General features: G+C 38.2%; 2 protein-coding genes across 2 annotated transcripts; one reads left to right on the forward strand and one right to left on the reverse strand.

The window, feature by feature from the left end:
• Positions 1 to 11,445: 11,445 nt before the first annotated feature.
• On the reverse strand, positions 11,446 to 20,833 carry XKR9 (XK related 9). The gene is made up of 3 exons (XM_004602575.2): positions 20,562 to 20,833; positions 18,619 to 18,833; positions 11,446 to 12,074 (listed from the first exon to the last, which is right to left on the reverse strand). The coding sequence occupies exons 1-3, from the start codon at positions 20,831 to 20,833 to the stop codon at positions 11,446 to 11,448; spliced, it is 1,116 nt and encodes a 371-aa protein (XP_004602632.2).
• An 8,031-nt stretch (positions 20,834 to 28,864) lies between these two features.
• Positions 28,865 to 54,099, forward strand: LACTB2 (lactamase beta 2). Its single transcript, XM_004602400.3, has 7 exons — positions 28,865 to 29,053; positions 32,982 to 33,145; positions 34,483 to 34,609; positions 45,703 to 45,881; positions 48,051 to 48,199; positions 51,931 to 52,012; positions 52,641 to 54,099. The coding sequence occupies exons 1-7, from the start codon at positions 28,932 to 28,934 to the stop codon at positions 52,682 to 52,684; spliced, it is 867 nt and encodes a 288-aa protein (XP_004602457.2). The 5' UTR covers positions 28,865 to 28,931; the 3' UTR covers positions 52,685 to 54,099.
• The last annotated feature ends 7,258 nt before the right edge of the window (positions 54,100 to 61,357 follow it).

Consider the following 61,357-nt stretch of genomic DNA (forward strand, 5'->3'; position numbering starts at 1 on the left):
TCTTTTTCACTTGAGTAAATAAAAATCACCAGATTTTATAGCAGACTTGAATCTATTAATAGTGACTGAATTTTCCTTAGACTTTAGGTCTATAAGGGCCTCTTAAGATCAATGACCTAATCTTATTTTTCCATCATCTCAGTTCCCTGAGCACTACAGCTGGACAGTCAGAGATGCTCAAATATCTACTGATGCAAGGCCCAGGGAAGTAGCTCAGGGGCGAGGGATGCATGCCTTACATGCACGAGGCCCAAGTTCAATTCTCCATACCATGCTCAGAGGAGCACCACCAGGTGTGGCTCTAGTGGCCCCTAGCACCACTGGGCCTGAGCAGTGCTGCACCATTAGTTTCTAAATTAAGCCATATGGCCCTGGCTGGCTTAATATCATTGGGTACCTAAGCACTGCCAGGGAAGCCTTAAGACAAATAAATATATATTTACTTATTGAAGTAACAACTGTACTTAATATGCTATATGTTAACAATTTTTTTGAAATAGCATGACAGGAAGGCTCTAAGATTTAGCAAAATAGATCTTTAAGAATATATTAAGGTTCCTGAAAAGTTAAACACAGAACCACCATCAATTACACTTCAAAAGAATTGAAAGTAAAGTCAGGTACTTGCATATGAATGATCACAGCAGCATTTATTATTTCACAATAGCTAAAAGATTAAATGAACCAAGTTCATTAACAGATTAATAGGTAAACAAAATGTGGTACATACATATGTAATAATGGTATGTTTTTGGTCATAAAAGGTAAAAGAATTTTGATATATAACATAATGGTGACTCTTAAACCATTTTAAGTAAAATAAGCCAGGTATGAAAAAACACATATCGTATTAGTCACTAATTAAAGTACCCAATGTATTCAAATTCATAATTTAAAAGTAGATAAATGTTACTGATGGCTGTGGGAAGAGCAAAGTGGAGAGTTACTCATTAATGCTGACAGTATTTCTGTTTTAGATGATGAGAAAACTCTAGAAAGGGTCAGAGATAACAGTTGCATAACATCACATACTGAAACTTAGTTTAAATAGCAAGTTTTAGATGATATATTCTAAACCACCACTAAGTATCATGACTATTAAATATTAAAATAACACTTAATAAAATGCTTTGTAATAGTGTACAAGGTGGAGGGGCCTAAGGCACAAATGCTACTTAAATTGCAGACCTTATCACAGAATCCAAGGCTTATATGCTAACAAATAAACAGCTAAGACTAATGGAAACTTAAAAATAAAAATTAATGTAAATTGCCTGTCAATAGTTTTTTACATTTCACCAACTAGTTTGAAGGCAGTATATATTTAGGTTCTTAAAATTAAACTGAATAAAAATGAATAAAACATTAGAAAATAAAGTACTCTGAAGAGTTAAAAAAAATTTTTAAAGCTGCAGGCTTTGAATGTTCATCCTCTCAAACCACGTCTCCATAAATCTGATTCATTTATAGAGTGTTTTTGATGATAGGCAATTCTTTATTGAAAGTTAAGTGCTCTTTTATATGAATAAATAAAGAAGGCTTTGGGTTTAACGAATACATTATTTTGACAAATGTTTATTGGAAACCCAATTAAGGGTTCATAAATCAGGGATTTTTGTGGCCATCAGGTGAGCTGACCAGTGCCACCAGATGTCATGGTGCATACCAATGAGGTCATTAAAACAATTCTGTGGAATTCTGTCTTTCTCCTACACAATGACGGTGGTCAAAACAGATGTAGAAAGAGCTCATTATTATCCTTAGTAGTTGACTACTAAAAAATTTTTGCAAGATGTCATGTTCATAACTTTAAAGAAAAAATTTGTTTTCTATTTATTCTTGGACTAATATAATAAGTTCAACAATAATATGTGATCTATCAGAAAGATGATTTCTCAGACAGAAACATTCCTCACAATAAAAAGAGAGGGGTGGAACTTATCATTGTGTGTATACATACATATATATATTCCACAATTTTATATATATATATTTCATGATTAAACCACATCCTTAAAAAAATTCCTTTTGGGGGCTGGAGTGATAGCATAGTGGGTAGGGCATTTGCCTTGCACATGGTCGACCAGGGTTTGATTCTCAGCAACCCATACGGTCCCCTGAGCACCACCAGGAGAGATTCCTGAGTGCATGAGCCAGGCGTAACCCCTGTGCATTACCAGGTGTGACCCAAAAAGAAAAAAAATCCTTTTTCTTTTTTCCTTCTGTTCTTAGCACCTTTCCCCTTTGCCCCCCTTTTAATAGTTAATACTAAGAAATCATATTCAATGAGTAATGTCTGATGTACCTGAACCAATGTACACTCAACTGTGTAATAAAGACTTACATTTTTGATTACTGAAAAGGAAAGTTGGCAAGACAATTCTGACAAATAACAGACCCACTTTCAACCGAAAATTGAAAATACTTTTTACTCTAAGGATTTTTGGAAGTCCCAATATACCCAAATATAGCTACCATGAAAAGAGAAAGAATGAGGTATTTAATGAAAGCAGGCATGTATAAATGATAGCCAAGAGGGACATATTTTTGGCAGATCTAGAAAATCAGATCTGAGTGATTCACATTTCATCTATATGTATGTATATGTATGCATACAGATATAGTGAAACCTAAAAATTCTCTTATCAATATTGCCAAGTGTATCTATTTTAAAGCTTTCCTTGTTATAAATTCTTAACTGGCTCAGTTCACCTCCTATTTAGGCAAAGTGTCTCTTTTTTAAGGAAAGAATGATACATATGATTAAAGTGATTTAAGTTCTTCAATGGAAATAGAAACCTTATTCTTTGTAGCACAATTCAACTAAAAAAGATTTCTCCTCTTCTTGTTTATACTTCACTATTTAGCAATGGAAACTGAAGGATCCCTAACTGTGACGGATTGCTAGACAGACTTCTGCATTATTCATCCCAAATAACTGTAAGTAATACAGGCCAGCACATCAGAGATTCGCCTCTAGACCAGCCAGTCAGCTCCAGGTTAAATGCCAGAGGGGTAAAGTCATACATGCAGAACACAGCTATTACTCTATAACTAAGCTATCCAGCCTCACTGGCTTAGCTATTACTAATAATAAAAAAAGAAGGTGAGTAACAACTTAAAATTCGAATTTTTGAACTATACTACATTAAACCCAAGAAATTATTTCATAAAGATTTGATTTTTAAGGCAAGTGGAAACAGATAAACAAGGGGATTACATTAAATTAAAAGATTTCTGCACCTCAAAATAAATGATGACCAGAATACAAAGACAGTCCACAAACCGAGAGATTATGTGCACACCACTCATGCACACTGGTAGAAGTTTGCAAGAAGAAAGCATCGAGCCCCATAAGCAAATGAGGAAGAAGAGATGAACAGGAACTCACTTAGAGAAGACATTCAAATGGCAAAAGGCATATGCAAAAATGCTCTACAATAAGGAATGATGAAATCATGCAATTTTCTGTATGAAGAAAAACAAACAGGATGATATCACTTATATGTGGTATTCAGAGTAGCTAGGTGAGTGAATGCAATGGTTTAAGGGATGGGTGGATGCCTAGATCACCCTTGGTCCCAAAGTATAGGGAGGAAAAGGAAAGACAATGAGTGCAGAGAGGGGGTGGAAGAGACAGATGAGAAGCAACAGGGAGCAAGGGGCAAGGTACACTGGTGATGTTAAGGAATGATAGAACTAAATAACTAAAAGAGCCAGAGTCAGCAACACTGAAATCATGAGACTCAAACTTAAGTAAACAAACTTTAAAAGGTACCTGTGGAGAACGCACAGGTACCTTTTAAAGTTTGGAGTGAAGAAGGTGGGGTTAGGAGAGAGAACCTGGGACACTGGTGGAGGGAAGATGAAACTGGTGGTGGGATGGGTGATGGAACATTGCATGTCTAAAAACTGACTATGAATAACTTTGGAGATCCTGGTGCTCTCATAAAATAAAATTTCAGAAAACAGATTTCTCTGTATCAGTAATCATCAAGGAATTTCAAATCAAAACAACGAGATATCACCTCACACCACAGAGACTGGCACTCATCAAAATGAACAACAACAATCAGTGTTGGTATGAACGTAGAGAAAGAGACCCTAATTCACTGCTGGTGGGAATGCTGACTTGTCCATCCTTTTTGGATGACAATATGGACATTCCTCAGAAAACTAAGAACTGAACTTCCATACATCCCAGCAATTCCACTCCTGGTAAAATACCCCAAGGGGCCAAAGCCACAACACAAAAAAGATACCTGCACTTCTATGTTCATTGCAGCACTATGCACAATAGCCAAAATCTGGAAACAACCCAAGTACTCAAGAATAGATATCTGGATTAAAAAGTTATGGTACTTGTGCACAGTGGAATACTATATGGCCCAAAGGAAAAAAATAAAGTCACGCAATTTGCTGATACATGGATGGGTTGAGAGTATCAAGCTGAATGAAATGAGTCAGAGGGAGAGGGAAAGACACAGAATGATCTCACTTATATGAGGGATATAAAGAAACATAGTGGTAGAATAAATAAAACCTAAAGGCAATAAAAACAAATCAGGAGAACTGGTCCTAGGAGAGCGATGTGGGATAAGTCAGGGAAGGGACCACCAGAGCAGTGACAGGAGGATGTGCTCACTCTGGACCTGGAGTAGGTGGTGAAAGGAGGCAAAGCAACACCCATCATATACTATCAATAATGGTATTGTAAACTATAGTGCCTAAAAAGGGGGTAAAGGGAGGGTAATGGTAAAAAAAAATATGCCTGACACAAAGACAGGCTGTGGGGGTAGGGGTAATTGGGGACATTGGTGGAGAGAAGTGGGCACCAGTGAAGGAATTGGTATTGGAACATTATATACCTGATACTCAATCACAAATAACTGTACTCTGTCATTCACAGTGATTCCATTTTAAAATGTTGTTTTAATTTTAAAACTTGCATATGACTCTAGAGCTATCATCTGTCAAAATTTTAAAAATTAATTAGCAATAACAACAGCAAAGGCAGTCTTCAAGTTCTATACCAGAAAATATAACATCTCTGAAAACTACAATTTTTCAGTTTTTCTCTAGTCCTCTCATACCATGTAAGCAATATATCCAAATAAGAAATTATAAATTTCCTGCTCTCTTGGTCTCTTTAAGTTCTTAGATTGAGGCTAAGATATATTAAGTGTGCATATATTGTCTTTTTAAGTGTTTCTATTGAATCACAACATGCATTATCTTTTAAATTAATATGAACCACCTGTAGTTTCCCAGATACTAAATTGTTTATGAAAAGTTCTTAAAATAAGACCCTTTTATTTTATGATCACAAAATAAGTAACAGACAAAGCTAGAGACAATATTTTACATCTTTGACCCACCTCCCACCATAACCCCATTCACAAGGAAAAGTCTTGAATTGTATTTCAATCAGGAATAATTCTCAAGATATTGTGTAGAAAATCAATGTTTGACTTTGGTATTCTTGTGGCTTATAGCAATACTGCATAAACCAGGGATCCTATTAAACACATCGACTTGTCTGTAGTTCCACTGCCCTCTGGTGGTTTTGGGGGGGGTTATTTTAATTTTATCTTATTGAGGTATTATGATTATGGTCATATTGCTTATAGATGAAATGTTACTACACCACACCCTAGGTGGCTGTTTAACACTATGAACAGTTTTTTGATGAACAGTGTTTTGAACTTCTGAAACTTGTTCAAAATCAGCAGAGGTTTTCAAAGCAGATTGAGTAATTGGGCAGTATCAACAAAATCCAGGAACTTCAACAACGCCATTTCAAACCCCACCCAAGATCTGCAGAACAGAAACTACACATGGTATCCAGAAATCTATTCTAATGATTACTTCAAGTGATTCTGGAGAAGACTCACATTTGGGAACAACAAGAGGCATTCTATTCCTACTTGAGACAAAAATAATGTAGATACATCTGATTCAACTAATGTCAGTTTGACTAGGCTGAGAAATTCCCAGAAAACTAAAACAACATTATTTCTGTGTATGTCTAGGAGGATATATTTTGAAGAGATTTTCACTTGGTGAAGTAGGAAAACAGATGCCCGTACCAATGTGGGTGTGTATTCTCCAATCTGTTGAGAGCAAAAATAGAACAAAAAGGCAAAGGAAGAGCAAATTTTATCTCCTGCTGCTTGAGCGGAGAAATGCATCTTCTACCCTCTAGCAACAGACTCTGGGGGTCAAGTTCGGGGACTTGGTTCAGGACTTACACCACTTGCTCTCAATTCTCTGGTCTACTGACTTGTACTGACTTACTAAACTACCAGTTCATGGCTCTCTAGTTTTCAAAGACCAGAACACGGAGCTTCACTTGGCCTCCACTACCACATGAACTACTTATGATCAATCATAACTTCTGGATCTGTTCTCCGAAGAAACTTTGACCAGTATAATGCATGTGAATGTTCTTTTATAAGAGAATTGCTAGCAATTATTACTATAATTTTTCTAAATTTCTAAAGGCCTTTATATTTACAGAATAATTTATTGGCTGTGCACTATTTGTTGTGGCAGTTTTAAAGTCCAATAAATCCATTAATGGATGATACAGAAAACATGGGAGAAACGGAGAAAAATTAATTCATTAAATATTAAAGTTCATATTAAGATCTTGCTAATGAGTAAAACATTTGAACATGGACTACACATTTGTTTCTTACCCATAATAATTATAGGGGATTATAATTGTGAAATAAGAGGATTATATATCTAACTTCACATAGGACAATTACTATTCAAGTTTGAGGGCGAGAGTCAGCAACACCAAATACTGCCCAAGGCTCCTCTAAGCTTCAGTGCTTAACGGTTACTCCTGGCAATGCCCAGAGGTCACTCCTGATAGTGCTTGGAGACCATATGGTACCCAAGATCAAACCTCAGCATTCTGCAGGCAAAGCTTGCACTCCAGCCCATTGAGCTGTCTCTCTGGACAGTATTCCTGCTCTTTCATGAAAATAGTTTCAATCCATTTTTTTTCCATTACACAAAATGATACTTTGCCTGGAATTAATTGAATCAGTTGAACCATCAGGGATAGAACCTCAGTCTTATCTCAAGGCAAGGTCAAAATATATTTGGTGTGAGATTTTACTTATATAAATTTTGGCAAATTAGACTCTCAAGAGGTTTAATTTTCTCAAAGGGTAATGATTATAAAATAATTCCTTTATTATACCATTTGGAGGTTAAGCCAGTAAGAATGAGAAGATTAAATGTTAAAGGGAATTTTTATATCATGTTTAAATGTCATAGAAAATAGCAAATGTTATAGAAAATCATTTAAGATGTTATTAATAAAAGTATGTGCAGCTGCACATACACTGCACAAACCCTTCCACAAATAGCCATTGTAAACTCTATTGCAACCACTTGAGAGCACTTGAAAGCAAAACAGCAAGCAGATGTTGGAGAGGGGTCAATATCTGAGAGATGAAATGGCATTGAGTGAGACACCCCAAAGAGTACGCAAACGCAATAGAAAACTACACTGTCAGGTTGTTTTAAGCAAGAAGACAAAGTAACATGGCCACAACAGTAAAGAAGATGCACAAAAATACCAGACAAGAGAGAGTGGAATGAAAATCAGCCTCACTGTCATTTATTAACTTATCTCAAACCTTTGATGCTAAGGCAAGGGGCAAAGGCCATAGTACACTGAAGCTAACAAATACTGTTGAAAGTTTCAGAGTTTAAATTTAATGAACTGCCTGCTGGGGGAAAAAAGTGGAGAGGAGTCTCCACATCAGTGCCCCAGGATCAGGGGCGAAGAGATCCCTCATGGATACATTAAACCCATGATGCACAACTGATGGTTCAGTGCTAGGGCCCAGTGATGTGGTACTGCTCAGGCACAGAGATTCTGGGGCCATCGGAGTCCAGCTGGTGGTATCTGGGGGGGAGGGGGGTCTGAGAAGAAGTGCCAAGAATCAAACTAGGGACCTCATACATGCAAGGCTTAAAGCTCTCTATCTCCCCAATTCAAAATTTTATTAATTCCCCTGAAAGAAAAAAATCTCAAGCGAGTCTAAAATGCATCATATCATTCATAACACTCAGGAGCCAAATAATAGATACAGAAGGAAAGAGAAATGTTATCTACCTATATTCAAGGCGGGGGGAAAAAAGCTAAATCAAGGACTAGAGAGAGAATACAAGGTTCAGGTGCTTGTCTTGCATCCAGTCAACCCTGATTTGATTTTTTTACACCACATATGGTCCCACAAGCACCACAAGATAGCCCTGAGCACTGCCAGTTGTGGTCTGCCAAACAACAAAAAAAAATATTTTAAAATGCTTCCTCCGTATCTCCTAACTTTCTGAAATGGAGCAAGATAAAAGGAGTATCTAACTGAATTTTATATAATATATGTAAATGTATAATCATTTCTATTACTTAATACTTATTTTACTGTAAAGTAAAAATTAAACATTACAATAAACTATGAAATATAGCTTGTCATTCTCTACAAATATTTCCATTTCTAACCCTTTCAAGGAACAGAACTCTATTCTTTTGAACTCATGACAATATCTAGTGTAGTGCTAGGTCCTAATGCTTAACACTTAGTTGTTTTCAAATAGCTTTAATAATTGAAATATGTTGCACAGGTTCAGCCCTTCCCAAAAGCTACTCAGAAGTTTAGTTTATGATATTATGTAAATCAGTTTTCTTTTTTAATAGGTTATTTAAGGGCCCACTCATTACAAAACTGACCAAAGGAGAAAGGGTAAGGAACTGAAAAAGAAACCATAATTGAATGAGAAAAATTTCTTTTCAGAAGTTCAGTCTAATCTTGCTATCTATTACTCCTAGGATAAAAATTTACCCCTTACTGGAAGGGATAATGTATATTTCTTTTGTGTTGGAGCCACACCAAGCAATGCTCATGGGTTATTCCTGGCTCTGCACTCACGGATCACTCTTGGCAGGCTCAGGAGACCATATGAGGGTCTGGAGATAAAACTGGGATAAACTGGTAAGTGCCATATCTGTTGTACTATTTTTATAGCCTGGAAAATACATACAACTATTATAATATGGTTTGGTTACCCATTAAAAAATGGGTCCTTCCCCCATTTTTTAATCATATTAACTCTTTGATGTTGTAGAATGACAGTTTTTTATTCTGCTGGACATCAGTTGTGTACCTTTCCCAAAAGAATGCATGCAAATGGGGGCCAGAGAGATAATACAAGTGGTAGAGCATTTGCCTTGCAGGTGGCCAACCAGGTTCAATCCCTGGCATCCCCAATCACCACCAAGAGTAATTTTTGAGTGCAGACCTAGGAGTAGACCCTGAGCATCACTTGGATGTAACCCAAATTAAAAAAAAAAAAAAGAAGAAGCAAAAAAATAAACCAAAAGAATGAATACAAATGGCAATCATAGTGACATTCAACATCACTAATAACTAAAGAAATACAAATGAAAACTACAATATCCCCTCAGGCCCATTAGGATCGATAGCACAGCAGGTAGGGTGTTTGCCTTGCATGCAGCTGACCCGGGTTCGATTCCTCCATCCCTCTTGGAGAGCCCAGCAAGCTACCAAGAGTATCCTGCCCACACAGCAGAGCCTGGCAAGCTACCTGTGATGTATTCGATATACCAACAACAAGTCTCACAATGGAGACATTACTGGTGCCCACTTGAGCAAATTGATGAACAATGGGACGACAGTGCTACAGTGTTACCAAAAAAGTAAGTTTTTGTGTGTGGATGTAGAAAACTTGAAGCTTTTTGCACTGCTGGTATTATTACAAAATGGTGAACACTATGATGAACGATATAGAGATAGCTTAAAAGAATACAGTAGAGGACTAGAGAAACAGTACAAAGGGTAAGGTACAGGCCTTGCACACAGTCAACCCAGATTTGATCCCTCATACCCTATATGGTCCCTTAAGTCCACCAGAAGTAATCCCTGAATGAAGAACCAGGAGTAAATCCCGAGCACAGTTGCGTGTGGCCCCAAAACAAAGATTAAAAAATAGAACTAAGGAATAATAGAGCTAATTTTCCAAACCACAGAGCCAACAATGCTGAAATCACAAGACCCAAACTTTAGTAACCAAACCAAAAAGATGCCTGTCAAGATGGCAGACTGAAGGATTAGGGGAGAGGGGGGGAGGGGTGGACAGTGTGCAGGGGAGTTACAAGAAGGTACCTGGGAGCGCTGGTGGAGGGATGTTGATGCTGGTGGAGAAATCAGTGATGGCAAATTGCTTGCCCCCCCCCAAAAAAAAAACAACTATGAATAACTTTGTAACTCCTGGTGCTTTAATAAAATAAAACTTGGATAAAATAATTAACAAATAGAATTATACTATAATCCAGAAACTTAACATATCTTGATGAGATAATTGCGCTCCTGTGTTCATTGTTCACAATAGCCAAGAGATGGAAGAAGCCACTGATGGACAAATTGACAAAATGAGGGATATATATGCAATTGGATAGTTTCCAGCTTTTCAAAAAAAAAGAGAGAGATTCCATCACTTTACAGCACTTTACAGCATAAGTGCACATTAAGGCCAATAAATTCTGTATGATTCTAACTTTATAAGATATCTAAAGTAGCCAAATTTACATAAATACAAAATAAAATTGTGGTTTACAGGGGCTAGAGGAAGAAGTAAACAGAGTTTGTAGCTCAATGGGAACAGAGTCATTTTTAAGAGATGAAAAAGTTCTAGATATACACAAGGTAAGTCGAGTTAGCACTACTGAACTGTATACTTAAAAACATGTAAAATGGCAAATATTAGGCTGGGGAGACAGTACAGTTGGTAGGGCACTTGCCTTTTATGTGGCCAACCTGGGTTCAACCCCTGGCACCAATGGTCCCCTGAGCCCCACCAGTAGTGATCCCTGAGTGCAGATCCAGGAGTAAGCCCTGAGCACTGCCAGATATGGCCAAAAAAAAAAACAAAGAAAAAAGATGATAAATACTATGTTTTGTTCTCTTTCCTATTCTTCCATTATTCTATTGTCAATTCAAAATATATACACACAAAAATATTTTTAAAAAAAGATGAGTGCTCTGCCCTTCTCTTTTCTCTGCATTGCTCTACAGCAAGTACATTAGTTTCAATTTCAAAAAAGAGGGAAAATTTAGAAGATAAATTAGTCTTTTAATCATGGAAAAATATTTTTAACAATTAAGAATTACATGGTTACTCTACCAGGCAATAAGCTAATATATCTGAGTATTCAACACCAACAGAAGTAAATGTGAAATTAATTTAAATAATGAAAATATTAATCCCAAATTTATAATTAATATACCAAAAAGATTTCATATTAAGGAGGCAAAAATAAGAAACAACACACACTTATATATATACATTTTCTTTACTAACCAATAAACAAAAACAGCAAGAAAACATCTCATAATGAATAATTTATACCATTAAGCAAAATTCTACTCTACAGTTTCCTTGAACTGGTTTTCCATCAACTTCATCAAACACTGTTTCTTCTCTTTTCTTTGGATGAAAAGCCTTATAATAAACAACTAGAAAAATAATCCCAAGGATATAAGCAAGAACTATAGTGATAGTAATAGGTACAAAGAAGTCTGTATTAAAAATAGAAAGTGGGTAAAACCAGAACACAATCAATATCCCAAAAGTGATCAGTATCCTTACAATATAATAACAACACATTGAACATTTGGTATTCTCTCCCTTAATATTAAAATATGTAAAGATAAGAATAAACCCGACAATAGTCCTATACAAGTATTCCATAAGCGTGGAAGAACAAAACTGAGTTTGCACTTTAAATGCCCACAATATTCCTAAAAACCAAAGAACTGACAACAACACTAAAGAGATCTTAACATCTAAGAATAAAAGTAGTACGATACTCAGCATCCAAGATGATAATGTAAACAACTTGTAAAAGAGATATATGACTCTGGAACTCCATCCACTAAGGAGATTTTTATGAGGTAAGGAATTTCTTAAAGCTATTTGATAGTCAACAGTTGACAAGGAAATAGCAAAGCAAGAGACTATGATGGCTGCACCTACAAAACAAACAAAAATATATTGTGAAAATAATGACAACATTAAACTACCAAATGTCCTACATACATATGTATACACATACACACAAATAATCAGCAAATTTTTATATTTACTTCATCTAATCATTGATAGATTGTTGTATTATATGAGAAAATTGATGTGTACATAATATATATTATTTGACATGTCACACAGCTAGTAAATTGTGAAGGTGAGATTTGAACTTAATTTTTGTATTCTAAAATTAATATATATTTAAACCCACATTAAAATCATTTGTAAGATTCTGAATAATTCACTGAATAAATTTTATAGAAAAACTAAAATTTTCCCTATAGTGGAAACTGCATGGTCAAAGAGAATACAGTTAAAATTCTGGGTTTTCTAGTCTTTTAAATTTGATCTTCAACATGTATGCAACACTCTAGAGAAAGAGAAATAAATGAAAGAAGAGAGGGAACAAAGATAAAATAGAAAATTTAACATAAATATAAATAATTTTGAACTTTAATTTCCATATCTTTAGATGATCGATTAAATGAACAAAGATGTTCTAAACCATTTCTTTTCACTTGAAATCTTTTTTAAATTAATCTCTGTACAGTTTTTCATTTTATAAAGGAACTCTCTTTCCTATATTGCATAGTCTTAGACCCTTTACCATAAACATAGATAAATGTGATGGTTTAAAATTTTTTTTATTCTTTTATTTGTTCCATGTGTCTGTCTTGATTCTTATAGCATGCAGTTTGAAATAAATGCAGTATTGTATAAAGTCATAACATAATGCTTCCAGTTTTCTTTTTCTTCCTCAAGATTACTATTGTATTCAGTTCTATTTTAATTCTATCTATTTATATACAATGTCATTCCATCTCTTTCATCTTCCATACCCATTTCATTTTTGCAGAAGTACTAAGTACCTTTAATTGTTTTTGTCAACATGAGGGGCTTTTTGACTACGTGGATAGATGATTCTCATCAGTTCTGAAACTTTTTAGCCATTACCTTTTCTTTTTTTTTTTTGCTTTTTTTTTTTTTTTGGGTCACACCCAGCGATGCTCAGGGGTTACTCCTGGCTTTGCACTCAGGAACTACTCCTGGCGGTGCTTAGGGGACCATATGGGATGCCGGGGATCGAACCCGGGTCGGCCGCGTGCAAGGCAAACGCCCTACCCGCTGTGCTATCGCTCCGGCCCCAGCCATTACCTTTTCAAACATTGCCTTGAATCTATTCTTTCTCATCTCTCCTTAGGGACTTCTGCTCAGATTTATATTAAACATCATTGTCCCATCGTCTATGTTTCTTAATAGTTCCTTCATGTATACCATATCTCTATATAAACAAAAATATTTGTGATTTCTTCTTACCTAGTATTGTTTATATTGTGTCCTATGTAGCATATAATAGTCTGAATTTGTGTCCATTTTTTCCATTCTCATAAATAGTTTCTTTTTTTAGGTGTATATTTTTATCATTTCCAATTCCATTCTTTCATCATTTACTTCTTTAAAAATTACAAAATGCAAGTTTTATACTTTATTTCTGGTAATTTCCATTATATTTATTATTTAATAAATTTTTCCTACTTTGATTAATTCTTGGACTGGAGCCACATAGCACAGCAGGTAGGGCATTTGCCTTGCACGCTGCCAACCCAGGTTCGATTCCTCCATCCCTCTCTGAGAGCCCGCAAGCTATTGAGAGTATCCCGCCCACACGGCAGAGCCTGGCAAACTACCTGTTGCATATTCGATATGACAAAAAAAGTAACAAGTCTCACAATAGAGACGTTACTGGTGCCCGCTCAAGCAAATAAATGAACAATAGGACGACAGTGCTACAGTGCAATGCAGATAAATTCTTACTTGTGGTACACTTCATCTCCTTGGAAAACTTTTTTTTAATTATCTGAGGGCTAAGAAAAAGTATACTCCTCTATGAAGCAATTAAATTGGTTTCTGCCATATGGCAGGAGGCACAATTAGTTTCAGACCTAAATTCTGGTCATTGGAAATTGGGTTTTGTTACTTTGGTTCCATGTCTGTTTTTGCAGAAGCCTCTCCAGTGATGCTTGGAACACTGGGGCTACCCTTGGCTAACATGAGGCACGGTGGTATGGCCCTAATGGTTCAACACTCCACTCCAGTGCTACAGGCAATCAGAGCTAACCCTAGAGGTGCTCGATCAGCCAGCTGCTGTTAGGGACTGAACCTAGGGTTCCCACTAGCAAATCATACACTCCACCCCTTTGACTTATTTCCTGGAATAGTTGCACTTTTTAAAAAGTTTTATTTCAGGGTTTTTGCTTTGGGTATTTGTTTGTTTGTTTGTTTGTTTGTTGTTTCCGTTTATTTGCTTGACTAACCAAAGATGTGAACTTTAGTTATAAATCACACTTGATATCTTTCTCAGGGACTCACCAAAAAGACTATATTCCTTTTGGTCAATTTGAAATGAAAATTGATGTTGATGAGCTCACTTTTACTACTTTTCTCTCTTTTTTAGGGTGAGTTTAGGAAAGCATGAAGGTAGAAAGAGTATGTTCAGGAACCAGAGCAGTAGTACAAAGTGCTGAAGTGTATGCCATTCATTTGCACGAACCTGAATTCAATCTCTGAAATCACAAGCCCTTCCTGCTCCACTACCACACCACCAGGCATAACCACCAAGCACCATGGCTGCCAAGTACTGTGACCCAGGACCTCAACACCATTGGGCCTCAATGCTCAAATGTAGAGCCTACACCATTTGAGCTGAATATAGCCAGGAGTGACTCTTGAACACAGCTGAGGAGTCCCCGATAAAAAGTAGTATCATTCTGAATTGTTCTGTCCATCAAATCAATAATGATTACTACAAAATTTAGGAATTTTATAAAAAGCAAAAAGATGAAATCAAATCACACATAATCCTACTACCCAGAAACATCCAGACTTTTTACTCCAGATGTTTCCATATACAATAATTTGTTTGTATCCTTAAAAGTGTGCTGACAGAAAATTTTAATTTAATTTAAACTGCTATTTCCCTGTTTCATTTTTCAAATTTGTGTCAATGAAACTGTACATACTGCATCTAGATGCTACATAATTTTTATACTGAAATAACTAAAATAACACTGATGAATTTTTTGTGTCAGAGAGAGACAGACATAGAAAGATTGCACTCATCTGTGGAATATAGAATAATAGACTAGAAGTCTAACACCCAAGAATAGTAGAAATAAGTACTAGGAGGTTGACTTCATGGCTTGGAGGCTGGTCTCTCATTCTGGGCAACTCAGAGAAGGGAACACCAAGTAAAATGTGGTCGGAGGTCATGCGGGGGAGGGGTGATGAGTGCCGAATGTAGACTAGAGACTAAACACAATGGCCGCTCAACACCTTTATTGCAAACCACAACACCTAATCAGAGAGAGAGAACGAAAGGGAATACCCTGCCATAGTGGCAGTTTGGGGTGGGGGGAGACGGGACTGGGGAGGGTGGGAGGGATGCTGGGTTTACTGGTGGTGGAGAATGGGCACTGGTGAAGAGAAAGGTTCTCGAACTTTGTATGGGGGAAACATGAGCACAAAAATGTATAAATCTGTAACTGTACCCTCACAGTGATTCACTAATTAAAAATGAAAAATAAATAAATAAATAAATAAATAAAATTTTAAAAGTAAAAAAAAATTGTTTTATTTTTTGTTTTCTTTTTATTTAATTTTTAAATTAATTTATATTAAATTTTAAATTAATTTTTAATTTTTCTACTTTTAATTTATAATTATTTCTCTGGTTTTGTTTGTGGAGTGGCGGGGAGGGGTATAAAGAGGGAGCAACACCTAAAAGTACTCAGGGATTAGTCCTGGCTCTGTGTTCACACACCATGCTTGATGGTGCTCAGTGAACCATGAGATGTGAGAGATTGAACCAGAGTTAACCATAGCTGGCCCTTTCGGTATTATTTAACCAACACTTCAACACTTTAGCATGTGTGTAGTTAATGTGATAGGATGAAAGACCTCATGCATGCAAGGAATATATTCCACTACTGAGTCATATTCACAGCCCAGCAATCCAACTTCTTTACTTCAGGAAAAAGCTAAAGGATAAGGCTAGAATTATAACCTAAAAATAAAGCCTCGATCCCATTGCTGGTCAAATGTTACATACTACTTTGAATCATCAGCAATTCTACCATAATATAAGTTTTAAATTCAAATTTCAAAACTTCTAGATTCAGGAACTTTGTGGTATAAATCTTTTTATTTTATTATTATTTTTTTAGGAATTCACTGTGGTTTACAAAGTTGTTTACAATACAGTTTCAGACCTATGCTGTTCCAACACTAATCCTATGACCAGTGTCAACTTTCCTCCACCAACGTGCACAGGTTCTCTCCCAAACCCTAGCCTATCTCCTTAACAGGCACATTTTTAAGTTCAGTTATTGTAGTTTGCATACAGGTGTAACATTTATAAACCTTTATGTCCAACCCACAAATTGTTTACATATTACGGAATATGTGTCATATACAGTAAGCTCATTTCAGCATTTTGGTAACAAAAGAATGGGGAAAATATTTAAAAGAGTTACAATCTAGAGATTTGTGGCAGTTGGGAACAGGAAAAATTTGAGGAAATGAGTTTATCTCACAGATGATTCTATGATAGAGAGAACTCCAAGAAACATGACAATCTGTTCCTCTGAGACAAATATGTCTTCATAGAAACATCATAATGAAAATTGGGAATATTACTCAGTTATTATTGTTTTCAACACCTCAAATTATACACCTACTATAAGATTTTGTATAGAAACACTGAACTATCCTTTTAAAAATAAGGACTAATTGGGGGCTGGAGTGATAGCATAGCGGATAGGGTGTTTGCCTCACATGCATCTGACCCAGGTTCGATTCCCAGCATCCCATATGGTCTCCCAAGCACACCGGGAGTAATTCCTGAGTGCATGAGCCAGGAGTGACCCCTGTGCATCGCTGGGTGTGACCCAAAAAGTAAATAAATAAATAAATAAGGACTAATAAGATGGAGATCTGCTATAAAAGAAAAGCATATATTTCAAGTTGCAAAACTTCAATTGTGTAGTATTTGCTCTCTCACCCATAGACTCTAATTCGGGAAATTTACCTTACAGATATACTTTATACATAAAAATAATGGTTGTAAAGATTTTCATTAAGCATTTTTGTAACAGTGAAATATTAGATGGAAAGTAATATAAATAATATTAAGCAATAATTTAAACTATAATGCAAACAGCACTGTAGCACTGTCATCTCATTGTTCACTGATTTGCTTGCACGGGCACCAATAACATCTCCATTGTAAGACTTGTTGCTACTGTTTTTGTCATATCGAATATACCACAGGTAGCTTGCCAGGCTCTGCCATGTGGGCAGGATACTCTCAGTAGCTTGCTGGGCCCTCAGAGAGGGACGGAGGAATCGAACCCAGGTCAGCCGCATGCAAGGCAAACACCCTACCCATTGTGCTATCGCTCCAGTCCTATAATGCAAATGGTAACAATAAATGGAGTTCTTACTATGATTCTCCTTGATATGCAAATTATATATGTATTATATGTTCCATTTATATGTTTACTAAAGTAAAAATAAAATCAGGACTATATTTCTATACTAATACATATATATTAAAGTGTTAAACACAGACACACATATATATGTACATATATACATAGATATGTGTATCTATATATACATATATAGTGGTAAGTATGAAAATCAGGGTCTTATTCCCAAGAAGTGCTTTATCACTGATATATTCCCCAATTCCAAACGGGGTCACTGTCATTGTCATCCCGTTGTTCATGGATTTGTTCGAGTGGGCACCAGTAACATCTCTCATTGAGAGACTTATCGTTACTGTTTTTGGCGTATCCAATATGCACGGGTAGCTTGCCAGGCTCTGCCACTCAGGCTCGATGCTCTCGGTAGCTTGCCGGGCTCTCCAAGAGGGGCGGAGAAATCGAACTCAGGTCAGCCACGTGAAAGGTGAATGCCCAACCGCTGTGCTATCGGTGCTCTATCCATATTGATACAAGTAAATTTCCAACATATAACATTAAGAATAGGGCCAGGGATATGATTCAGTGATAGAGTTCAGTGGTAGAGACCCTGGGTGTAATACCTGGACTGAAAATATGAATATATATATATATATATAGGCTGAAGAAATAGTTCAAGGGATGGAGTGCAAGCCTGGTACACATGAGACAGCTCCCGAATAAACACTCGTAGTTAAAGTAAGAGAAATAAAAGTAAGATAAATCAATAAGATAAATTTAAAAGATGCAAGCCTTCTTCTAATTCTAATGAATTCTTTTTTAAAACTAACAATAATAATGTTTTCTCTGTACATCTGAAAGAAGGAAAAATAAGGAAAGGAGACAATACATATGTTTTTGCATTTGAACCAAAGAGTTAAAAATCCTAAACTCAGTCAAAGAGTTACCTGGCTCACCTAAGATCTCAGTATTATCTTTCAAACACAGGATATTAAGAAAGACTTACCCTGAACCCATTTTGGACCATGGTTCAGAAAGATGTACAGCTGAAGAACAAGTTGTGGACAACCTTCCAGATAGGTTTCAAATAACCTGAGCATGCTCAAATCAGTCACTCTGTCTATAACTTCTTTAAGTGGATCAATTTGTTCTCCAATAAATGTGTTAGTTTTGCCGCTACGTTTGACCACGTGATAACCATTTTTCAATGCAAACCAATATCTGCAAATATAAACATGAATGTGATGTAATACATTCTTCTATAAATGTATGTTAACATACATCAGAGGTTCCAAGTTTAAGTCTAACTTCTTGAAGTAAACAGACAGAAAGTGTCCCCCAACTGTACCCAAGGCTACTGCAATCCACCCTGTATCATTCCAGCACCCCTTCCCCCACTCTTGGAAACACTGATATAGACAATAATCTTAAGAAAAGCAATGTGTATTTACATGTATATTTTTCTTCCAGAAGCTTATTCTACCCCCCTACCACCACCACCACCACAAAATTTCTCTTAACTCTACGAACATCTCATACTGGCTTTATTGAGATTCTAACTCCATAAAACTCTATTTCATGCTTGATGTGAGAGATGTATGCTTAACACTTTTAAACCACATAATCTCATTTCATCTTCATGATAGTTATATGAGATAAACAGGTACTATTTCCATTTCACAGGTAGGAAAACTAAGACTGAAAATAACAGTAATTTGCTGAAAGCTAAACACAGAAAAAGGGAGCACATTAGAAACCAAATCCAGATACTCTGATTCCTATTCTCAACCACTACAAATATAGTATCAACTAATCTATTCATAGGAAAATGCACCCATGGTTCAAATATCAAGTTTTTCCATAAAATACGCTTAGAAATTTGCCCATTTAAATCAAATGTTTTTCCTTTTTCTATTAATTTTGACTCTGATTTACATGATCCCCACTTTCAATGACCAGTCTACCTAAATTACAGATTCAATACGATCCCACATCAATATTCATACTGAGAAGCCAGCCCTTTGGTTACTGTACTTGCTCCCATGCCTCAAACACCAGCTTTAAAAGGACAAACCACGTGAAAATACTGTGAAAATTAAAAATCCCAAAAATTTATTGGCATTCGTTATTAAAATTATTCATCAATAAATAATGCCTGGAACTTTTTCATACCTCAAGTAATTGCTCTGAACCTGATGCTTTTTAATAGGATAGAATCAGAAAGCTATTAAAATACTCAAGTTAAAAATAAAAAAACCTAACCCTAACAAAATAGCATGCTACCCATTTAGTATCTTTTTTTACTTTAAACATATTTAACTATACATTGACTTTAAAAGAATTAAATTTTTTAGTTACAATAAACCATTATGTGAAACTATCCATATGGAGAATCATGAACTCTCAGAGCCTACTTAAAGCCTGGTTTCTTTAACTATAAAATAAGGTTTTAAAAATAAATTCTTAGAGTTGTTTTTAGTTATTCAGATGCTTGTATACACAGTTATCATTACTATTGCACTACTGTAGTAAAATTTAATTAGTTCAATCAATGGTATAAGTAACTTTAAAAGTAGGTGTGCTATCAGAGTTGATAGTGACAGGCTATATTTGTGCAATATGACTTGGAATTAAAAAATAGAAAATAGGAGACTCATAAGATATATTAAAAAAGGAGTATTTTTCCTCCCCACAAAAAGTGTATGTATGTATATGTATACATATATATATAATAAAAAAAACAAAAGGTAAGTTAAAACAGTCCATTAATGAAGCAGGAAAATTCTTTTATTACAGCAATGACACATAAGTACTGAGTCTATGGAACAAGTAACCTTTGTCCTGCATGAAAATTAGTGACCTTTGTACATTTGACTACTCAGCCACAGAAAGATAGTTTCTAGTTATGTAAAAGAAAAGGAGTATTAATAATAAAAAGTGTATGCTCACCTTACAAAAACTCCTCCTTGCAACCAATGAAGTAGAAGGAAATAATGCTGAACTTCTTGGCCTGTTCTCTTTGAATCAGACTTAAACCAAGAATAACTAAAACACTGGACAATGAGTGTTCCAATAAGCATAAAGCTTACCGTTAAAATACCAAAAACAAACTCTCCTTCACAGAAAAACTTGACAGAAACATAGATATCTATGAATAAATCAAGTATATAGATTATGATGCCAGCAACAGACAGTGCATAATTTCTTTTAGTATACTTCATTCTGAATCACTTTATCTAGTAATTTTTACTTTTTTTTTCTCAATCAAACAGAAAAGAAAAATCAGAATACGTAATAGTGTAATTTTCATATAGCACTAAAATTTAATTTCTACTTCCTAAATCTATGTATAAGAAATTATAAGTATTATAAAACTAGAACACCAAAGCCATGTGATTAATTTTAAATCTTTTCTAAACCTCTAATCTTGGTCCAGTATTAGAAGGCTTTATTCAATCTGTTTCACAATGATCTTCATTAATATGAAAAAAACCTAAAATAAAACACATAAGAAAAGGTTCTAAACCCTTGAATGTACTATTAAATATCCTTAGACTTTCTAAAAGTTTTACATTTTTGTTTTTTTTAAAGTTCTACATTTTTCAAAAATAACACATACTACTAAAAATTTTTTCTTATAAATCTTTAGTAAACTAAAATCTCACAAATATATTAGGTAATAATTTTTAATAAAAGGAATGTACTAACATATATATTTTATCATGGGACCATTTAAAATTTAAGGCAAATAATGTAGAAAGTGAATGTGGCAAGATAATGACTAGTAAAGTACAAATAGATCTACAAAACAATACTACATAGTTTAATCAAAAATTCATTTTTTTATAAAAAGCAAAAGCTATAAAAATTCTTTATATACTTTGATCCAGCAATTCCATATTGGAATCAAAACTTGGGAAACACAAGTGCACACAATGACATCTCTTTTCTGAAAGTTTATTAACAGCAAAATATTTAAACTAGATGACAATTAAAAGCCTAGTTCAATAAATTATGGTATATCCATTCTATGATATTACAACATAATACAGATATATAATGTCTATATTATACCATTCAAGCTTTTCAAACAACAAAGTAGGGTCCGGAGCGATAGCACAGAGGGTAGGCCGTTTGCCTTGCACTCGGCCAACCCGAGTTCAATCCCCGGCATCCCATATGGTCCCCCAAGCACTGCCAGGAGTAATTCCTGAGTGCAAAGTCATGAGTAACCCCTGAGCATCACTGGGTATGACCCAAAAATGCAAAAAAAAAAAAAAAAGAACAAAGTACTTTTACATATACTATTTTTAGAAAATATAGTAAGCCAGGGAAAATTAGCAAGTGTCAAAAGGTTAAAGACTAAATATAACATTTCATTTTTTAATTATTTTGGGGGAGAGGAAGGGAGGTAGGAATAGGAATCCTTTAATTACGTGGACTTTTATATTGAGTTTTAACAATGGATGTACTCCTATATTACTTAATTGCTAAAAATAATTTAAAAATTATACTTATAGAGCATTTCAATTACTGAATAAAATTTCTATACTATATACATTTTTTGATAGCTAAACTTTACTTAGCACTATATGCCAGGCACTGAACTAAATTTGTATATAAAATTTCCCCCATTTTATTTTTTTCAATTTTAGGAGGACCATACCCAACATTACTCAGGGTTTAGTATTGTCTCTATTCTCAGGGATTACTCCTGGCAATGCTCTGGGAACCACCTAGATTGCCAGGAATCAGACCCTGTCAGCTGCATACAAGTCCAATGCCTTATTCACTGTACTATCTCTCTCTACCTTTCCCATACTTATAATCAGACTTAAAAGATAAATAGTTTTATCATGATCCCTATTTTATAAATGTGGGATGAAATCAAGTTATAGACAAAATTTTTCAAACTCAAGAGTATTTATTATTTTCCTATTTAGTTTCAAAACTTCTGTGCAAGAAATAAAATTTTTCACTGATATTTAAAAATACAACTTCTGCAGTAGCCAGTCATTTCTTCATCAGCAAAGGATACCCTCACCCCCATCTAGGTGGCACATGATTTCTCAAGTTCACTACAATAGCCAGATGCCCTATTTCTGTAATTTAAACAGCTAGGTCTCAATTCTAATATATCTATTTGTTTGCTGTATGTCTTTAAACATGTTATTTGGGACTGGAGAGACAGTACAGGGGTTAAGGATAGACAACATGCTGTTCATCCCAGTACTAATCTAATAGCACTTGTTTTCTTATAAGAAGAGAAATATCCTCAAAAGAGAGCTATAGCCCTCTTCCCATGTCGGGGGGAGTGGGGAGGAACAAGACCACTAAATCTGAGTTTTTCATATCCAGCAGGCCATGAATTTTACCTGAATTTTACTGAATATGTTTCACATTTAAAATTTAATAAGATGCCCAATACAAGCATGGAATTTAGAAGGATAAGGTTTAATCAAGTAGGTTCTGTTCAACTGGTTTTTGAACTTACCATGTGCTGTTTTAGGCTCCTAGGATATATAAAGTGACCAAAAAAAAAGACAAAATAACACACCCTTCTGGAACCTAAAAGCTGAGAGAAAAAGTCAAATAACAATTAAAATAATAAATAAGTACATTAAATAGCATGCTATATTAGAAGGTGGTAGTGATATAGGAAAAAAATGCATCATCGCCTGGCATGACCCAAAAACAAACAGAAAAAGAGTTGTAGTAGAGGTAGGCATATTACAGGCTTCAATTTTTATTATAATGGTTTAACAGACTCACTGAGGTGCTGTTTGAGTGATTAAAAAAGTCTATGTGATTATAGCATGGAAAAGCTTTCCAGGTGGAAAGAACACATAGCTCAAAAATCTGATGCATAAGGGGGTAGAGAGTGAACAACAGGTGCTTGCTTTAACTTGGGTCAACCCAAGTTAAATCTCCAGCATCAAATATGGCTCTCCAAGCCCTACCAGAAGTGATCCCTGAGTGAAGAACCAGGAGTAAGCCTTGAGTTATGGCTCAAAAAACAAATTGAACTAAAAAAAATCTAATGTACAAAACTTTATGCATGGTTTCCAGAAAAAAAAAAAGTTCCACAAAATAAGGACAATGGTTCTTTAACATAGTAGTTTCGGATGTTTAATGTTTATCCAAGTTCTATTGTAATAGCAGAAATTTCTAGCTAGTAAGGAATTTCTTAAACCCTACTATCTAGGAAAAACTCACTGCATATAGAATTGAAAAACACCACAGTAACTGTTATTAATGAAAATAACGTGAAAAATGCATACATTATTTAATCTAACCTTTACAACTTCTTGTCAGGGTAACCCAAAGGGGTACTTTTTGGTTCCATTTAATAGATCATAAAATGGAGATCATAAAATGGAAGCTTACATCTGGTGGGTATTTCTCCCAAATGAGTGAAGCCATTTTTAATATAGTTTTTTTTAATAAAGTCTTATTGAAGAAAGAAAGAGAAAAGAGGAGGAGAGGAGAGGAATAGGAAGGGGAGGTAAGGGAGAAAGAAAGAGGAAAAGAAAGAAATCTAATGAAATGAAATGAAAATGTTTTCCTAAAATTATAGCTATAATATCTAAGCAGTCCATGTGTTTATCATTCTCCCTACAAGGAAAAATTTCTTTTTCTAGTTTAAAAAAGAGAAATATTAGCAGTTTTGAGTCATTTTATAAATGTGAAAAATAATTCCTAAGAGAATCAGAATTTTCATTATTGGCAGAACACCTAACTCAATCGACTAATTTGATATGACAACTTCTATATTCCTAATTTAGTCTGGTAGACTGTAATGCCAATTGGAAAAAAATTACATAGCAAGGTAATAAATGCAACCGTACTCGTAAAGACAACCTGCAGTTCTTTCTCACCGTTGTATAAAATGTATGAAAGATGGTTGATCTCTAACCCTACAATTGGTCACCGCCCCAACACTCCTTTGGGAGAAATAATGTCACCTAGAAAAATTGACTTAAAAGGTCACTTGTGATACAAACTTAAGCGGACAGTTAGAGGAGTTTTAAAGGTTCTTAAAAGGATAGTTTTAATCTAATTTCATATATCAAGTCAGCTCTGTGGCTATCTGGCTGGCCACATATAACCTTTGCCCACTGTATTCGACCTCGTCACAATAAAGCAGGTATTTCAAGTCACAAAATCTAGCAAAATCTTATTTGCCAACCAAACTTAACACACAAAATAAAGACTTACTTGTCAAATAGAAAATGCCTTCTTAACTCAAAGTCCTTTCTGGAAAATCTTCATCCTGGTAATCTTTTATTTTTTTCGTCCCTGAAACAGTGTAATTAAAGGGTGTGTAAACCTTAAAGATCAAATACTGAAATGAAACTGAAATCACCTGTTAGTCATATGTGGGATCCTGCGATAAGAATCTGCAGTGACTAAAGTACTCCTGCTGTAATAAACTCACCGGAGAAGAAAACACCATGGCTTTTTGTTTGTTTGTTTGTTTGTTTGTTTTATTTTTTTTAGTTTTAATTTTTATTTTATTGAATCACCGTGAAAAAAGTTACAAAGCTTTCAGGTTTAAGTCTCAGTCACATAATGATCAAACCCCCATCCCTTCACCAGTGCACATGTTCCACCACCATGAACCCCGATATACCTCCCCTCCCGCATCCCCCCACCTGAGTGGCTAATGATCTTCATTTTACTCTCTATACTTTGAGTACATTCAGTATTTCAACAGAGAACTCACTACTATTATTTAGAATTTTCCCCCAACAGTCAAACCTGCTCAAAAGGCATCATTTGATAATTTGTTTTCCATTACTGAGTGAAGAATATATGAGCTTGCATGGCCGCGACAGTGGCTGCACAGTTTTGGATTTCTGATATTTTAGTAATTAAGTCCAGAGAGATTTCTGCCAGAAGTCACCGAAAGACAAGGCCGAGAGAGAAAAACCTCCCCTCCCCAGGAGACCTAGGGTTGTAGCTCAGTTCACAGTCTAGATGCATTTCTGTAAGAAGCCGCTGGGTGCTAAATGTGATTAGTAGCCCTCCAGGATCATAGTCTTTTAGGAGCAGAGGAGCTGTTTCATGTGTGTGGCCGCTTTGGTTCCCACCATGGCTTTTTAAATAAGATGTCTAAGGCAGTATCTCTCAAATGCAGGGTCATAGGGCCCTTGGGGAGACCCCAGATTTTTCCAACGGGATCACAGGTGGAAATTGTATAAACAGAAGGGAAGCATGGCACAAGACTAGAGGACTAACAGTTAAGATGAAGCCACAGAAAGGAATCAAAGGTGGGTACAGGGATCACGGCAAGAAAAAGAGTTGAGAAAGACTGGTTCAAAGGATAAGCTTTTACATATTTATCAACTAAGTTTTCTTCTCAGCACATCCAGTGGACAATAATCCATATTTGAAAGATAGACCAATTTTGAATTTGAAATAGAGAATGTATAAAATATCATTTTATTGCAAACTGCATCTTCTCGAATCTGATGCCTCAAGAAAATAATGGTTGACATCTGTTCCCAAAATAATCACTTTCTTTTATTTCAAAGTATTTACTTAGGGTTATTTACTTTACAGAAGTCCCTTCTACCTCCATATACCCAAAAATGATTGATGGAACCTCATTCTCTAAGAATCAATGTTTAACCATCCTTTAGTTTTCAAGATACTCTCAGTTAGATTCTCCTTACCATCCTTGCGTTATCACCACTTTTAGCCATACTTCGTAAAAATTTCTACATAAATGCTTTGAAATGTGATCATATTTATCTCCTTTCTAATTATGAACTTCTAGAAAGGCATCATTACTATGCATTTTTAACATCCACCAATATCGTCTATAATTTGCAGTTTGTAGGCAGATAAGAGCCTATAATTAACACAACGTAAAAATTTTCAGTCATATTTCTTGAAGAATATAAAATTCAAGTCGCATTGCTATCTGAAAGGACTTAGTGCTTTCCCTAGCCTAGATTTTTCATCTGAGCTCAACCCATATGGTGAATGGCTTACAGGTTTCTTTGCTGAGAGATATGAAAATTATCTCAATTTTAACTTGTCTAAACCCATACACTCTCTAATCCTGCTTTTGTACTAGCATCTTTTTATATGAATCAGCTCTTTTAAATCATTTGGAGGTCTAATTCTTGTCTAGTGAAAAGCCTGATAATGGATTAAGTGAAATCAAGATGAAAGGCACAGAACTAGTAGTTCTTACTGCTAAGATATACGAGACTAGAACTCCCACCAGGCTCAATAAAGATCATTATGGTACAGAAATAAACTGTCCCATCATATTCTCAAAAGTTTGCTGAATTTTCAGCAGAGTTCTGACAATGGGAACATTGAGGTAGCTTCCTGTCTGAATCATCATTCACTAATACCACAAATACTGGTAGTTGAAAATGCCTGATGAAAGGTATTTTTAAGATTATTCCAAGAACATTTTATTTATTTTGGGGTTTGGGACTACACTCGAAGATGCTCAGGGTTTTCTCCTGGCTCTGTATTCAGAGCCACCCCCTGATGGTGCTCGGGGCACCACATGGGGTACTGGGTATCTAAACCAGGTTGGCTGCAATGCAAGGCAAACACTCCACACGCTGTACTATCTCTCCAGCCTCTCTAAGCACTTTTTAAAGGACATACTATTTGCCTTCCACAGCAAAGGGTATCATTTACAAGATCATTTCAGCAAAGGTGTTTAAAATACTTGTTAACTGAAATGTGCATCTTTGAAACACTAAGCAAAGAACTTCACACATAAATCGAATGTGTCTTTCAGGAAATCGGGACATTCAAACTGCTGTAAAATATTTCTTTTACAAATAGCATATAATGTGTTCTGCAGGAATAGTCGCAAAAACCCTAAGTATTTGTATAGAGCTAGGGGTGTAGCTTCCTGGTAAGACACATGTCACATATGTAAGACTCTGGGTTCAATGCTCCGTATTACAATAAGCAAAGAAATGAATATCTGTCCTAAATTTTAGAGCTGCATCTAATGGGCCCATCTTCTTTGTTTTGTAAAGAGTTGAACTCATATAATGCTGCATGTCTTCTGGGATTCTTACACCTCCATTGTCCCAAGTGGACGAAAATGGCCACAGGGCCTTTTAGGGAACGTAACTCCATTTCTATTTTTCCCGCGGGAAATCAGAGTACTTCTGGGAGTTAATGCTTAGTAAATTAAAAATGGTTTGTAGATGAGCCGTGTTTTTCGTTATAAATTTTCCTGTTCCTTTTATGGATAGTTTTGTGTCTTATATTAATAGACTTAAAAGCCATTAAAATTCAAACACAGTGAGAATGAAAAGAATACCTCCCTGCCTTGCCTCTCTGGCTAGCCTGGCATTTGGTACCCAGCAACGGCCAGGGGTCACTCCTGAGCACAGACTGAGATAGATAGGAGCACCACGGGATATGGCTCAACGGGCCTTTTTTAAAACTTGCATATAAACATATGAATAATAGGTTACTAACGTTTATATATATATATATTTTTATTTTTGCTTTTTGGGTCACACCCAGCGATGCTCAGGGGTTACTCCTGGCTTTGCACTCAGGAATTACTCCTGGCGGTGCTATGGGATGCCAGGGATCGAACCCGGGTCGGCCACGTGCAAGGCAAATGCCCTACCCGCTGTGCTATCGCTCCGGCCCGTTTTTATATATTCTTTCCAAGAGCAAAATAAGCCCTCCCCGCGGACAGCCTGGGTCCCCGCGGCTGACCGGGAGCGAGGAGGTAGAATCAAGACCCTTCCTCGCCAGTGAGGCAAGTCTTGGTGCTCGGATCTATGAAAAACGGGCATAAAAGGGGGGGTCAGGAGGAGTCACGAGGCTGAGCACAGCACGGAAACCTTGGCTCCCACCACTGGCGACGGAGGAAAACTTGGTTCCGACCCGCCACACAGCCGCGCCACTGCTTGAGCAACGGGCAAGCTCTGGTACTCGGTGACTAACCCCAGCCCCGCTGTCAGTCGGCTGCATCCCAGGGCTCCCTGGTCAGAGAGTGTCTCTCCACTAGGATGAACTCGCCTGCCTGGACAGAACCGTTCCTGTGGAGGCCACCGAGTCTCTATGACAGGCGACAGCGCCTCCCGGGCTCCAAGCCAGCCGCGCCTCCAGCCTCCGAGCGCAGCAGCCTACGAAGCCCGGTGCGGCGTCACGTGACCCCGGCCCCGCCCCTGGCACGCCCCCAGCGGCCCCCGCTTCCGCTCGGCCGGATAGGCCACGCCCCCTGACCCGTAGCCACGCCCCCTCCGTCTCCCTCGCTCTTTCCGCGCTGGGGTCACTCGGTCAGCTGCGCGCCGGCGGGCGGCTGGGGGCGACATGGCTGCTACGCTGCAGCGCATCGAGCGCCTGTCTGGCCGAGTCGTGCGCGTCCTGGGCTGTAACCCGGGTCCCATGACGTTGCAGGGCACCAACACCTATCTGGTGGGGACCGGCCCCAGGTAAACGTCCCCCGTCCTCCCGCCCAGCACCCACGCCCCGGGGGCTCGGAAGACTGTTCGCTCCCCTCAGAGACCATCGCCCCGGGTGGGGACCGCTCTGACTTCTTAGGGAGTCGGCATGGGGGGAAACGGACTTGTCCTAGAGTCGCGTTTACTTGGCTGGACGCTGGAAGGCTGCGTTTACTTGGCTCGCGCCTTGCCCCGAGCCTAACTTCCTCCTCAGAGCCTGTTTCTGGGTCCTCTCAGCCCTGTTTCTTCGCCCGGCAGCAGAGGGCGGGATTTTCTTCCGTATCGCTCCAATGTGTGTGTCCTCAGGGGAACTGATGATTGGATGGATTGTTGCGTGACCTGATTTCACATTATTCCGCGCCCTGAACGCTGTCTGCTTCTCAGGCGATTTTTCTTTGTTCGTCTGCACTCTCTCTTTTCGGGGGAGATACTCAGAAAGGGGGTTGCGGTTTGTTGGCACGAGTCGTGCATTGAGCATTTTTTGCACTTTGGGTTTTTAGGATAGCTAATACCAAGACAAAAGTAAGATCGCTCTCATTGAGTTTAGAGTTCAGTTGTCCAGTCAACACTTGTTGCAATTAATCCAAGAGAGCTGATGTTTTTAGTTCTTTAAGGAAGTTTACCAAGTATTGCGCTTTTATTTAAAGTATAACTCTGTTTGCCTTTTACTGGTATATTAGGATTTTGGAGAACTGGAAGTTACTCAACTCATGCAAAGCTTAAGTCCAGAGTAAACAAAGCCGGGCCAAGAATTTTGTGCTCCAGAATGTTTTAAAGAGAATTAAGAATTGGGCAGGATACAGAGAGGCAAAAAAGTACAATCGAAACAACATCTGCACATGTATGTTTATCGCAGCACTGTTTACAATAGCCAGAATCTGGAAAAAACCCGAATGCCCCAGAACGGATGACTGGTTGAGGAAACTTTGGTACATCTATACAATGGAATACTATGCAGCTGTTAGAAAAAAGGAGGTCAAGAATTTTGTAGTTAAGTGGATGGGCATGAAAAGTTTCATGCTGAGTGAAATGAGTCAGGAAGAGAGAGACAGACATAGAAAGATTGCACTCATCTATGGTATATAGAATAACAGAGTGGGAGACTATCACCCAAGAACTGTAGAAATAAGTACCAGGAGGTTGACTCCATGGCTTCGAGGCTGGCCTCACGTTCCAGGGAAAGGTCAACTCAGAGAAGCGATCACCAACTACGCTTGTAGTCGAAGGCCATGTGGGGGAAGGGAGTTGCGGGCTGAATGAGGGCTAGAGACTGAGCACAGCGGCCACTGAACACCTTTATTGCAAACCACAACAGCTAATTAGAGAGAGAGAACAGAAGGGAATGCCTTGCCACAGTGGCAGGGTGGGGTGGGGGGGAGATGGGATTGGGGAGGGTGGGAGGGACGCTGGGTTTACGGGTGGTGGAGAATGGGCACTGGTGAAGGGATGGGTTCCCGAACTTTGTATGAGGGAAGTATAAGCACAAAAGTGTATAAATCTGTAACTGTACCCTCACAGTGATTCTCTAATTAAAAATAAATAAAATTAAAATTAAAAAAAAAAAAAAAAAAAAAGAATTGGGCAGGATAAATAAATAACTAAGTGGTATCTAGGACCTTGTCAGTCTTGGCTGGGGGGGTCCCTCACCGTTCAGTGCTCCTCAGTGAGTTATCTGAAGCTAGTTCTACAGTCAGTACCTAGATGAAAATGCATACAGTCAAAAGTATCCTGGGAACTTTCTTAGGAAAACGCAATGTCAGCAAGCAGGGTCGGGGAGAGAGCACAGCTTTTAAGGCAAAAGTACCTTGCAAGGTTCCAACCAGGATCTATCCGCAGCATTAGGCACCATTCCTGACAGGCACTAGGATTGATCCCTGAATGTGGTAAGTTTGGCCCCAAACCAAAACCAAACCCTAAAAATCAGTGCAGTGTCCTCTTGGTGCAGCTTAGCCTGCTTCTTTCCTAGCCGGAGTCAGTGAGGGTCTCTTGAGTGGAGAAAATCACTGGACCTCTTACCTATATATCTAGTGGTTTCCAACACTGCCTTTGGCTGAGGTTTTTTTTTTCCATTACTCACTAAATTTTTATTTAAGTCATACTGTTGTGGTTCCTATGCTCAGTCCATGTTGTGCTCTGCTACAACTCGATTTTCATTTTCATCCACTTCATGATGGCCCTGGGGAGCAGGCACCAGTCGCTATTTCCCCACAGGCGGTCCTAGAGCCCCACAGGTAAGGCAGCGTTCCTGCCTGAGCGGCCACTGCAACCTAGGGGAGAGGGCCTTCAGGGTCACAGTGTTAAGAGCTCCTGGTTTCAGTCCCAAAAGCCCTCTTGGAAATGACTGGTTGAGATTTTTTTCAAAGTCCTCTTTATTCTTTAAGCTGTCTCTCATTATGTTGCCATTGCTAACAGGGTGTCCTAGTGTACCTGGCCTGGGTAATCATCTGGTGTCCCTGTCTCCAGAAGGAACAGTTAAGACGCAAGAGTGAAGTAGAGCTACTGGACTTCAGACCTTGATAGAAACCAGCAGAGCTTGAGCCGCTGCCATCCATGAGAAGGCAACTTATTAGCTGTGGTCTCAGGGGTGATGGTTAGGAAAGCAAAGTGCCCGCTACAAAAGAGGCGTCCAGGGCTAGGAGAGAGTTGAAATGGCTGAAGTATGTGCTTGGCATGAAGAGGCTCCAGGCTGGATTCCCAGTACTGGCTCATCCCCCTGAGCACTGATGGGGTAGCCCTGGTGATCCCCAGCACTGCTAAGCTTGAGCAGCACCAGGGTTACTGGCGGAGCCCCCAGCACTATTGGGAGACCCTCTCCTCAAAGTCATCTGGTTACTTCTTGTCACATTTACTCTGTATTAATATTCCAGAAAATGTTTTGTTTTTTTTTAACCTATCAGTAGTTGTTTCAACTACTGTTTTCTACCCTCCAGGGCAATACAAACACAGTTTTGTCTTGCAAGAAAGACATGGCACATGATAAATAATTCATAAACAGTTATTGTTGAATTAATGAATGAATGAGACTTTTCATCATTTTTCTCTTCCCCCATCTGAATTAGGTGTTTCTGTGAAATAGAATCAATGAAGATGTTTTTGAATTGACTGTAACAAAGTAAAATGCCATCCCTATTTCTTTTATTCTGAAAAACTTAATGGAGATAAACTGATGCCCTGTAAAATAGTGAGGAAGGACTTAGAAGGAAGGTTCAGAATCACAGATCACTGTCACTGTATCACTGTCATCCCGTTGCTCATTGATTTGCTTGAGTGGGCACCGGTAACGTCTCCACTGTGAGACTTTACTGTTTTTGTTATCGAATATGCCACAGGTAGCTTGCCAGGCTCTGTGGTATGGGCGAGATACTCTCAATAGCTTGCCGGGATCTCCATGAGGGATGGAGGAATTGAACCCAAGTCGGCCGCGTGCAAGGCAAACGCCCTACCCGATGTGCTATCGCTCCAGCCCCAGAATCACAGATAGAAAAGTATAACTAGAAGGAGTGTGTGAGTAAAGAACTTTTAGCAGCTCAGGCATTCCCCTGTGCTTCCCCACTACCTTCGTTTTCTTGAACGAGGACACCAATGGAAAAGTTTAGTGATTTAAGTTTTATATCCACAAAAGATGATTTATGACTTAAAGTTTTGAATCTTGGGAGCAATGGTATATTTACATGATATGTAAGTTTTCTGTATATTACTATTAGTCCTTGTTCATATTCACATTTAGCTACAATTTTTTTTCTAAGAACTTAAGGTGGTATTCTTAAGAAATATAACTTAGCTGTAGTTCAAATGAGTAGAGCTGACCTTCTTTCCTTGAACTTCATTAAGATAAAAACAGCAATTTATGCAATTTCTTAGGTGTTATGTAAACTATGTGAAAAATATGTTAATGTTTAATTTTGTATGTAATTTTTAGAAGAATCCTCATTGACACTGGAGAACCAGCAATTCCTGAATATATCAGCTGTTTAAAGCAGGCTCTGGCTGAATTTAATACAGTTATCCAAGAAATTGTTGTCACTCACTGGCACCGTGATCATACCGGGGGCATCGTAGATATTTGTGAAAGCATCAATAATGGTAAACGAAAACATTTATTAATTCATTGAGGAAAACTTTCAGAATAATTCAAGTTACAGAATTAACACATGTTAGTATTTATTAAATGACACAGTATAATCATTCAGTTATTTCCTGTTTATAAGTTTTCTTTCTCCAACTGTGAGTCTTTAAATAGTCTAATGTCATAGAACTTATTCACTATTGGATAGATAATTGGCACTCAACTCTTGATAGGTTAGTTATAACTTATTTGCTTTGTATGGTTGAGAGGTAGTATCAGATTTATTTTAAAGTGTTAATATCCTGGGTTTGTGACTTACAGCATTTTCAGCATATATGCTCCCCTTCTTTCACTAATTTCTACCACGACATAATGATTTCTATAAATTGCTTAGAAAAAAGTTCCCAGATTCTGTATTATTGCCTCTTCAGCACCCATACTAATCATAGCTAGTTAGATTATGAGTTTGTTTAAAGTAACAGTACCTAGGAAAACACAAAGACTTGTAGAACTTAAGAGGCATGGAGTGAAAATACACTTTGGTTGAGATAGAAAAGAAGGTTACTGTGCAAGGTAGGCTTCTGTGATAATAATTCTGTAATAATAATATTTAATAATATATAATAATAATTAATAAATAAAATTCTGTAATAATACTGGGTGACTTACAGTATTATTATTAGCTATTAGCTAAACAATGAAAGTTAGGTCTATGGAACTTGATCACATGAAAGGCTGAATTTTCATGTGAAAATACGATTTAGAAGTCATGAAATCTGCTTGTAAATGGGTGGACAGTATGATACTATGGAGAGTATCACTGGAGTGAAATGAGTTGGAGGGAGAGGAACAGACAGAAATGATTGTACTCATTTGGAGGATATTTATAAAAAAAAAAAATATGAAACTGATACCCAAGGGTGGTAGAAACAAGCATCAGGTGGACTGGTCCTTGGTTAGAAGCTTGCCAAAAGTCTGGGAGGTGGGGAGCTGTTTGGACAGAGAAGGGACCACTATGACAATGATAGTTGGAAATGATCACTCTGGACAAAAATTGAGTGCTGAAGGGAGATAAAGGGATATATGTGATGACCTTTTACTATCTGTATTGCAAACCATAATTCCCAAAAGGAATGAGAGAGCGAGAGCGAGAGCGAGAGAGAGAGAGAGAGAGAGAGAGAGAGAGAGAGAGAGAGAGAGAGAGAGAGAGAGAGAAGTATCTGCCATAGAGACCAGCAGGAGGGGGAGGGAAACGGGAAACTGGTGGTGGGAATTTGTATGAAATTTTAGTATGACTAAAACCCTATCCTGAACTTATGTATGATTTAATATCATTTACATGTTTTGTAACTAGGCAGTACATATGCTATTAAAAAACTCCCACGGAACCCTCAAAAAGAAGAAATCATTGGCAACGGAGAGCAGCAGTATATTTATCTGAAAGACGGAGATGTCATTAAGACTGATGGTGCCACTTTAAGGTAAGAGCGGGAGGAGTCCTATGTACTTTTAAAATTTTTTATTTATTCTTTGGTGAGGGGGGTTGGGAACTAAATTCTATGATGCTCAGGGGTTACTCCTGGCTCTGCACTCACAAATCATTTCTGGGGGTGCTCTGGGAACCATATGGTTTGCTGAGGATTGAACTCTGGTCCAAGGTAGGTGCTCTAACCACTGTACTATCTCTCAGGCCTTCTCCTGTGTATGTTTGTGTGTTAGAAAGAGAGGGGAAAGGTGGCCTGAGAGATATTGGGGGTAAAGTGTTTGCCCAGGACATTGTCAACCTTGGTTCTATCCCTGGCACCACATAAAGTCCCCATTACCACCAGGAGAGCTCTGGAATGGTAGTTTAGTGGGTAGGACATTTACCTTGCACACGGCCAACCTGAGTTTGAGCCCCGACATCCTAAATGGTACCCTAAGTTCTTTCAGGAGTGATCCCTGAGCACAGAACTAGGAGTAAGCTCTGAGTACTACCAGGTATAACCCCCCCCAAAAAAAAACAAATGGGTGTTTCAAACTAATTTTGAGACTGAATTATGACTTTAAGTTAAATACACCCTCGTCCACAAAGTGTATTTGCTTTCTGATTTCAAAATACTTATCTCTGAGCACTAAAGGGTTTATTTCAGTGCTCTTGTAAGATGGATTCCTCCCCCTTCACCCACCCCATACCTCATGTAGTCAGGTATTTTTATCTCAAAAATAATTGTCATTAAGGGCCAGAGTGATAGTACAGCAGGTAGGGCATTTGCCTTGCATGTGCCGACCCAGGTTCAGTCCCTGGCAACCCATATGAATGGTTTCAGCAGGCACAATAATAGTTCTTGTCTTTACCACTTCATAGCCTGTCCCAAAACTACTTTCCTGGTCCTAGTTCCTGCCGCCTTGCCCACGAACACAGCTAGCCCTCTATGAATCCCCCTCAGGCTTTTTGGGTATGCTTGCTCTTGCCTTTGTCAAATCTTCTTCTTTTGTGGACCTCAGTGCTTTCCCCCTACTTGTCCCCTAGTAAATTCTTTCTTAATTTTTTTTCTTTATTTATTACTGCTTTTGGGGAGCCTCCCAGGCAGTGCTCAGGATGCCCAGAGACCCTGCCAGCGAGACTTGGCCAACCTGTATAGATGGTTTAAAACTGGGGGATAGTGATGTGGCATGACAGGGGCCTGGCACTAGGGACCCTTGAGGTCACCTTAGCAGTGCTTGGAGCCTCCAGGGTAGCTGATGGCGCTTGGAGAACAGTGGGGTGCAGGGAACTGAGCTCAGGGTCTCACACATACCCCAAACCTCAGCTGTCTCCCCAGTGTTTCTGGTAAATTCTTACCTATTCATTCTTCAAAGCTCAACTCTTATATTACTTCAAAAATTCTCTCTTAATAAAATCATCTGCTGCATCCTGTAAACTCTCATGTGTTTTGCATTTTTTTTTAATGATTATTTATTTATTTATTTTTGCTTTTTGGGTCACACCTGGCAATGCACAGGGGTTACTCCTGGCTCTGAGCTCAGGAATCACTCCTGGCGGTGCTCAGGGGACCCTATGGGATGCTGGGAATCGAACCCGGGTCAGCCGCGTGCAAGGCAAACGCCCTACCCGCTGTGCTATCACTCCAGCCCCTGTTTTGCATTTTATGGTGCTGATTTTCACTGTCGTTTGGGTGTGTATAGAGAAGTAGCTCCTTAAAAAAGAACTCTTTAGAACCACTAAATTATGAATTTTTTTAATACTAGCATAAAGATTCATTGCTAAATACAACTCCATAAGCAAATTAAAATCTGCTTCCAATTCCAAGTACTGATGTTTACTTTTTCTTGTCTGCTTGTCAGTCTTAGATCACACTGGAATTGACATTAGGACACTGGTGCACTTGGGGTCATGGGCACATTGTTAGTGGGGGGGGGGGGGTGATTTTGTACATCTATACCATAAATTTCAACACTATTGTAAACACCTAAAATTTAATTTAAAAAAAAATAAGAATTTTGTGGGCAACCCCTGCTGCGCTCAGAGCATACCACAGGTTCTGTTCTCACAGAACACTCCAGTGGGGTTCTGCGACTCTGCAGGGTGCTGGGGATCCAACCAAGGTCGACCACATGCAAAGCAAGCTTCCTACCCACTGTAGTGTCACTTCAGATCCTTCCAAAGAATTGTTCTAAGAAACAAAATACAATAGAGATAGAGGTAATACCCACTCCTTCACGGATTTTTCAGTAAATAAAGTTTAATTTCTCAAAGAAAAGTTAATCCCACTTCTTTCATTGACTTCTAAGTTTTCTAAGAGAGTCATCTACTCTATCAAAGTGGCAGAACTAGATAATTCTACCTGATGAATGGGAAAGCCACAGCTGCGTTCCTCTCATCTTCAGTAGAGTACCTCTGATGTCATTTTCTTTTCCTCTTCTGCCTATGCAAAGAGAATTTTAAAGAGTTTCTCTGGAAACCCAAGCACTTGCCACCCAGGTGACTGAAGAATTTGGAACTTCCAACCTTTTATTTGAGAAATGCAGTGCCTTCAGCATTGGAGAGATTGTCTTAGTGTTAAGGCTCGTTTCCTTGCATGCAGCCAGCACTATTAGATCCCTGGCACAGATTAAGGTCCCTGAACACTGCAGGAGTAATCCCTGTGCACAAAACCAGGAATAGTCCTGAGCCCCACCAAAGCAAAAGAAACTTTGCGCCTTTAGCCTAAAAACATATCAAGGAAAATCATGATTGAGTTCAGTATGAGAAGGCAGAGGGGAATCAAGGAAGCATTGCAGGAACTTTGGTCGTTAATGACAGCTTGCAGTCTCTGAAAAAGATGGTCTTCTGAAAAAGATTTCGTTTTCATTTGTAAATTGTAAATAACCTGAAAGTTATTTTCATAAGATTGTCCATATGAACATGGTATCATGCTGGGTGAAATGAGTCAGAAGAAGAGGGATATACACAGAATGATTGTGGACTCTTTTGTGGTATATTAAAAAATAGAATGTGAGACTAATACCCAAAGACAGAAGAAACAAGGGCCAGGAAGATGGGTCCACAGTTGGAAGCCTGCCACGAGTGCTGGGAGAAAAGGTAGTTGGGATAGAGAAGGGACCACTATGACAAAGATTGTTGGAAATGATCATTCCGGATAAGAACTGTGTGCTGAAAGTAGGTAAAGGAACAAACAAGATAACCTCTCAGTGTCTGTATTGCAAACCATAATGCCCAAAGGGGCCAGGGCGGGGGGATAGTGCCTGCCATAGAGACAGGCTGGGGGTATGAGGATGGGAGGGAAACTGGGGATATTAGAAATGTACACTGGTGGAATGGTTGAGGGATGGGTGTTGGAACACCGTATGACTGAAATCCAACCGTGAACATGGTGACTCATTAAAAAAAAACAAAGAAGATTGTACATAAGATATGGATACTCCTGCACACATACATCTTTATGGTTGCTAGATATAAATCTCAAAGAATTATTTTTGTGTAACAATGAGTACTTTTCATGAATAGGTGGCAACAGGTTCAGTCAGACAAAAGAGACTATTTCTAGAAGCTCTTTAACATCTCACCTTATTACAACTATAATATAGTAATTGTTTGCAATATATAAAGCATACACTTGGAAACCGTAAAAGCATAATAGTAGATTTTCTTAATAGTTGTTAATGTCAGTTCTTAATGCCTCTCAAAATAATTGCTCCCATTACAGTAGTGTATTATGTTCTTTTATCTTAGTTCTATTATATTTTTAGTGGATTTTTTTAAAGACTATAGTCTCTAAATAATCTTAATATTAAAGATTATATTGCTTTGGGGCAGTGCAAAGAAGAAGCCCTCCTAAGCTCAAGCATTTCAGTTTTGTTAAAAACTGTTACTTAAGAATTGAATTTTATCAGATCTCTTTGAACCACTTAGAGAGATGACCATGCTAATTTTTTTTCCCCATGGTTATATTATTCTTTAAGTATCTCATAAAAGTGGATGTCCTTGTGAAAATTTTCCCACCTCTCTTGGTTTTCAGAGGCTGTCCAAATAGATTAACATCAAATTAGTAAAAGAAGAGGCAAAATGAACATTTATGGAGAATTTACATGTCAATAAATTCTAATGTTAAAATGGGGTAGCTGGGGGTTTGTATCTTATGCTAAGATATCTGGTACATCAGGGAGAGGAGGGGTTTCATATGACCTGGAGGGGTGATTTCAGGTGACAGTACCTTAGATCTGAATTTCTGCCTTAACATAAGTTTCTCCAGAACTGGAGAGATAGTACGGGGGTAAGACACCGGCCTGGAACAGGATTCCAGGCTTCATGGTTCTCCAAGCCCAGCCAGGAGTCATCCCTGAGCACAGAACCAGGAGTTAAGTCCTGGGCACAATCAGATGCAGCCTCAAGAAAACATAAAGATAAGTTTCTCCGGCAAAGTTTGTTTCTGATGATATCCCTGCATCTAGTTTTATCTCTTTTCATTCTGGGGTGGGCTGGGAAGGGGTTTGTGCACCCTTGAGCACTCTGGGACTGAGCTGCACCCCCAGCACCCCCAGCCCCTGATCTGCATGCTCAGTAAAGGTAGCAGTTTCTCTCAAGGGCCACCAGGTGTCGCACATACTGAAAAAACTTTTTTGATACCTTTTAGGGGTAACTTTTGGATCAACTTTATTTGTATAGTAACTAAAAAGCTCAAAAAACAAGTATTGAAAAATCACAGTTTTGTTTGTAAGACATGAAATGCAAAGAAAATTGAAAACCTATTTTTTAAATAATAATTTTATATGTAAACCAATCACTATTTAAGAAAGTTATCTACACCCCATGTGCTGCAGCATTATTTAAGATAGTAAAGATAGAGAAACAACTTAAGTATCCTAATGGATGCACCGGTGAGGAAAATGTGGGATAAATCTTATTTAAAATTTCAGGTGTGTGTGTGTGTGTGGAAATTTTTAATTTGCAGTAACATAGATAGACCTTGAAGAAGGCATTGTGCACATAAGTCAGACAGAGAAAGACAAATACAATATGATTTTACACGTGAAAGCTAAAAAAGCCAAACTCATAGTAACAAAACAGGTTGATGTTTGCCAAGAACAGGGAAGTGAATAAAGGTATTCCAAAAGTACAAATTTCCAGGTATAAATATGTTCTGGGAATGTACCTTATTAACAATACTTTATTGTACTATGCATTAGAAAGTTGCTAAGAGAATAGATCACCAATGTTCTTATACAGGGAAAAGTTTGTAACTTTGTAAAGTGAAGGATGTTAGCTAAACTTAGTAAATTAATAGTTTCATAATATATTATCAAATATATTTATTTTGTTAACCTTAAACTAATAGATATGTCAATTATATGTTAATAAAACTAGAAAAAATTCCCCAGAAAAAGAAGTTATGAACGTTAACATTCTTTTTTTTGGGGGGGGAGGGTCACACCTGGCAATGCACAGGAGTCATTCCTGGCTCATGCATTCAGGAATTATCCCTGGCGGTGCTCAAGGGACCATATGGGATGCTGGGATTTGAACCCAAGTCAGCCGCATGCAAGGCAAACGCCCTACCCACTGTGCTATCACTCCAGCCCCATGAGCGTTAACATTTTAATTCCTGAATGCATTTCCTTGCAGAAAGGATTTATAGTTAGAAAATTATCACATATAAGGAAGCATACAACTCCCAAATATATTCCAGTATATTGTCTGTGCTTAAATTTCCCCATTTTTTTTCTCTAAGAATGTCTTCTGTGAGGGTGTTGGGTTTTAGGGCCATACTTGTTTGTGTTTGGGATTTACTCCTGGTTCTGTGCTCAGGGATCACTCCTGGCAGTACCTGGACGACCATACTTGATGCTAAAGATTGAACCTGAGTTGGGTGCATATTAAAACAAGCTCCTTACTCCCTGTTCTACCTCTTTGGCCCAAGAATGTCTTTTTATTACTATTTTAATTCCTGTATTTTACCCAGACTTCATTTTGGATTTATGCATTGCATTTCCTTATGCCTCTTTAGTCTCTTTACCCTGTTTAATTCACAACAGATTCCCTGCCCACCCATGACACTTGACATTTCAAGAGTATTAGCCAATTGATTGTTCTACATTCTGTGTTTGTTACATTGTTTTCTGTATTTATTTTTATTGTTTTATTTGCTTTGTTGTTTGAGTCATTTTTGGCCAGACTTGGGTAGTGTTTTATTGGTCACATCAAATTATGTTTATTGGTTTGATTACTTGACATGAAGTGATTACCACAGCTCTTTATTGTTAGGATTACTTACACCTGTATTTAAAAATTTATTATTTAATACTTCATTAATCTTCTGCTTCCTAACAACTTCCCCCCCCCAATGATATTGGCATCTGCAAATGATACTTGCTATATATTGAAAGTGGAGAAATTTTGCTTTTTTTAAAAAAGTAACTTCTTATGCTACTATCCCTTTTTTTTTTAATGTAGGAGTACTGCTATTTATTCAGCCATTGATAAATAAATTGGGCATGAACTCCACATTACTTTTAAAAAAAAATTTTAATTCAATATCCCTGAGATAGATCATTACAAAGCTGTCCATAATTGAGTTTCGGTCACACAATGATCCAGCACCCATCCATCCACCAGTGTAAATTTCCTACTACCAGTGTCCCCTGTTTCCCTGCCACAATCCCCCAGCATCTCCCAGGCTCCCTCTATGAGAAGCACTTTCCTACTTGCTCTCCTTTCCCTTTTGTGCATTATGGTTTGCAATACAGGTGCTAAGAGGTCATGGTGTTTGTTAGGGCATTCAGTATTTTTATCAGGACAGTAAGGCTAGAATAGCTTTTAGATTGGGAGCCAGCTTTGGGGTGTGGATGTGACTGCTGAGGCTTTTAGGAGTACAGGAAGGTGGGGGGAGGTAGCCCATCCTGACCCTGAGAAAGCTTGGAAATTTCAATCACAAAACCCGAATGCCCGAATTTTCAGCAGATTGTATCTGAGTCAGGTCTGTCCTCAGATGGAGAAGTCAGGCCAGTGGTGGTATGGTAGTGATTTTGGATTGTATAAGCAAGAGTCATCCAGGGGCTCTGCTTGGGCAAGCCCCTGGCCAATCCACCCCCCCCCACCAATTTACTCCCGGTCTGTTCAGCCATGCTCGGGTCCAGGTTTAACTGTGGCTTTTGATCTCTTTTGAGAGATGGGTCTCTGAAGCAAGGCTGGTAGTAGAGTTTATATGATGGTGCTGGAGTTGGTTCCTGGGGGTAACTGCCAGTGCTTTCACGAGTATTGGGAAGTAGGGGGAGATAGCCCATTCCAACCCCAAGAAAGCCTAGAGATTTCAGTCACAAAACCCACATACCCAAATTTTCAGCAGATTATATCTTGGTGAGGTCCCTCCTGAAATGGTGGAGTCAGGCCGGGTGTATGGCAGTGGATTGTGGAAGGAAACAGCTCTTGGGGGTCTGCTTGAGTGGGCCTCTGACCAACCTGCCTCCCTCCAATTTATCCCAGTCTGTTCAGCTATGCACAAGTCTGAGATTAACTGTGGCTTTTGATCTCTTTTGAGATTTATGGGTCTCTGAAGTAAGGCCAATAAATGAGCTTGTAGAGCTGAGCCAGAGGTGGTTTGTGAGTGTGGCTCCTATATTTCTAACTTTTGACCGTTCAGTTTCTTGGTAAACTTGGTTCAAGTTGTTGGGCTCTGCCAAAGGCATAGCAGCAATTTTAGGGTATCAGGAAGCCTGAAAGCACCATCAAGCTGCTAATGCACTCGCTCCGCAGGTACAGGTTGCCCTGCTGGCAGCACCATTCCCCCATACTATCCCTTTTAATATTTGCTGATGTTCCTCTACTTTAAAAAGATATGATAAAAACAAAGGCTTTCTAAGCTAGAGAGATAATAACTCAGGGCTGAAGCAGAGCACATACCTGGCAGGCCTGAGTCTTGCTTGAATTTGATCTGTGGTACCATGTTCCATTCCCAACCCTCCTCTCCCCACAGTAGCTGGGTCTGTGACTCTGTTGCCTTCAGTACCACCATCAGGCCCCCAGACACCTACAGAAGATTCCCCCAACCAGAGATTTCCTCCCTCTTCTGAGTAGAGCTATGGCCTTATAAATTTTTAATGGTGCTTCTTTCTCCTTTTGATAGCCCCATTAATCACTGAGTACTTCCTTGCTATCTTATTATCAGTTTATTTTTCCTGCCCTAGACCTGGAGCCAGCCAAGTCTGTAAAAAACACTGGTTACTTTGTGAGGTATTCAGAAAGAGAGTTAAGTGTGAGCATACCTACTGGAGGAGTCTTGCTTTGGGTCTTTTCATGGACAATTTTTTTAGGTGAAATGGTGAATACATGACACCTCAATTCAGACCTTTAAAGCTCAGAATTTTTCCTTATACCATAGTGAAAGTACTTTTTGGAGAGTGGGGAGGAGGATTGGGGGCGTACCCTGCGATGCTTAGGACTTACTCCTGGCTCCGCACTCTGGTGTCACTCCTGGTGGGCTTGGAGTTCCAGAGGGGGCTGGGGATTAAGCTTGGTTGGCCGTATGAAAGACTAGTGCCATGCCCATTGTACTATCACTCCACTCTGGCCCCCAACATTTTGGTTCTTTTTTTTTTTTTTTTTTTTTTGCTTTTTGGGTCACACCCGGCGATGCACAGGGGTTACTCCTGGCTTTACACTCAGGAATCACCCTTGGCGGTGCTCAGGAGACCATATGGGATGCTGGGAATCGAACCCGGGTCGGCCGCGTGCAAGGCAAACGCCCTACCCGCTGTGCTATCACTCCAGCCCAACATTTTGGTTCTTAATGTCAAGTTACATATTTGTTTTTACTATCATACTTTGAGTACAAAAAGCTTTTAAAATACAACTAGTAACACTGCCAACAATAAACCTATTAAGTTCAAGATATTGGTAGTTTTTACAATCTCAAGATGCATTCTACTAAGGAATATAGTCTTACTATTGTATTTGAAATTTATTTTATTTTAGAATATAACAACTAGTGTATAAGAAGGACCACTTTCTGTATTAATACCAAGGTTTTCTTTGACTGTTTTTTTTTCTTTTTGGGCCCCACCCAGTGATGCTCAGGGGTTACTCCTGGCTCATGCACTTAGGAATTACTCCTGGCAGTGCTTGGGGGACCATATGGGATTCTGGGAATCGAACCCGGGTCAGCTGTGTGCAAGGCAAATGCCCTACCCACTGTGCTATCACTCCAGCCCCTTCTTTGACCTTCTCTTATGCTTAGAATATCTAAAATATCTTTATAACTTAAAGTTAAAAACAGTGGAAAAATACAAAACAGAAGGGTTTTTTGTACCTCAGTTCCCTACACCTCACAAAACTCCCCACTTTAGACCTCTCTATTTGTTTGGGCTCATCTTTCCTGACTTCTTTTGTGTAAAAAGAAGGAAATATATAATCATGTGTCACCTAACATTTCAAGTCAACAATGAGTGGTAGGTGGTCTAATAAGCTATCCCATAGAGCCTAGACATACTGTAAACTATTCCATCAAGGTTTGTGTAATTACACTGTATGACATTCACACAATTTTAGACTTGCATTTCCCAGAGCATGTCTTCATCATTAAGGCAATGCATGACCACACAGATGTTTGATTTCCCCACACTTCCTATTTAAGATAGCACATTCGATATTTTTTATTTTGCTTTTTTACCGCTTTACAGTATATTCTTTAAATTACTCTTTATTGGTGCATTGAAAACTTCCTCATTCTTTTACATAACTGCATAGTATATTCCTTTGTGTAGATATAAGTCCTATTTTATTCATAGTGACCTGCAGCAGTATTGGGGATATACCAAGTAATTTTGTTTGTTCTTTTGTTTTGGTGCCACATCTGGTAATGCTCAGGGGTTATTCCTGGCTCTGTGCTCAGGAATCACTCCTGGTGGTCCCCAGGGAACCATAGGGGATACTAAGAATCAAGCCTGGAGCAGTTGCATGCAAGGCAGGCACCTTACCTGCTACACTGTCTCTCTGGTCCCATCTACCTAATATTTGATTATTGCAAAAAATGTCATGAGTTTTTTTGTACATTGTTTTTTGAAGCAGTATTTTCAGGGTAAATTTCTGCAGTGGGATTGATAGGTAAAGCTTTGATGTGAGTCAGAGAGATAAGGTGATTGCTTTGAATGCAGCTGACCCCGGCTTGATCTCCAGCACCATACATGGTCCCCTCAGCATTGCCAAGTGGAAGCACCATCAGGAGTGGCCCCAGAACACCACTGGGTGTGTCCAAAATAAGTGAAAACAGTTACAGTTACTGTAGTAGTCTCAAATGGGGAGCCATAGATTCCCTGTCAGCCCCAGGATATTCCAAAGGGGTCACAGATGAAAATTGTATAAATGGGGGTTAGGAGGAGGCATCACAGCACAAGACTAGATCTAACAGTGCAACAGGAGGTCATAGGAAGGAAAAGTTTTGAGAAACACTTGATTAATGTATGTGTAATTTTGCCAGAAAATGCCAGATTCTCCAGGTGACTGTACCATTTTGCTCTCACAACTTCACATAGAAGTTTTTTCCATTGACTTATTATAAAACATACTGTAAAATGATTTTTTATATCCTTTAAGTGATTTTTTTAATCAAAATTTGTCTTAATTCATGCTTCTTATAAAAGGGGGAAGAGACTGTTGGAAGTGTCAAATTTACACGTTAGGGTGAGAAATTTGATTTAGTTAAACTAGAGAATTTTCTGATAAGCTTCACTAGGCTACAAGAATAAAAGGAGATCAATTTTTTTCGCTCTTGAGATCATTTATTCATGTCTCGTACAGAGATAAGGATAAAGAATAATTTACTTTTGAAAAGTATCTTCTGATCTGAGGCGGCAGAACAATATCACAGTGTGTGGGGTGTTTGCCTTCCATGCAACCAAACCAGGTTGAATTGAATCCCCAGCATCCCATATGGTCCCTGAGCATTGCCAGGAGTAATTCCTAAGTGCAGAGCCAGGAGGAACCCTGAGCACCACCAGGTGTTGCCCAAATGCCTCCCCCCAAAAAGAATAAAAAAGAAAGAAAAATATCTTCTGAATCGAAGAGTTCATTTCTATGTTTTTTCTTTCTTCTTCCAACCAGAGTTATATATACGCCTGGCCATACCGATGATCATATGGCTTTGCTTTTAGAAGAGGAAAATGCTCTCTTTTCTGGAGATTGCATTCTAGGAGAAGGAACAACTGTATTTGAAGACCTCTATGATTATATGAACTCCCTAAAAGAGTTATTGAAACTTAAAGCTAATGTCATATATCCAGGTAGGTAACTTTTTAAAAATATGTAAAATTATTTGCATCAGAAGATAAGGAAGTTGTTCTGTTCTGATTTGACCCTGTGTCTGAGTTCTTTTTTTGTCTCCTAAAGTATCTTCACATTTGTTAACTAGATTTCCATTATGTACCACATTTTAGCTATGAAACCTTTTGCTTTATTAACACACTGTTGAAATCTCAGCAGCTTCTGTACTAACTATAAAATTGTACATTTTGGAATGGGTGGGGCAGGAGATAGTACAGAGAGAAGTTAAGGCATTTGCCTTTTGCCAACCTGGGTTTGTTCCCCAACACTACAACATGCTTCCCCTGAGCAATGCCAGGAGTGATCCCTGAGCACAGCAGTGTGGCCCAAAAGCCAAAGAAAAGAGATTTTTTTAATTATTTTGATTCTCCAGAAAAATAAGCCTGTTTTTAATATGTCAGGTACCACTGCATTGGCGTACAATATGAATATCCCCCTTTCTCCTAAAAACTGACTAAGAAAGACTGACCAGAAGAAAGATCTTTTAAATGAACTTCAGTGTTTTTGTTTTGTTTTTGAATTCTCCTTCCTCCCCTTCCCGTGGAGGTTACTGCTGTGTGAGTGGACATCGGACACATGCTTTGTTCTGCTCACACATATTGAGTCGTGCTTGCACACTCAGCTGAGGTGCTTGCCGAGGGATTGCACGTCTTAGTGCTAACACACATGCTCCCCGGCTGTGGTGCTCACATAGCTCTGTTTGCAGTACTCTGATGGTCGCACCCTTAGGCTGTGGTACTCACACAAGCTACCTGTGAGCTAGAAATTACTTTTAGCGCTGGGCATCTCAGATAGCTGGGCTTCCAGGCACTTGTAGGGCAGCTGCGCTAGGCCAGCAACTTATCCTCCAGGCCCCATTTAGGTTGCCTAACCTTTCTGACTTGTTCCTAACCAAAAAGCTCTGGAGAAATCTGTAAACACAATCTTTTATATCCTTAAGTTCCCTAATGATTTTCTACTACGAGGGGATAAAAAACATACAGTGGAGCTGAGCATTTGGCTTACTGTCATGTAATAAATGGAATGAAAGATGGCTGCTGTTTTTAAAGAAAATAGAAAAAGACATTTCATGCACTCACTTTCAAGCAATGCAAATGATAGATTGCCTGGTTAAGGCTCTTTGAGTGTTTGCCTTAGTGAATCCAAGAACTGGCTTATTAGCACAGCAGGAGCTTATATGTAAATTATGTTCTGTAGCCATGGCTACCATATATTAAAACCTGCTACCCATCAGGTACTGTGCAGGGACTTTTACAGCTGTCATCCTCACAGAGAAACCAAAGAAGTGTATATAGTGGTGTCCTCATTGCACAGCTGAAAATACAAGCTCAGATTTTCTTGATTATGCAGCTAGTAAATGATGCTATTGTAAACAAAGTCTAAGATCTTTATTTGATACTAAGTTAACATTTTCCTGCATATTTTAATTCTTGTCTATCAAACATCCCTCCTTAGTATAATGTAATATATTAATTTGCCCTGTTTTAAAGAGCAAGTAAATTCAATATGACTCAATCAAAATTGTCAGCATTTCTGAGTTACTAGACTTTGTGATTCTTAAAGCTCTTCTGTGGTTCTTTTTAATAGCTGTTGAACTTACATGAGCTAGTCTTTTTTACACTGTTGTTTCAATCTTTTATAAGTGTAGCATGATGTTTAAGAGCACAGAGTGGTTAAAAGCTCCTGAGTCAGAATTCTAGATTCACTAGCTGTTGGCAGGTTAATCACTCTCTCTCTCTTTCTCTCAGTTTCTGCTATGAAGAAGTATTAGTTCCACCTCCAGTTCTTGTAAGAATAATGTATATTAAGCATTTACCATATGACTGACTGCACCATAGGAGCACTCTGCAAACATTACTTTTTGTTGCTATTTCTGGTATTGTTTTTATGGCATTTTTATTATATGTTTTTATTATAAACCTTTTATATATTTTTACATGTCAAAATACTCTAATTTGAAGTTATTGTATGTAATTTTTATATCATTTACACCTGTATAGTTTGTAAATAATACATTTACTTCAGATGTACGTTTTCAATATATGATATGAATTAATTTTAAATATAATGAATTAACTTTGCTTAATATTCTTAATCTGATTGAATCAATTTTTATCATTTTAATTCAGGACATGGCCCAGTAATCCATAATGCCGAAGATAAAATTCTACAATACATTTCTCACAGAAATACTCGAGAACAGCAAATTCTTACTTTTATTCGTGAGAACTCTGAAAAAGCATTTACTGCAATGGAGCTTGTAAAGATGATTTACAAGGTAATTTTTATCACATTTATATGTAGCAAAAAAAAATTAAGACTGAAATATTTTATTATCCACAGGTATAATAAACTTACCACATCTCAGAACAGAATGTCTGTTGATTTTATGAATAATGCCATTTGTATATATGTGAGACCAGCAATCTCCATTCTCTGGAACAAGAAAATTAAACGAAATTCAGTGTGGAGAACAAAGTAAATAATGGTTTGAACCTTATGTAGTCACTCTAGAAGAAACCCATTACCTGCAGACTGATAACTAAATTTCATTATAATTTATTTATTATTCTGGTGGTCTCAGTTATCTGGTACCCTTTCATACAACAAATGGAAAGGGTGATCTGCTAGACAGATACTGGTATAACAGCAATGAGAAAAAAAGTACAGTTCTTAATAATGAGAAAACACATTAAAATGAATGAGTAGTCTGAGTATAAACAGCCTCTTCCATGGAGTCTTATAATGTGACAAATTGTATGTGCTTTAGAACATCACTGTATAGTGATCAGAACATGTCACTGCTGTATGTGGCAGCTGATGAGTATAGTTCATTTTATTAGCAAGTGTTTATTCTGTCTATTAATGTTTGTTAGTAGATAGTTTTACTTAAGGACGAGGAATATAGGCTTTGGCGCACCTGGGTTCAGTCTCCACCACCCGATATGATCCTTCAAGCAATGCTAAGACAGAGCCAGGAATAAACAGCTAAGTATCACCAGTGTAGACACCCCCCGCCCCCAAGAAAAACAAAGAAGTTTTAGATTTTGGAATAAAATTGCCTTATTTTAAAACTCCTACATCTTAAAACTCCTACACCTACTCCCATCAGGATAGCACTAAGACATGAATGTAATTACAGGTGAATTTGAAAACGAACCTGGGGCCATTTATGATTATTAGCAAAGAACCTTAATACTCCACAGCTTAGGGGCCGGAGCGATAGCACAGCGGGTAGGGCGTTTGCCTTGCACGCGGCCGACCTGGGTTCGATCCCTGGCATCCCAGATGGTCCCCCAAGCACTGCCAGGAGCAATTCCTGAGTGCAAAGCCAGGAGTAACCCCTGAGCATCACTGGGTGTGACCCAAAAAAAAAAAAAAATACTCCACAGCTTAACTTACTGAAAAATGGTTAAGCCATATTCACTGGGCTTTGTCAGTGTTTTTTAAATGCTTTTCATATGCCAACCACAGGACTAGATATGGAGATACAGAAATGGCTACAGATCCCTGCCCTCCAAGGACTCATGGTTTGATGAAGATAAACATACTTAAAATACTGGCCATAGTTTTCATTTTTAAGCATGCTAATACATGTTCACTGTAGTGAATGCTTTACACTAAAAAAAAAATTTACTTAATTCAATTCCCTCAAATTTTCAGTACATAAAGATATTACTCCAGATATTATTACTCCAGTTTTGCAAATAAACTGGAGAAATATATCTGTACAGACACTATCTGTACTATCTGTGCCTACTTGCTTCACATGCAGCCCAGATGGATGGGTACAATCTTCAGCACCTCATCATTTCCCCCAAGCCTCTCCAGAAATAATCTCTGAGCACAGATCCAGGGCTAAGACTTGAGTACTGCTGGGTGTGGCTCAGAAACCAAAAAATTAAATTGAAAAAAACTGACTGAAAAAATGGTGAGCTAAGTAACTTTTCCAGGAACATGCCATGTACTCAACTGCCAGGTACTTAAATCTTCTTTTATTCTATCACACAGGGCTTCCCCCAAGGTCTAAGCAGTATATCAGGATAAGAAAGCAAGAAGAATCAGTTCTGTGGAGATGTAAAGTGTAGTGAGGCTTGTCTGGGAAAGTGTCAGGAATATAATCACTGAATTGATTGATTATTGAAGCAGAAGTAAGCATTTCCTGGGACATTTAGTCTTCATCAAAAGAGAGAGAGAAAGAGGTTGTTATAAGCAGAAAGAAAATGTGATATGTTCAAGCACTGGAGCTGTAAGAGCATTGTTGGCACCAAGCCAGGAGTAGGCCCTCATACTGCTGGGTGTTGCTCAAAAGCCAAGAGTGAAAGCAGCACTAAAGAAATTAGTAAAAAATAAAAGTGCACCACGTGTGTTTGAAAAACCTATAAAGAAAATATGACTGGAACACAAAATGCCAATGTAAATGAGTAAGAAGGGAATCCCAGGAAACGAAGCAGAAAAACTCAAGTATAATCAGATCATAGGAAGCTTTGATTGCCAGCTAAAAGATTTGGACATTCTCCAATAATCTGGGAATTATCTTACTCAGTTTTCTTACACAGAGAAGCCTCATAATGAAATACAGAAGACCATATCGCTAGATTTGGGTTTATGGTACTGGGCTGGGGAGAGAATTGAATGAGTCTGGAGTACCTGCTTTGCATATTGGTACCTAAAATTCAGTTCCCAGAACCCCATGATCCTCCACAGATCACCAGGAGTAACCCCTGAGCACTGTCAGTGTGACCCAAAATACGGTACTGGAGCTAAAGGAGAGTTTGGGATTCGAGATTTATATTTGAGAACCACTGATGCATAATATTGCCATAGTTGGGTTTGTAAAAAGAGAAAAGAATTGGTGGTACAATTCACTGTAAATATCAGTGTTTAAGGGAGAGCTAAGGGAGAAAATCAGGATGAAAACTAAATGATAAGTAGGGAAAATTGAGGAGATCTTCGAAAAGGAGAACTTAGCCAGTTAATTTCAGATAATATGAAGACTGAAAATCCATTACAAAAATAATTAAATGATCTTGGCAAAACATTTTCAAGGACCTAAGCAGCAATGGTTGTGAATTTAATTACGAACTTGGCTGCGAAGGGCCAGAGCTATAGTACAGCAGATAGGGTGCTTGCCTTGTATGCGGCCAACCTTGGTTTGATCTCCAGCACCCCATATCGTCCCTGATCCCACCAGGAATGATCCCTGAGTTTGGCCACACTCCAGGTGTGGCCAAAACAAACAAAAAACTTGAATGCAGAAAATACAGTTAATCTTTTTCATTCAGATAACAGTTCTCAATAATAAACTTTACTGTCAGCAAAAGTAAAGGAAAACTTTCAAGCTTAAGGTTGAAATATGTACTTTTTTATAAGTACATATAATATGTACTTTTTTATACTTTATGTATACAGTATACAAATATAATAAACCTAAGAGCCAACTGTAGCATTATCAAAAGCATCTAAAAATAATTTTTATGTTTACTCATTAAATATCATGTTCCCACTAAAAATTAGTCTGTTTGTCTATAGAAATAATATGCATATAAGAATATAGTGATCTAGGGGGCTAGAGCAATAGCACAGCGGTTAGGGCGTTTGTCTTGCACACAGCCGACCCAGGTTCGATTCCCAGCATCCCATATGGTCCCCCAGTACCGCCAGGTTTAATTCCTGAGTGCAGAGCCAGGAGTAACCCCTGAGCATCGTCAGGTGTGACCCAAAAAGAAAAAAAAAAGAATATAGTGATCTATAGGGCCAGAGTAATAGCATAGCGAGTAGGGCACTTGCCTTGCACACAGCTGACCTGGGTTCTATCCCCAGCATCCCATATGGTCTCCCAACCATCTCCAGGAGTAATTCCTGAGGGCAGAGGGCAGAGCCAGAAGTAACCCCTGAACATCGCTCGGTGTGACCCAAAAGCAAAAAAAACACTTTCAGAAGGATTAATTGTATTTTTTTCTTGAAAACAATTTAAGTATTTTTCTTTCATTCTCTGTTTCCTTTTAGAATACACCTGAGAATTTGCATAAAGTGGCTGAGCATAATCTCTTACTTCATTTGAAAAAATTAGAAAAGGAGGGAAAAATATGTAAGTTTACTTCCAGGTTTTAATTATTTTACCAGCATTCAAATACTTCTTTATAACAAACTAATTTCCTTTTAGGAAAAGTAACACCTCTCAGCATTCTCCCTTTAATATCATTGTAAATTGGAGAGATGGCCTAGGAAGGGTGAGCAGTGAAAGGCCAGAGTACAGATTGGAACCAAAAGCTCTCACAGCAGTTAGAAACTAGTGCATTTCAATCCTCACCTACCAGGATGGCAGTTAAAGACACATAGTGGAAAGCTAGCTTCTCTTGCCCAGGCCATAAAGAAATTTGCATGTAGGAGAAATGGGAAAAACTGAAGATTTTAACTGTAAGTAATAAAGATGAAAAATATGAAGATTTTATGGCAGCAATTGTTGTTTATGAGTGTTAGATTAATTCATCAAATTAATCATCTTTCTAGAAATATAGTTCTTTAAATCCAGAAACTCATATATTTATTCTGGAGTAGAAGCTTCAGTAATATTTTTAGATGTACAAGAAATAATAATCTTTACATTGAGCAGCAAAACTTTTTAGAAATGAATATTTTTTTGTAGCCACAGAAAATTTCAAATTCAGTTAATTTTTCCGTTTTTTAATTGTTACTCTCTCACTTTCTTTCCACAGTTAGCATCAAGGAAACTGAAAAGAAGTGGAGAGCTCAGCTGTAATTTCAGGTTGAAGAAAGCTGATTTGCTTTTTGTTTTTATAAAATGGTATGTTTGCTTAACTGTGACTTACAAGAGAAGACAGAGTATAAAACATTGAAAATAATCCTACTATAAATCTGCCATTTATTCTAAAATGTATAAATTATATTGCACATGTATAATATCAGTATTTATCTCATCTATTTCTTATAAACTTTTACCAAAAATTAAGGTTCTGTTTATTTTTAACAGATTAAATAAAATGATTACTTTAAAAAATAATAAGACGATATAATTTAAACTTGATGTTATTCCTGGGAAATATTACAATGGTCAGTGATACTATTTTTTTAGTGGATTTAGTTAATAGTGGATTTCTATTTAGCACTTTTTCTGCACCCCCCAGCTTTCTTTTCACATTTCTATCAATTGCATCATAATTATATGTGAGTACTTTCACTCTGTATCATGAGTACTTTCGTCTAATGGTATCCCACAGATGATTCATAAAAATCACCTTGTATCTAAAATAATTGTTTTATTATTCACTGTTCTTCAGTACCCAGGGAATAATATTTCATATTTCAGAACTAGAAAAAAAAGGCTTACTACCCTATGAATTGGTGCATTTCCTTGAGCTAGTATAAAAAAATATCAAGTTCTTGTTTTATTATTCAATGTTCTTCAGTATCCATGGAACAAAAGTTTATATTTCAGAGCTAGAGAAAAGGTTTTCTCACCTATGAATTAGTATATTTCCTTTGACTGATACTTAGCAAATGTGACTGATTATCAAATTACTTGGGAAAGTCACCTCTCAGACTCCTCTCAGAATCCATTTGTGAGACCCCCAATTAAGGGAGGATCCACACAATACTTGATATTGAACCAAATTTCCAAAACTCTGGCCTTGGCTTCTTAGAAGCTAGACTTAGAGCAGTTTTCTTGGAATTTACTTCTTTATTTGTTTTTCTTCCCCCTATTGTTTTATTTAGTATGGGAGTTTTGTGTGTTGGTTTAGTTTGGTTTTTGGCTTGGGGACCAAGCTTGGCAGTGCCCAGGGCATACTCCTGGCTCAGCACTCAAGCAGTCACTCCTGGCAGTGCTCCAGGGACCATATGTGGTGCCAGGAATCAAACCCAGGACAGCTTCATTCAAGGCAAATGCCCTACATATTGTACTGTCGCTCTAGCTTCTTAGTATATTTTAAAGAATTTTGACTTAAGCAAATATAACAATATCCTGTTCTATGGACCAGGCATCACTTATAATAACATTTAAAACTAAAATAAATCAATCAGTTATTAGGATTATAGCATGAAATACTGTTGTGAGCTTCCAAAATTTCATCATTCCTAGTTTATGGAGACTTCGTGGGACATCATTGCTTGAAAAGTATTCTAAAAATCATTGCTATTAAAGTGCCATAAACATAAGCTCGTGGGCCCTGCTCAGCCAGTGAGCACCCTCAAGACTAAATCCATGGCCTTCTTTCTTTTTATTCACCAACTCAGAGAACAAATCCATTTAATGGCATTAACCATGATGAACAGTTTTCAGATGTCATTTGAGCTTAAATTAGTCACCAAAAATCCCATGCTTAAATCTTTTGCTATCTATTGGAACCTTTCATTTGACTAATTTGAAAAAAAATCTAGTAAAAATCTAGTCTAATTTGAAAAAAAATCAGTATTTCTAAAGCTGAAGTCTTCTGCTTACTACACAATTTCAGATTAATATGTTCTTTTCTTAATTAATATGTTTCTTTCTCCTTTTTCCTAACTTATCATTGGAGTTCAGTATTGCCATTCTCCCATGTCCTGAATTTAGTAAGTCTTTAATCACTACTGTTTTAGTCCTTTCTGCATTTTACAGAGCAATGATTGTTAAAACTTGAGGATCTGGATGCAATATGAAGACCAAAGAAAATATTGTTTGGTTTTGAGTTATGTTTAGAAAGAGTGATAAATTGCGGAGGAAGTTAGAGTGGCATGCTTCACAGAAACAAAAATCCTTTATTTGTCTTCGACAGTCTCAGGAATTTTAACCCTCTCTTCATCTCTGTTCCTTTTCTACTAATTTAGTTCTATTAAATTAAACCTCTACTACTTGATTTTTCTGTACATAGCCTACCCCTGTTTCCATTTATGATGTTAGGGGTGGCGATGATGGCTTAGGAATATTTGTCCAAACAGTTTTTCATCTGTAGGAGGGAATAATAATACCTAGCTCAGTTGTATTAAATATTCAACATTTAGCAATGTGTGACACCCAGTATTTGTTGCTGTTGTTTTGTCAACAGAAAATATTATCATTTTCCCTTATAACTGTTTCATTTAATCCATTAGGTTTCATACAATGCCATATTTAGTCTTTAGTAAAATCTTACCAGAATTGTATAGATAAGATATAAAGTTATATCTTATAAGATCCCATTTTTCATAGTAGTTAAAACAAGATATTTTACTGAATCTCTGTTTCCTCGTTTAAAACAAAGATGTTTTAGGCATATTTTGAATTAAAATCGGTTATAACCTGAACAGTGTCATGGAGCTGCAAAAAAATTGTGTGTATTTTTATGGTTTTTATTTATGTCATAAGCTTAGACCACTTGGACTGATGCAAACAAGGAACCATCCTAATGAATTCTTGGCCACTACCCTATCCTAATGAATTCTTGGTCACTACCCTACAGACCTTAGTTTAACACTAAAGCTACTTATTATTTTTTTGATGTCTATCAGAGATACTAGTTCAGCCAGTCACACAAATTCCTTGAAGTAAAAGGTCAACTAGTTTTAGAAGTAGTTTAGGAAAGCTATGTTTCAAAAAACAACGTTCTCGTTATTTCATTCCCTTCAGGTAAAAGTGATCTACTAAATGACCTCCCTGGCAGATATAAGTGCCGAGTGGCCTTATAAAGCATCCCCTAAATCTGTTGTTGTGGTTCTGTATGTGGCAATTTCCCCAGGAATCTCCCTACCACCACTTTGCTTTCTGTTCATGAGAACTAAGACCGCCCCCCCAGTTCAACCCCCTTGAGAGCACAGGAAATTCAGACCAAGATTTCTACTCTATCGGTGTCTAATGAGATTGTTTCAGAACTCCATCATCCTGTATATCCCCATACACTATGACCATTGCCTTGAATACAGATCACTCCATCCACTTATTCTTATGCACTAATTCATACAATTGTTAATTTTCACTCTTATCCAACTCTCTCCTGCTATTCCTCTATCTCCAGAACTTTTGCTTCATGTTCTTTGGCATACCAATGATGCTTCATTTTCTTATTTGCCAGAACCACCTTCCTCTACACTTTCTGGTAATACTGACCCTACCCACAAGGAGATTATCCACAAAATATTTTGATGCCAAAATTACCATGCAGGAATCGGAGAGTAGTATAGGAGGTAGGATGCTTGCTGTGCACATGATCAACCCAGGTTCGATCCCCAGCATCACATGTGGATCCCCAAGTACCGCTAGTTATTACTCTGGAATGCAGAGTCAGGAGTAAACCCTGAGCATCGCTGAGTGTGTCACAAAACATTCACACACACACACACCCCAAAAATAATAATTATGCAGCCAAACAGCCTGGTAAATCTAGGTGAACAATCCCTCGTCTAGGGATTGTTCAGATAGAACTTGCAAGTAACCATAAACTATACCGTGAAATTACATCTATTTACAACAGGGAAAAGTGAAGTCAAGCTGAAACAGATAGGTAAAAAGATAAATTGAGAGATCAGTGAGGTCAAGCATCTGGTTCTAGTTCCTAAGACGTGGTCTATTCCCGTTCCTTAAGCTTTACTTTACTTTTATTTTATTTTATTTATTTATTTTGCTTTCTGAGTCACACCTGGCAATGCTTGGCTCTGCACTCAGGAATCATCCCGGCAGTGCTCAGGGGACCATATGGGATGTTGGGAACCGAACCTGGGTCAATGTGTGTAAGGCAAATGCCCTGCCCGCTGTGCTATTGCTCCAACTCTAAGCTTTGCTTTTCAAATCTGTTGACTTTCAGTCCAATATATTCCTTTTGTCAGTGACTTGCAATTAAAAGAGTTATGATTAGTATATGAGCTGGAGCGATGACACAGCGGTTGGGCTGTCGCCTTTCACACGGCCAATCCATGTTCGATTCCTCCGCCCCTCTCGGAGAGCCCGGTAAGCTACTGAGAGTATCGAGCCCGCGCAGCAGAGCCTGGCAAGCTACCCGTGTGTATTGGATATGCCAAAAACAGTAACAGTAAGTCTCTCAATTAGAGATGTTACTGGTGCCCACTCGAACAAATCGATGAGCAACAGGATGACAGTGACAGTGACGGTGATGATTAGTATAGTTCATTCCACTGTAAACCTTTCTTCCACATTCTCTCTACCAGTAGTTTTAACAACATTTAAACCCTTCCTCTCAAATTATTAGTTCTTGGTAGCTCTCTTAGTTGGATTAGACTGGCCATCTTCTCTGCAAACCATTGCAGTTTCTTCTTCTGTGAAACCTCAGCCCCTCAGACCATCTTTCCCTCCACCACTCGTTCATTCATTCACAGTCTTTATGCATTACCTCCCTAATTTTAGCATACTTGTGGAGGAACTTCTACCCCCTTCCATTACCACTTTGTTGTACTGACCTTTCCTTATCCTGCTTTACTTTTAGCGTGAAAGAGCTATTCACCTTATCTGAGGTTAATCCCCTCTGTGTTCTCAAGAATACCAGACCTTAGAGAACCTGTAGATTTTCCCACTCCTCCCTTACCTCCAGTCTTTTTGGTTGGTGTTTGGTTTGAAGTCATACCCAGCAGCAGTGCTCAGGACTCTCTGCTCAGGGTTCACTCCAGGCAGTGCTTGGGGAAGCATTTGTGGTTTCAGGAATAGAATCAAGGTCTGTGACATAAAAGGCAAATGCTTTATCCTTTATATCCTTTATATTCCTCTCTCTCTCTCTCTCTCTCTCTCTCTCTCTCTCTCTCTCTCTCTCTCTCTCTCTCTCTCTTCTCTTTCTCTATCTGTAACCTCTCTTCTTTCATCCTTTTCTAAACATGTGTAACAAAAAATATATAATAATACAAAAGTAAAGAAGAATAACCTCCTTTCTTCTCTAGTTGCATGCCCTGATTTCTCCTTCCCTTCAAAGCCAAACTTTTATAAAAATATTTATGGTTCTGGTTTCCATTTTGTCATTATGTATTCACCACTTCATTTTGCAATTCAGCACTTTCAGAACCATCATCTGTCAAAAAAGTATTAGCCCAGGCCCTTGGTATTATGTATATTGAGATTAAATAAATAGAGAAAGTCCACCTTAGTCTTCTAAAGATTCCACCATAATGCTACTCCAGGAAGAGAGGAGTGGTCTGGGTGAGTGGGAGTCTTTCCCTGACCATTTCCAACCAGCTCCCTCCACTGCATATCTGCTGCTGAGAGTGATATCATCTCCTGCCCATCTTACCTTTTAATGATTATAAATTTGATTTATAGTTTCCATTGCAGTAATACTTATACTCAAGGAAATCATATTATTTCCAACTAATTCATGATGTGCTTTTGCATCCTTGTAGAAATACATTTTTCTCTTCATGGAAGTACAATCTTTATTTTTAGAGTTGGGGCGGGTTATTTTATTTTGTTTTGGGGCCACACCCAGTAATGCTCAGGGTTACTGCTGGCTCTGCACTCAGGAATCACTCCTGGATCAGGGGACTCTATAGGATGCCAGGAACCAAACCCAGGTTGGCCACATAGAAGACAAGAGTCCTATCTGCTGTACTACATCACTCCAGCCCCATACAATCTTTATTTTTGAACAAAGAAAAGCATATAGCAATAGCATGTAAACATATAAATGACCTCTGGGCAGGAACCAGTCTCTTCGATGGACTTTGTTATAAATCTTCACTCCCAACTCTTCTTAGTAAATGAGCACCTGGAGGAGTATTTACATGAAACTAAAAAGGGAAGGGGCAGAGATGGAGTGATAGTACAGTGGGTAGGCATTTGCCTTGCACACAGTCAACCTAGGTTCAATCCCCAGTATTCCGTATGGTCCTCTGAATACAGCCAGGAGTGATTGCTGAATGCATACGGTCCCCAGAACATTGCCAGGAGTAATTCCTGAGGGCAGATCTTAGCATTGCCAACTGTGCCCCAAAAACCAAACAGACAAACCAAAAAAAAAAAAAAAGGTGGAGGGGATGTTGGAAGTAGATTACCTCCTGTGATTTGGGGAAAATTAACCTCTTAAAGCCTGTTTCCCCTTTTTAAATTAAAATACCTCTTCTGTAGTGTTTTGTGAAGACTAAATGATATTACCTATCTGAAAACAAAATGCCAAGAACTTAGTAGGCATGCAATATTCGTTTTATATCCTTCATTTATTCCTTAGGTGGAAATCCAACTGTACCTATTTCCATTTGTCTCATCACTACAGCAACCTGTTGTCACAGATTTTCCTGAGTAGACTCAATTCTATATAAACTGTCTTTTGTCTTTTGAAAGTTATTAAGTATCCTGAGAATCTACAGACTGTGGTTATGGGAAAGCCTAGATGACTACATGCTGAACTCAAACAGCCAGTTTGAGAGATATCTCCCGGGTCAGGGATGTGGCTCGGTGAGGCCCTGGATTTGAGAGAACGCAGCCTTGAGAAGCCTTGAGAAGACCAGTGGGCTTAATGGCAGTCAGCCCTCCCTAAAAGGTCAACTTAAAAGATCAACCCTAAAAAAGCAATTCACACTTAGAATCGATTCTCCTATTTGTCCCCCAAAGGCCATTGCATCATTCCAAGTGTCAGAATTCTCCATAGGCCCTTCCAGTGTTACTATCACCACCTTCTCTTTTTCATATGACTGTTCATCCCCTTATTTGTCTTCAACTAAAGGTCCCCCAGGCCCAAACTCAGCCACCGTGTCCCCTAAAGCCATATCTGAGTCATCTTCCAACTCCTCCATACCCTCCACGGGTATGCTTTAATGCTTTCTTTGCTCTCTGTGCAGAAACCTGGCTGCAGCACTGACAGTTGACACATGCTTTCCTTAGCGCCTTCTCAAGAGATGGCTATTTTATTTTTCTTCCCACAACTCACATATCACAGAGCTGAGGGGTGGAGTGGGTGTTTTTCATCATCCTCATTGCTAATAGACCAGGCTCTTCCCTTGCTTAAAAAAAAAAAAGCTTTATTATGATACCATGTCTCCAGTTACACTGTCTCCTCCACCCTCTCACCCCCCTGTCTCCCCTCCCCCCCCACATACAGTTCTGTAGTAATCATCACTTAACTTTCTGTCACCTTTTCATTTGTGCAGGATTTTAGGACCGGATCACTCACTCACTTCCTTACTATTATGCTCCTTCAGTCACATTCTTGGTGACTTAATGGAAAGTGTTACTGAGCATCCTAACCTCCCAGTTCCTTGTCTCCTCACTTATATGTGTTCCCCACTCCACCATACGCTTTGCAAACCATCACCCATGGCTCTGTTGACTTCTAACTCCCTTCCAGCATCCCACACTCTACTTTCTCCTAAGACAAGCAGACTAAGACTAGACTCATTCCAACAGTCTTTAACACTTGAGCACTTCTAATTCAGAGGCCTGTCATGAATTCTGTCTCTTCTGTATCTGTCAGAGCAGAGAACTGATGGCATAGTTGGCACATCTGCAAGGAGCAGATGGCACATTCACCCAGGCTTAACTACAGAGAATTAATGAAGGACCAAGTGGAGGAATGGATAGATTAAGAGAACCAATGAGAAATAAGGACATTCCCAGAGTTAGGATTGTGGGAACCAGTTACCACCAACAGCCTCAAGAGTCACTAAATAGGATGAGTTTGTCGATCCTAGTAAAAACTAGCCTGACACGTTTTCAAATGAGCAAGGCCACCACCACAATGACAAAGAGTGATCAGGGATAATAACTTTCCAAGACTCACATTGATTTTTGACTGGTGACTTAAACATTGGCCAAACTCAACTCAAAGTCATGTTACAGAAGTTCACTGCAGCAGTCTGAAAAGGTTTGCCTTTCAAGCAGAAGAGGATGGAGTGGACAAGATGCACTGTCTGTAGCACTGTCATCCCGTTATTCATCGATTTGCTCGAGCAGGCACCAGTAACGTGACCATTGTGAGACTTGTTGTTACTGTTTCTGGTATATCGAATACACACGGGTAGCTTGCCAGGCTCTGCCATGCGGGCGAGATACTCTCTATAGCTTGCCAGTCTCTCTGGGAGGAATCAAATCCAGGCCAGCTGCATGCAAGGCAAACGCCCTACCTGCTGGGCTATCCCTCCATGACAGAATATAAATAAGAATACAAGTCACCATCACCACATCACAACTTTTTCTTCATTACTTCCCTCTCTCATAGATTTGCAAGATCCGTGTCCTTAACTTAGCCTAGCAAAACTCAACTCAGGGTCCATCAGAAACAAATATACTCCCCTCAAATTGGGTAATTTGGGGGAATTTTTCGTAAAAGGACTTTTCAGAGACAGGGGTATGAGAAAAACATAATGGAGAATTCAGTACCTGGAGGCTGTTAACAATGGGGTGCTTCCAGGGTTAATGGTGGAAATTGTTATCAGAACCCAACAGAGTGCCCTGGTGAAGGGCATTTGACAGAAGCTGTGGCCTTCCGTGTTCAGCAAGATTTCAGGGTAGGAACCTGAGTCTTTTACCGAA

Source organism: Sorex araneus, chromosome 2 (assembly GCF_027595985.1).
Source record: "Sorex araneus isolate mSorAra2 chromosome 2, mSorAra2.pri, whole genome shotgun sequence".
Taxonomy (NCBI): Eukaryota; Metazoa; Chordata; class Mammalia; order Eulipotyphla; family Soricidae; genus Sorex; species Sorex araneus.

What these genes read in the sequence shown, in the direction of transcription:
- XKR9 (XM_004602575.2), bottom strand. Translation starts at nt 20,833, where the DNA reads ATGAAGTATACTAAAAGAAATTATGCACTGTCTGTTGCTGGCATCATA. An exon ending in CAAGGAGGAGTTTTTGTAAG is followed by an intron (nt 18,834 to 20,561) that starts GTGAGCATACAC and finishes TTATATTTGCAG; the next exon opens with ATATTGGTTTGCATTGAAAA. An exon ending in TGGTCCAAAATGGGTTCAGG is followed by an intron (nt 12,075 to 18,618) that starts GTAAGTCTTTCT and finishes TTTGTTTTGTAG; the next exon opens with GTGCAGCCATCATAGTCTCT.
- LACTB2 (XM_004602400.3), top strand. Translation starts at nt 28,932, where the DNA reads ATGGCTGCTACGCTGCAGCGCATCGAGCGCCTGTCTGGCCGAGTCGTG. An exon ending in CTGGTGGGGACCGGCCCCAG is followed by an intron (nt 29,054 to 32,981) that starts GTAAACGTCCCC and finishes TGTAATTTTTAG; the next exon opens with AAGAATCCTCATTGACACTG. An exon ending in AGCTAATGTCATATATCCAG is followed by an intron (nt 45,882 to 48,050) that starts GTAGGTAACTTT and finishes ATTTTAATTCAG; the next exon opens with GACATGGCCCAGTAATCCAT.